The sequence below is a fragment of the Fusarium oxysporum genome, genomic scaffold, assembly GCF_000149955.1.
Source record: "Fusarium oxysporum f. sp. lycopersici 4287 supercont2.34 genomic scaffold, whole genome shotgun sequence".
Classification (NCBI taxonomy): Eukaryota; Fungi; Ascomycota; class Sordariomycetes; order Hypocreales; family Nectriaceae; genus Fusarium; species Fusarium oxysporum.
In genome coordinates this window covers 1-69,852 of record NW_017264846.1, presented here as the reverse complement: position 1 = coordinate 69,852, position 69,852 = coordinate 1, and the positions used below count along the sequence as shown (strand labels likewise).

Genomic DNA, 69,852 nt, shown 5'->3' with positions numbered 1-69,852 from the left:
GGGATCAGAAGAATCATCGTTGTTTGGGAGAAAATTCGTGGTGGAGACTGCCCGTCATGGCGGACCCAATAGGGGCCGAGCCTTTGGCGTCGGACTCGTCATTATATGAAACCCCCGCAACTGGGCGCCGGAGAACTTGAAGCCAGACCGGCGATGTGAAACGAAGCACAATTGTGATGGAGCAGAGATCCAATAGGTTCGGAGATACCGTAGGCTCCTGAAAGCGACTGCTAAGAGACGAGGCATCATATTGCAGAGTTTGGGAGAGAGGATCCTCGACAGTACTGCTTACTGAAAGAGTAGCGGCAGTGGCAGCAGCAGCGATGGAAGGGCAATGCTGCAGAAGGCGCTGGATCTCCTGCGCGTGAGTCGCGCAGGGGAGACCAAGAGGCTGCAGGAAGCGCTGAGTGGAACAGATAGAGATGTCCAGGGAACTTAAGGAAGCTATTGCAAAGCAGGAAGAGACAGTGCACGAGATGAGCAAGCAGATGGTGGAGATCAAGGAACAGATGACCGAGGAACTGCAGCGCGTCCGCGAGCAGCTCGAAACTATCACCACGAATGCATTGGACGGACCTCAACGATCATATGCTGACGTCACACGACTGACACCGTTCTTACCCCACAACGATTCGAGGACCTTAGCCGCTCCGCCGAACCCCACAGACATGCTTTACTGCACGATTGACGTTTCAAGACTAGGAAAAGATGAGACTAGGCTCTCAGCCGGGACGATCCGAGCGACAGTGGAGAACGAAGTCCGCTCCGAACTGGATAATCCCACGTGGCGATGCCGAGCGGTGACTAGGGACCCAAAGAATCCCCACCGCATCAGGATCACCTGCAGGGACGAGAGCGAGCATGAGATTGTGAAACGCGCAGCGGAAACAAAACTGGCCCCAGGAGCCCGGATCCTACGAGACGACCTGTACCCTATCAGAGTGGATAATACCAGCCGTATTGCGGTGCTAAACGAGAGGAACGAAGTTCGAACTGAGATCACCGAGATGCTCGGCCGAGAAAATGACACCGATGTCGCAAAGGTAGCATGGCTCAGCAAGAGAGACGTCCCCAAGGCGTACGGCTCGGTTGGTGTATACCTTAAAAAACGTTCAGAAGCTAGTCTATTTATTAACGAAGGATTCTTTGTTTGGCTGGAGGAGAATCCGGTACTACAAAGGGCGTTTGAACCGTCGTGACCGCCCCAAGCAATGTTACAATTGCCAACAGATCACGAGCCATAAGGCCTACCAATGCGACAGACCACAAGTCTGTGGCAGATGCGCGCAAGAAGGCCATCACCACAGTGCATGCACAGAAACGCTTCCGAAATGTATCCCATGCGGCGGCCCCCACGAGTCATACAGCAGAAACTGTCGGAAGCTCTATCCATCGCAGCATGAATAGCATATTCCGATTGTTTCAACTGAATGTCAGAAAGCAAGGACCGGTACATGATAGTTTAATGAACGACAAGGACATTAAGGATGCAACCGTATTAGCCATCCAAGAACCCCAAGCACGGAGGATTCAGGGTAGGCTATTAACAATACCGATGGGGCACCACAAATGGGTCAAGATGGTGCCTACGACAGAGAGGGAAGGTAGATGGGTGATTCGGAGTATGCTTTGGGTGAACAAGGAGGTGGAAGCCGAGCAGGTGCCGATAGACTCCCCAGACGTGACGGCAGCGGTTGTTCGGCTGCCAGATCGTCTGGTCTTCACGGCGTCTATCTACGTGCCGGGGGGGGACGGCCAAGCTCTACAAGACATATGCGCTAAGCTTCGTAAAGCTATTAAAGAGGTGAGACAGAGATCGGGGAGAGCGGTAGATCTGGTCATTGCTGGCGACTTTAACCGCCACGACCAGATGTGGGGCGGAGACGATATATCAGTGGAGAGACAGGGCGAGGCGGATCCGATCATTGACTTGATGAACGATTTCATGCTTAGGAACCTCCTTCGCCGGGGCACAAAGACATGGCAAAGCGGAGACTACGAAACAACCATTGACTTGGTTCTGGCGTCCGAGGAGCTTGCGGACACAAACATCAAATGCGCGATACATGGTACGGAGCACGGGTCGGACCATCGCACGATAGAGACGGTGTTCGACATTTCAGTCCCGGTACCGAAACAGGAAGAAAGACTTCTGTTCAAGAATGCATCCTGGAAGGAGATCAATAGTAGGATTGTGGAGACGCTGAGAGTTAGGCCAGTGGGAAGCACGGTGCAGCAGAAAACGGACAGGTTGATGTCGGCTGTGCTAGAAGCAGTCCGAGCACTGACACCCAGAGCCAAACCGTCGCCATACGCAAAGCGGTGGTGGACCCATGACCTCACACAGCTGCGGCATATATACACATACTGGAGAAATCGAGCTCGAGCCGTAAGGCGTGCGGGGCAGGATGCTAAAGGTCTGGAAAATACGGCAAAGGCTGCGGCGAAGCAGTATCACGATGCCATCCGACAACGCAAGAACAATCATTGGAAGGAGTTTCTGGCGGATAACGATAATATCTGGAAAGCAGCCAAGTACATGAAGTCTGGGGATGAGGCAGCTTTTGGGAAAGTACCGCAGCTCGTCAAAGCAGACGGAACAGCAACAACGAGCCATAAAGAGCAAGCCGAAGAACTGCTAGCCAAGTTCTTCCCGCCATTGCCAGACACTATCGAAGACGAAGGACCGCGACAACAGAGAGCCCCAGTAACGATGCCCGACCTGACTTTGGAAGAAGTGGAACGTCAACTGTGGGCGACAAAATCATGGAAGGCACCAGGAGAAGATGGACTACCAGCGATCGTCTGGAAGCAAGTCTGGCCGTCAGTGAAACACGACGTCCTCGCCATCTTTCAGGCATCACTGGAGGAAGGCGTGATACCAGACCAGTGGAGACATGCTCGAATCATCCCACTCAAGAAGCCAGGTAAAGATGATTACACGATTGCGAAAGCGTGGAGACCAATCTCGCTTCTCGCTACGCTGGGTAAGGTGTTAGAGTCGGTAGTTGCTGAGAGGATCTCCCACGCGGTAGAGACTTACGGACTTCTCCCGACCAACCATTTCGGTGCACGGAAGCAACGATCAGCGGAGCAAGCCCTCGTACTTCTACAAGAGCACATCTTCTCGGCTTGGCGTTCACGCCATGTCGTGAGCCTCGTCAGTTTCGACGTGAAAGGCGCATACAATGGTGTGTGCAAAGAGAGGTTGCTGCAGCGGATGAAGGCGAGAGGGATCCCCGAGGGTCTCTTGCGCTGGATCGATGCCTTTTGTTCAGAGCGGACTGCAACCATTGTAATTAATGGCCAAAGTTCTGAAAGCCGACCTCTACCACAAGCAGGACTTCCGCAGGGTTCGCCCCTATCGCCGATACTGTTTCTATTCTTCAATGCAGATCTAGTGCAAACTCAGATCGATAAGAATGGTGGGGCTATTGCATTTGTCGATGACTACACTGCGTGGGTATCGGGACCGACAGCCCAGAGCAACCGGAGAGGAATACAAGCAATAATTGACAAAGCTCTCGACTGGGAGAGACGCAGCGGCGCGACATTTGAGGCGGAAAAGACGGCGATCATACATTTCACCAGGTACACAGGCAGAGTAGACTCAGAACCATTTACTATTAAGGGTGAGAGAGTCTTTCCGAAGGATCAGGTCAAGATCTTGGGGGTCATCATGGACTCACGGCTTCACTACAAGCAACACATCGCAAGGGCAGCAACGAAGGGTTTAGGAGCTGCGATGGAACTGAAACGGCTGAAGGGAATGGCTCCCTCGACAACGAGGCAGCTTTTTACAGCCATGGTAGCCCCTGTGGTGGACTATGCCTCCAACGTCTGGATGCATGCGTGCAAAACAGCATCGGCGTATGCGATCCATCGAGTACAAAGGATAGGAGCACAAGCAACCATAGGATCCTTTACAAGTGTGGCGACAGGAGTGGCCGAAGCTGAAGCCCACATAGCGCCCATCCAAGAAAGGTTCTGGAGACGAGCAAGCAAGCTATGGGTAGACATACACACGCTGCCGCGGACCAACCCGATCCGGAATCTCCTACGAGGAATCAAAGCCTTCAGACGCTTCATATCTCCACTCAGGCGTATCGCGGATATATGCAGAGAGTTACCGAAGGATACCATGGAAGTCATTCAGCCATTCACCCTCGCTCCGTGGGAGGCACGCCTACAAGCCATACTGGATAGTCAAGGAGAGGAAGAAGAAAACAAGATCAAAGAGTTAGCCAAAGCAGGATGGGCGGTCAGGATAGCGACAAGCAGCTCCGCGCGAAATGATCTGGTCGGCATGGGAGGAACTACCAGAATCCCTATATCCGTAACAAGAACCGGCAAGATCAGCGAAACCTTTTCGGCCACCCTGGGTACGAGGGAAGAACACAACCCCTACACAGCCGAACTAGCAGCGATTGCTCATGGCCTCGGCTGTCTGCCAGAGATGAAGTATCGAGTTATTGTGATCTTGACGAGTAACAGATCTGCAGCCCAGGCTATAGGTAACCCACGCCAGCAGTCAGGCCAAGGGCACATCCGAGAGATATATGATGCTGTAGAGAAGCTCCGAGGAAACGGCAACAGAGTCAATATCATCTGGCTATCCTCTAATAGTGAGCTCAACATTCAAAAGACAGCCAAGATGTCGGCCCGTCATGCAACGGAGCCGTACATGACGCCGCAGAGAGGAATGACCAAAGCGAAGACTACAATTCTCAATCGAGCGAGGGCAGATCTACGAACGGAAAGGAAGCTACCAGATGGAGTTGGCAGGCATTCTAGGAAGGTCGACTCAGCTCTGCCCGGTAAACATACCCGCCTGCTATACGACCAATTATCATGGAAGGAAGCCAGCGTGCTGGCGCAGCTTAGAACCGGAATGGCGCGACTGAACGGCTATCTATATCAGATCTGGGCAGCACCGACGGATGAGTGCCCATGTAGGCGGGCAAAGGAAACGGTAGAGCATTTCCTCTTTCGATGCGTTAAATGGACGACACAACGCAAAGAGATGTTTCAGAGTATAAATGAGAAACGCGGCAACCTCTCCTTTCATCTGGGAGGTAAGGCAGCATCAGACGGTCAGGAATGGAAGCCAGACATGGACGCGGTGCGGGCCACGATCAGGTTCGCGATCGCTACAGGTCGCTTGGAACGGAGATGACGGGAACACTACTAACCTAGTAACATTTTATCAACACTAACCGATAACCTATGACGCCCTCAAATAGTCAACAGCAGGCACCGCTTCAGCCGCCGAAGATAGGAAACTGAACACTTGGAGGAATTGGGCTTCAAGTTGACCTGCTACTACTAACAATCACGAGGACTAAGAAGAAAAGCAATGACTAGACTGGAAGGAACAAGGTGAGAATTGTATGGGCTTGGCGAGAGCAAGGCAATAACTAGCGAAGTGTATGTACCTTTAGCTTCAGAGCCCATTAGGCGTTGGCCTACCGGGCGTAATAGACTTGTATTGTATACTTATCAGGCCCCAGACAGGAAACAAACACCACGTAGAAAGGCCTTGATCGACCGAGATGGCCGCAGACGACTCGTACACGGCCGCAGACGAGCGTGCCCGTGCCGCCCGGAGGGCGGGCCTTCAGGCGAAGAAGGACGAACAGCCGGCGAACACGGCACGGAGTTATGCTGCGAAGTAGCGGGAGTGGAAGGCGCGTTCCCCCGGCCGCCGCCCTCTCTTTTCCCCTTTGCCCTTGTCTCTTTTTTTTACGTAGAGTCCCATGGGCGGCTAACAGACGAGAACTTATAGGCCTGGTGCCGTACGCCTCGGGCTGCGGCAGACGGCTCACTTTATAGCTGGCCCGACGGCGAGCTCGTAACCCCAGACAAGCTAGCAGCGTGGCTCAAAGAGGATATCCTCTTACGACGCGTTGCCCCGCCGCAAAAGAAACCACGGGCACGGGGTAAGGGCAAGGGCAAAGGAAAGGCTGTACAGTTACGGCGGCAGCTCGAACAGGAGCAGCTCGAGGCCGCGGCCCTGGCAGAGGCCGAAAGCCTAGCCGAAGCCCTAGAGGTCCCCCTGGCCGAGGCCGCCGAGCTGCTTGCAGACGACCGCGAGGGCTACGTGCCACCCACGGCCCTTGCGCCGGCTGCAGCAGACCTTGCCGAAGGATCTCTGCTTACGAGGGGCACTATCGACGCCTATATCGCGGCCGTTATCGAGCTCTGGCGGCTCCAGGTAGCCCACGGCAACGCAAACACGGAAAATCCCCGGGGCGCCGCCGTACGAGGCTTCCTTGAGCAACGCGGCCGGCAGCGGGGGAAGCACGACCGCGCCTCCTTTAAAGACCGCGGGACTGACGGGATCCAGGCCGGCTATTCACCCGACGAATGGCTCCGGGTCCAGGATCTCCTTCTCAGCGGGGCCGCATACATGCCGCAAAACCTCCGTACGCGAGTTGACCTCCTATTCGGCCACTACTACCTCTTACGGGGGGAAAACCGCCGTAAGATGGAGCTTGCAGACCTGTCTCTACTCGACTATCCGTCTTCAGAAGGCCCGACCCCCTGTGGCTGCCTCGTTACCCTTTTGCAAGACGGTAAGCTAAACAAGACGGCAAAGAAAGAGTTCATGGGTGCCCTCCGGCATAAGGACCCCTTGTTCTGTACGCAAGGGGCCTTAGCACAGCTCTTCTTCTGGCGCTGGCACGTCGCCGGCGAGCCGTCCCCGTCTTTCCGGCGCCGCCAGGACTGGTATCGGATCAAGGTTCTTGTCGGACGGGACCGCGAGCAGGAGCTCTCGTACCCGACGCAGCTACAAGAGACCTGGCGTATCTTCGGTGCTGCTGGCCTTATGGCGTCAAAGAAGACGCACCTCCCGCGCAGGGTAGGCGCCCAGGACGCGGAGACTCACGGCACGTCACTCGCCCAGATCTCGCAGGCCGGCCGCTGGAACCAGAGCGTGCTCTGCCAGGCCTATCTTACGCATCTACCGCGCCAGTTCATGCGTATTGTCGCCGGCTTCTCGGCGTCACCCGGGGACTACTTCCTCGCGCGTGCGGCCCACGAGCCCCCGTACGTCTTACAAAAGCAGCTCTGGCCGTGGATCGAGGAGTGGGAGCCTCGCTTTGAGGCTCGCGCGCGCCGGCAATGCTGGGCAGAAGGTGGCCTCGACGACGACGACCTAGCCGCCGACGGCTTCCTTAAGCTTATGCGGCGCCTGCGTATAGTACTGTTACAGGACCTGGCTGTATTGCAGCCTCGCTATCCGTCGCTACCCTTCTTCGCCTACGCCCCTTTTAACGGGCCCGAATGGGATGAGTTCGCCGTCGCCGTTCGCTCTGACGCGGTAGGGGCTACGGAACCGTTAAGCCTGCTCGTACAACGCGCGTTGCCAGAGCTTAGCGGTGTGTTAGAGAGCACACGCGAAGCCGTCTTACAGAATAGCCAGCGGCTGGCCATCCGGCTAGAGGCCCGGCTAGAAGGAATTCAGGGCGGCCTCGATGCCCTCCTCCAAGGCAAGGTCCCTGTCACCTTTACCGGCCACTTTGGAGCCGGGCCAGCAGTGTCGCTGGCGCCGGCGCCGGCGCCGTCGACAGCCCCTACCTTGAACTTCAATACGGCTCCGGCTCCGGCTCCAGAGCCTCCAGTACCAGGTATGCCCGTCGTTGCAGCCCTGGCCAAGGTCTTTACAGTGTGGGATGTCTGGAAGGAATGGGAGGAAGGGATTGCAGGTCAGCCGGCCGTACGGGTGCTAGAAGAGACGTGAGGAAGCCGCTGGCGCCCGGGGAATGGGATCAGGGTGCAGTTCTGTCGCCGGAAGGTGATCTGGGACGAGCTCTTGGCCCGCACGGCGTCCGGCAAGAGCGAGGAGGAGGCAGTTGCAGAGCTAGAGCTCTTACGCGCTGGCCGGAGCTTGAACCGGCTCGTCGACGAGCTCAAACAGCGCCGCCAGCGGGGCCAGGGCCAGGGCCGGATACGGGTACAGGTAGGGACCCCCGTGCCCGATGACCCAGGCCCGGGACCAAGGCCGACTCGGGGCCAGGGCCATCGGGGGCGCTGGGCTCGGCTAGGGAGGAGGCGGACCGCCCCTCGTCGACGGTAAGCTGGCCGTCAGGTAGGATCTTTATATATTTATAGCGGTAACTAGTCCGTATCTATCTATCTATCTAGAAGGCGTATTTTTTTATTAAACTTTTTTTTTTTTTTTTTTTTTTTCTTTTTAAAAAAAAAAAAAAAAAAAAAAAAAATATTAAGGAGCAGCAGGATCAGCGCATTGCTATGTCGTAGTCCTTGCAGCGAAGCCTGGCCCCCCAGCCGCTGCACACGCAAATATCTCAGCGCCCGCTCGTCAATACAGCGTCGCTCTTGAACCAAACGGACCGCCAGAGCGTAGCAATCCTCCAGCCCTGGAATTGCATCGATTTGGCTCCTAACCGTCGAGATATTCGCGTGCGCGGCGCCGGGCACTTATCAGATGGTAGTTGTGTAATCACATACGATTTCCCGAAATTACTCCGCAAAACGACCCCACGATAAGTTCTGCTTATCATGTACGTTATTTCTTTACAGTTATACTTAATATATGAAATAACGTATATGATAAGCGAGTTGTCACGGGTCAGGCTCGGGAATACAGGTGAACAGGGAACGCTTTAGGCGGATAGGTTCTATTGCTACGGATAGGCACTGCCGGCAGGTCAGGCTCTATTGACAAGACGTAGCTCGAGGAGCTACGTTCGGGAGCTATCTGGCGGTCGGTCAAGATCTTCTGCGATAACGTATCGCCACGTGACTGAGATCCACTTGGCCTATCGGTCTAGGGTAACCTGGTCTGGTCTTACGCTGTGACATTAGGATTAATAATAACTTTATATAACATTACCTCTATATAATTACATTTAGTATATAAACACATTCATTTAGCACTAAATAGAACTTATCTTATTAACTATTAATATAACTTCTTTACCTTAATAAGCTTAATACACACTATTAACTATTAAGAGATATAACTTTAAGTACTGCTCAGTATAACACCTTATGCAATCTGCAAATACAAACTGAATATAGATTAATTTTCCTATTTCAAACTAAAAACTGTTATATATTATATAATATAAATATATCTAAAGAGAAAAAAAGTCAAACTGCTACACTTATTAAGGGCTTCAATTAGAGCAACTAAAGTTAAGAAGCTTAAGAAGGCTATTAAAGCCAGTCAGTTACAATAAAAGGAGGCATTAGACTGTTTAGAGATATCAGCAGTGTGTGACGGTTGGGTTCCCGAACAGGTAAACTAGTCCGTACTAGGTTTATGTTGGCAGATAACGTAGGGCGTGATGCTGAGCGATGCGAAATGTCACGTTTCTTAATGATCAAGTAATGCGGTTTAGGCTTATTGATGTAAAGATGCTTTATTGATAGCTGGTGAGCTAAGTCCTATGAAAGTGCTAATGAATGTGTTCTATATACTAGTGATGGTTGTATATGAGCGACGCGACACGAGGTCGCTGTCGGTCCTGGAGCGCCGTCGTTCCTATACTTGTCGGTCCTTGCCTGGTTGGTTGGTTACGGTGGAGCGTTTGTGGGGTACACGTGACGTAACCGCTGGGGTCGTAACACAGTGTAATGTAGTGATTTATCACTTAAGGAAAAACTTCAACAACAGCGAGAACGAAATTTTTGAAAACAACAGCTATTTACAGCGCCGCAACACCGCTCCGAAAGGTGAATTGGATAGCCCAGTGTCGGTCGCATTGCCCAGTGCGACTCAGGCATCATGGCGACCCCGTGGCCCCAGGACGAAATCTGGCCCACTGATTACCGAGAGCACGCCACAAATTTGAGCAAATATCTGTCAAACATTACGTGTATTCGGTTCATTGATGTGAATTGGTGTATTCATGTTGTGTTCTGTTGAAATCTACCCCTTGGAGGTTTTACCATTTCGGCTGTAATCTTAAAGTATCCCTGCTTGCACGTGAGACCCCAGCACCTGTTCAACACACCCCCCCAGACTGGCCATCGTGGCTCAGTCTGTGCAGTCCGTATTCCTATTGTCAGGTTGGCCATCCTTCCGATCCCTTATTCGGCTCATCCATCAAGCTGTTCCTCTGCTCTGACAAAGTCCTCCGCAGTGAGCTCCTTGAACCTTCTCTCTTGAATCTTATCGTTAATATCCACTAGGCCAACCTGCATGACGAACTTCTGGAACTGCTGAGCGGGTAATGCCTTCGTGAGGCCGTCCGCAATCATCTCGGTGGTGGGACTATGCCGGACCGAGATCCGGTTAGCGAGTGCTTCCTGGCGTAGCCAGTGGTTATGGATGTCGACGTGTCGAAGTTTGGTCTGCAGGAGCGCCACGTCGGAATTAATAAGCCGAATGGTCTGCGCGTTATCGCACTGAATGATGATGCTTCTGTTGTCAAGGGTCACGCCGAGCTCGGTGATTAATCTGGAGATGAACATGGACTCCTTCGCAGCCTGCGCAAGTGCCAGCAACTCCGCCTCTGTTGTAGAGGTAGTCACGGTGTCCTGCTTGTTGGCGCGCCATCCAATAGTCCCTCCAAATAGCTTCATCACGTAGGCTTGCGAGCTCTTCCGATCGATTGTGTTGTCGGCAAAGGAAGCGTCACTGTACACATCAAAAGTGTCTGTTCCGCCGAGTTGTAGTGCAAGTGCCCTGGTGTTTTGCAGATACCGGAATAGGTGGTCCAAGGCCTCATGGTGATCATCGCTCGGGTTCATGTTGAATCGACAAAGTCGAGAAACAGCAAAGGCAATATCGGGTCGAGTGATTACTGCCAGGTAGAGCACTGATCCGGTCTTGCGTTGATACTGCTGTATTGACGCTGTTGATGCGCGCTCTTCGTTCGGAAGAAGTTCTTTCGTGGTCATTGGAGTGAGGGAAGGCTTTCCCCCTTGAATCCTAAAATGACTAGTGATCTTATCCACGAATGACGATTGCGACAGCCAAATCAGACGTTGGTTTCGGTCGCGAATAATCTCAATTCCAAGAAACCACTGTAGCATATCTCCTCCAGAGAGTTGGTACTTTTCTCGAAGCTTGCCTATCGTCCATTCGACCGATCTTTGATTGGTCTTCTCGTAGGCAACAATGAGGTCGTCCACATAGAAGAATATCAATATTCCTCCTTTCGAGAGACAGCATGGCTCGTGAGGTACAGACTTGAACCCAATGTTCGTAAGGGTGGTGGTTAGTTCCTTTTGCCAAAGTAATGGTGACTGGCGCAAGCCGTATAGTGCTTTCTGAAGTTTGAGGATCAGGCCAGGCTTCCGGTAGCCTCCGGGCATCCGCATATAGACGTCCTGTTTCAGTTCAGCATTGACAAAGGCGTTGACGACATCATACTGGAGAAGTTCTAAATCAAAGCGAGCAGCTATAGCCATGAGTGTTCGGAAAGATCTGCCGGCAAGTGTGGATGCATAGGTATCCTCGTGTGTCGACTTGGCCTGTTGATCGCCTCGTACAACGAGCCGGGCCTTGCACTTGGTGAACCATCCGTGCTTGTCGAACTTGTATACATAAACCCACATGCAGTCCAGGAGTTCCTTGCCTGCGGCTTCTTCTCTCTGAACCTCACGCCAGGAGCGCATTTCTTTATGGCTTTCAAGATGAGTCTTTTCTGCCTCGCGGAATAGGTCACCTAGTGGATGGTTCTTGAGGTCTTTATGCCTTTTTGGCAATATTGGCATGTCTCGCCGGTGTATTCGGCGTTGGCCGTCACCTAAATCTGTCAGCTTTGCAGATTGTGTTTTGCGATTGGGAGAATCCATCAGCTTAGTAGATTCCCCTCGACTTCCCGTAAACTGAGGTTCTCCGCTATCAGGGTGGCAGCTGGCCGAGCTCGCCTGCTTCTCGAGCTTCCGCTTACTCACCACCTTGCCATTCCAGGTCCCTTTCACAGATGCGAGTCGACCGGCATTAAATGCGGCCTCCCAGTAACTGCTCGGAGTTGAAATGACTCGAGGGGCTCCATTTGCGCCGTCTCGTCCCGGGGAAGTGCCAGCGCTAGGTGGGACATGCACCATCTTGGCAGCTCGTAACTGAGGGGGGTTTTCCCCCTCCTTCCTCACGGGAGGTTCTCTGATAGTAGCGACCAGAAGGGCAGCAGGCCGTAGAGGGCAAGTCTCCGGGGTCAGGTAGGGAGTGAATCGAGCGGTCGTGTAGGGGTGATCAGTCCCGTCAGGCTCTTCTCGATTGCGATCTCCTACGACTAGTGTCCTGCCAGTCTCACCCTGCGTAATCGTGAGATCACGTTCAAACCCTCTATGTGGATAACTTGCAGCCTCCCGCTCAAACGCTAGTCCTTCAGGCAAGGCGCTTAATTCCTCGTCTTCTTCTTGGGTAGAAGCATCCAGATTGATGCTAGATCCCTGTGGGACCTCTGCATCAGTGAGATGCTGAATAAGTTCTTCCTCGTTTAGTTCTTTTAAATCATCCTTGAGGTGTTGGACATCCCCAGAGAACGTCTCCTTCTCGTTGAAGATCACGTCTCTAGTGGAGATGACCTTGTTGGTCAACGGATTCCAGACCCTGTAGATGTTTGTCGAGTTATACCCGACCAGGTATCCTATCCACCCTCGGGGATTGAGTCGTTGTCGCCGATTCTTCTTTTTCAAAGCATCGGTCGTCATCGCAAAGGCTTTACAGCCATACACGCGTAGGTGTGTTTGATCGGGCTTACGCTCCGTGACAACCACGCCGTCCCTAAAGGCAAAGTAAGTGTAGAAACGCTCATATGGCGTCTTCCAATTGTAGATATACTTGGGTGTCCTATTGTATAGGTATACGGCAGCGCGCCAGATCTCAACCCAAAGGAACGAAGGCAGCTTTGCTCCAGCTCTCATTGCACGAGCTTTCTCCTTGATCACACCCCCCGAGCGCTCTGCGCCGCCATTTTGACTTTGGGCATATGGCGCGGAGGGCTCTAGGCGCATCCCGTTTTTGATACTGAGGAAGTCACTTACCTGGTGACTATCCGGGATCTCGTTATCACACTCGATGACTTCGGGCCTACACTGGAGTTGTCGCTCTAGTGTTCTGAGTAGATGCTCAAGTGCACCGATAAGCGTTGGTGCAGTTCGATCGGGAAGATAATAGTCCCAGATATAGCCAGAGTAACGGTCGGTGACCAGCATAGCTGAAGTGTAGCCTGGATCCCCACTCATGTCGTGGAAATCAATAGCGAGTCGGATCCCAGCCTTCTCGGGTGGAACTCGTCTTTGTCGACGGACTTGGCGCTTCACCTTCGCCATTCCACAAGCATCACACTCAGCCGTGGAGATCCCTCTGATCTTCACCCCCCGACATTGGCCCACGAGGTGCTTGAGTGCTTCAGGCCCTGGGTGTCCAAGTCGAAGGTGCCAAAAGGTTTCGTCTCCACTGCGAGGAGGGCGTTTAGTCCACGAATCATACTGTTTCCGTTTGGCTAGGAATGCCGCTGCCGTTGTTGATTTGTCGATATACTCCAGTACGTACTGGTCGAAATGATCCGTCAATGTGCAGAGGATTGAATCATCTTTCCTGCGGATTTGGTTGTTATTCCCTTTGGTATCCCAGTAGTAGCCCCTTTTCCGCAACTGGCGGTATGACACAATATTGCATGCAAAGTTTACGCAATGAGCTACATCTCGCAATCTGAGAAGAGAGGGTCCTTGAGGTCCTTGAACGCGAATATCCACGTTCCCGTACCCGTGAATGGCCACTGGTGACTCCCCTGCGTAGACGAAGTCTCCAGACGGTGCCGGTCGGTAGTTGAGGAACCTGCACACTTCATTGAAGATATGGATTGTCGATCCAGAGTCAAGGATGGCAGAATGTCTGAGAGGGTAGGGGGCACAGTTGAAGGCTGCGATAAAGTTATGCGTCACTAGGTAGGTTGCCTTGACGTGTGCCATACCCCGCCCAAGTCACTCGTCCTGAGTGGTTCTGTCTCTACTTTTGGACAATCGTTTGACTTCCTCCACCAAACCAGTATCGTTCTTGAGACGGTCATTTATTAATCGTTGTATCGCTTGGTTGGGCTCCCATCCTTCGGCTTTCTGGGCTGGGAATAAGTACCAGCAGCCTTTCCAGTCATGGAAACCTAAACATCCTCGACAAGTAGGGCCATCCGGGTTCGGATTGACGGTCGTCTCTGCTCGTTTTCGTTTTGTTGATACTCCTCTTCCGCCGCCTCGTGCTCTACGCCCACGGCCTTGGCCTCGCGTATCTCGATGTGCATAGGATGTTTCGTCCGTCGCCCAATCTGAGGCGTCTCCTTGGACTTCAATAGTGTCATTATCGCGGTCTGTGATTGCAGGTCTGTCGTTCCTGGATGCAGCGCCGTATGTGGCTGCGAATGCGCCTCTCTTGATTCCTGACGGCCTTCCGCTAGCGTTGGCCATTTTGGCTTCGTATCGAATGTCGGCAGCGACCTCTCGATAGTTGAGGGAATTATTGAGGATTTGAGGACGTCGGTGTTGTCGGAAAGTAGATGCCCAGCTGGGGAGAACATGGTACATTGCTCGGTTCAGGTCTTCCGCCCAGCATTGCGCGTCGAGGGCATCAGGGACTTTCTTGCTGATCGCTTCGGCCATCGTCGTCTCCCACTCCGTGACCCACTCGTTGAGTTTGTTGATCTTCGGGGCTGTATGTACGGCTTTGTGGTACTTGTCGCGCGCTTCGGGTCGAAGGCGTTCGTTGTATACCACTCCAGATCTTCGTAGCTCCTGATACCACTTGTCTAATCGGTCTCCCGTGACGCAGGATGTTTTCTGATACGTGGCCGAGACCGTCTTGAGGACAAACTCGACCAGCTTCTGCTCCTGTTTCTTCGTCTCTCTATACGCCGTTTCTTTCAGAGAGTAGATCCTGATATCATGCTCGTATTCCGCTCTTCCTTCAGACGTCAACTCTCCGATTCGCCGGGGCGGTACGTAATCTGAGCCGGGCGTCATTGTGCCACTATCGGGATCGTCCGGATCTGCTTGTCTGGGGTAGTCTCGGATTTCTGGAAGTTCTGGTCGCTGAGGCCATCGGATGCGATCGGTCGGATCAATATACTGCCACAGGTCGTAGGCGTGCGCCAGTTTCTTGAATTCGTTGGACCAGGAGTCCCAATCCTCCGGAGACGCGTAGCTAATGATCCTCTCGGCGTGTTTGGCCGACATGGTGATAGAATGAACCGAAGGTCGTATGCATTTGGGTGCGCGGGTCGCTGAGATGCAATTGAGACTCTTAATTGTTAGACATTACGTGTATTCGGTTCATTGATGTGAATTGGTGTGTATTCATGTTGTGTTCTGTTGAAATCTACCCCTTAGAGGTTTTACCATTTCGGCTGTAATCTTAAAGTATCCCTGCTTGCACGTGAGACCCCAGCACCTGTTCAACAGTTACGGGCTAGAAGCGCCGTAATTCACTTTCTCATGAAAATTGGCTTGAACTTGAATTGACCGCCGCACTGGGTGCATCACACCACCGGCACGAGAACACAGAGGTACCATGTTGCCGGGACTTTGAGTTCCCTACCGTTACATAATGGTCTGGACCCGATATTAACGGATCGAATTTTTAACCTTACAATCGAGCACATCACGACAGATAGCATCGCGGATCGACTCAGATAACTAACGACAACGATTTCGACGACCTCCTTAGCTGCCATTTAACAAAAATTGTTATAGAGACCCGGTCTGTATTCCGTACCAACTTCACTCGCTTAGTGTCAGACAATTGGCTCTACAGGGATCTGAGATGGCATCAGGAAATTAATGAGGATTAACGTGTATGATAAGCGAGTGGGCCAGACAAGCGAGTGAGCCACTATACTGTATAGTATAAAAAACAGCCTACCCTATAGAGTTCTAACTCATAAATAAAATAGCTAAAAATCTTAAAAGAATATTTTTATACTTAGTATAGTTAATTATATGAATTGATATTTTTAACAGATTTTTATCTATTTTATTTTCTATATAAAACCTTAAAATACAGTGTATTTCACAGTGTAAATAGACTTTACTAGATAACTTTATAAAGAAAATAGTTATAATTTGTATAAAAGTAATATATAAAGATATAGTAGTTAAATATATTATATTATTTTTTTTTTAGCTATTTTAAAGTTAAATTGACCTTTTAAGAAAAGTTTAAAAAAGGGCTTTTAAGGTGAGAAATGTAGTGGCTCACTCGCTTGTCTGGCTCACTCGCTTATCATATACGTTATCTGAGGAACAAAATCTTAATGACAGGATGCACTGAGTCGTGCAGCTCTTTATACACAATTGAAAGCGTTGCCTGTTCTAGGCAGTAGCAGCTGCCACCCCGAGGTCATGGCCCGCAGCCATCACCGGCCCCGCACATGGCAGCGACCGTTTATTGACCAGCAGAAACCTCTCATCTCTATTCTCTATTCTCTCCTTCATTTTTCCCTATCATTTATCCTCCCCGTCTCCATTTCCTCTCTAGGGCCTTCCCTTGGCTAACCAAATCCTACCTTACAACCTGATGCGGAATAATGACGTGCGGTAAAATCATTTTCAGTAGCCTCCAAAAGCCAATCCTTTCATACAGCGATACAATTCGCAATCCCATTCATACAATTATTCCCCCAGATCTCAACACTCTCGCCCACAAGCCCACAGTATGGATAATTACCAGAAGTTAGAGAAGATTGGCCAAGGTACATCTGACCCTAGCGCTGGGGCCTTGGCCACCATTTATGCAGCCATCGTATTTTCTAATATATTCCTATTTAATTGCCGGACTAACTAAACCTACCAGGTGCTTGCGGTGCTATTTTCATGGCTCGTGACCTTGCAAATGAGGGACGAATTGTCGCATTGAAAAAAATACATCTTGAAGCCGAGTGCGAGGGCGTACCGAGCACTTCCATCCGGGAGATTTCTCTCCTCAAGGAACTGCAGCACCCTAACATCTTGCGTCTTCTGAACATCGTTCACGCTGAATACCACAATCTTTACCTCGTTTTCGAATTCCTTGATATCGACCTGAAAAGGTACATGGAGACCTTACCGGCCAGTGACGGTGGACGAGGCAAGGTGCTTCCGGAGGGATCATTGGCATACCTCATGCAACTAGGCATGGATGACATGGTGGTTAGAAAATTCATGTACCAACTTTGTGCTGGCGTTAAATACTGTCACTCCTACCGTATCTTGCACCGAGATCTGAAGCCCGCTAATCTCCTCATCGACAAGGAAGGGAAATCTCAAGTTAGCCGATTTTGGGCTGGCACGAGCGTTTGGTGTGCCTCTGCGCCCATACACTCATGATGTCGTGACGCTCTGGTACCGAGCACCTGAACTTCTACTGGACGGAAAACAATACTCGACGGGTGTTGATATGTGGTCTGTCGGCTGTATCTTTGCAGAGATGTGCGTTCGAAAGCCGCTGTTTCCTGGTGACTCTGAGATTGATGAGATCTTTAAAATCTTCCGGTAAGTTTATAATCCTCGCATATGCTGTGAGTGAGAAGTCTGACTTTGATGCCCTAGCACATTGGGCACTCCTACGGAAGACGTTTGGCCTGGAGTTACCTCGTACCGCGATTTCAAGTCCTCGTTTCCTAAGTGGCAACGTAACTACGATCAGGCCCTCTGCGATAACCTCAACAAAGCAAGCCTCGAACTTCTCGATATGACGCTGATCTACAATCCGGCTAGACGCATTTCGGCTAAACAGGCCTGCAACCACCCTTACTTTGAAGGCTTTCTTGCGTAGTCAGGCCACCTGAAAATTTACTACAAGTAGGGGAACTGTCACATATTACCACTAGGTTCATGCGACTGGATATGAAACGTGGACCATACTTTGGGGTTGTGAATCTGATTCCACATACTTCTCGCCTGATTCTATTCTATGCAACTCTCGCTTGACTCTACTGTGTTCACGGGCGACGAGCGAGTTGATCGAAAGAGGAAGAGGCCGTCTTCTAAGAAGTCAGAGGCCAAGCCGATACAGCGCTTTTTTTTGGTGACGAAGCTGTGAAGGTAATAAAATCTCCGACAGTTGCTGCCGCTTATAACGACGAAATGAACCATGTTGATCGAGGTGGCCAGTTGAGGTCATATTATGCCTATGATCATCCCCTCCGCCGCGGCCCTCGGCAGGCACTTTGTTGGACCTTCTTCTTGATGTGGCCCTTTTCAATAGCTATATTGCTTAACTACACAGGCCCCAGCCAAACGGGAAGGGGTATATGATTCATAGGAAGAGGCGAGAGTGCATTTACAACGCCTGATTCAACATATATCAAGAAAGTCAGTCAAGGAAGAGGCATCGCGGGGGGGGCGAATCCGACCCTAAAATATAGCAAAAAGAGCCCCTTGTCTGCCGGCACATGAGGTTGGACTACTTTGCATGTCAGGGCCTTCGACAAGGCCAAGTGAGGTCAAAAAGCCAAAAAGAGGGCCCCTTGGGGAGAGTGACGGCAATGGAAGAAGGGGACAGACTGATTATTGGTGTAGCGTGTGCTTGGTTCCTCTTTGTAACTACGGGAATTGCTAGTACTCCTATCATAAATAGAAATTAGGTAGGCAGTAAAGTACCTCTCGTTTGAGGCATTTTAATTCGACCGACCCCGCTGTCAGTACGAGAATTGAGGCTTTGATGATGGTACGTCAACGTCACCCTTTCTAACTTCTTGTGGCATCTCACATGTCTGGCTGGAGTATATGTTAGGAAACTTCAATTACTATTGGACAATACTGACTGCAATGACGTATTCATAATTTGAGCCGCCTGCGGTGTGGTGATTTCACATGTTACTTTTGAGACAATTTCCTTGTCGTATCATGATTTTGAAAACTATGATGGTACAATTTAGGTCCTCTGAGGCATAGGAAGAGCGATATGCTCGGAATCATTGGTTTTTCTCACATGTGACTCCCCGCACTGGCAGCAGTGTCACCATATCTTCGATGACCCATGAACCCACGGCCATATTCGTCATAAACAAAAGTCAACATTGAATCACCAATGACACCTTCAACATGTAACACAAATCCCTCCTCCCCCATCATAACCAAATCAAATAAACCTCCACCTGCCAGGATGCTTTTATCTACGCCAGCCTCTTGCTGTGTTGTCCAGCGGAAATCACGCATTGTAATCGTTCGCCTCATATATCATACCACACGTAAGATACAGCTCTTCGACATCTATTTCTCCCAAATTACATACGAAAAGGACGCCCCAAGCGCGGGCTCTCAACCAGTATCCAATCATTTTCCTGCTGTTTCTGCTTGCATTCCGTCGACACCTGACCCCCGCTCGTATGCAGACACATGGAGGCAAGATCAGAAGCCATAAGTGCCCCGGCAATGCCACTACGATCGCGTAGTCCAACCCAACAATATCGTGGTGTGACGTCCATTTGTTCGATCACTCCAAGAGATTCAACTTTACATAACTCCAATGATAATAGTATCTTCCAATCATTTGGCAAGGATTTCAAGACTTCCAAAGGCTTGCAAGAATGCGCCAGGCGGATTTTGCGATTGAATACCCTGCCATCACAAGCCACTTCGAAAAAGAAGCCCCAGGGCGACCCTCAACATGGGCATCCCAATTGTACTGCAAACGGAAGGGTCACAATGAATCAACAACACACTGGAGGACTGAACTGCGCTTCCTCTGCGACAACGCCCAGTTACACGGCGATTGTTACAACCGATGGAGGTCACGTCCAAAGAGGGGGAGAAAGGATGCAGCAACAGTCACGTCCGGCTCTGCATGTATTCGGTCATCGTCGTAGTGCCGAAAAGCAGCCTTCGTTCAAGACTGTTCATTTTGGCCCAGATTTGGAGCATGTACGCTACTTTTCGAGCGCCGACAAACCACTGACAATCGACACAAGTTCATCATTTGTGAGCAAGGATCCACTCTTGGATGAAAGGATAACCAACCAGCAAGTAGCCTCGTCGCCTCAATGGGAAATCTTTACACCTAACTTCCCCGATGAGGATTCGACGCGAAAGTCGATGGATGTCAGAGTCCAAAGACTCTATTTCTCTAGTCGTCGCATGGCTCTCTATGTCCTTATCGTGGTAGCCAACTTGGCCTTTGAAAAATCTATCATTTGCCGTTTTACGCGAGATTATTGGAAAACGGTCTCCGAAGCCCCAGCGCAGTATTATCGTGCTCCAATCTCTAGGAATGGGAAAAATTACTATAAATTTGTTGTTGGCATTAGGCTCTTTGATGCGGATGAGCTTGACTCGAGCCCTTTGTTCTTTTGTGTGCGATATATCGTCAATGGTCAGGAATATTGGGATGATAACTCAGGAGTCAACTTCGAGGTTGATTTCAGAAGAAAGCTTCACTAGAAACGAATATCATTTTAAGTATAAACAAAGCACCAGAGCGTACGCCATGTCCCGCAGTGGATTCCATCAGGGACCCTAACGAGCTTTTTCCAGGGGTCCGAAGTCACGCTCGAGGCACTCCTTATGTCAGATCATTATCATATGTCGCCGAGTCCACTGTGAGTAACAAGATATCATGGCTGATGGTGCTAATTTTTGATACAGCTATCAACACTCCTTGCCAGACGGATATGCTGGGTTACTAAACAATATTACCACTGCCTACTGTATTATCTGGGGTTTTGCTAGTTTGATATCAGCATTGTGGAGCCATGAGCTTTGGAAACAGGCTAATGCTCTGACCGAGGGGTTTTGGTAATCTATCAAGTCACCCGATGGAGTCGACGTTAAAACTGACTTTGGTGAAGAGAGAGCTAATTAAGGGGAACACTGTGAGCACAACACCTTGAGCGATTGAGAGCATTGTCATGATGAAGTCTGGCGATTCTGAAGCCGGTGATATGGATGAAGAAGAAAAAGAAGACGAAGAGGACGAAAGGTTTAAGCATGACGAAAATGAGGGCCAGAATGGGGAGGGTAGCGCAATGGGAGAATCGGACGAAGAAACACCACCACTGATCAGCGCTGCCCACAAATCAAACAAATCAAATCCGGGGCCATATTTAAGATATTTGGCAGCCTCCGGTACTGGATGTGTTGTTTGAAATACTTGATCAAATATTTCAAACATTTCAAATCTCAACATCTGTGCTCTCCATACTACTATTTCCAATCTCCCACTGGAGTTCATCCCTCCCACCCGCTGTCGCCCCTAGCTTCACCACGCCATGCCTGACCCAGTTCTTGAGGCATTGTAACTTCTCCAATGTTTCCGTCGCCATTGAAAGCCTCTGCGACGTCAACGTCAGCTTGGCCAGGCTGAATGACCTCTCACAATCAGTCGCCATCGCCGGTATCGCAAGTATATCGAGAGCCAGCTGGCTGACCATGGGAAACTGCCCCCGCCGACCCATCCACCATTCAATTGGATCCTCAGTTTCTTGTGGCTCTAGCCGCAGATATCGCTCCAGCTCGCTACTCATCGCCGTAGTCTTCGCAGTCCTGCTTTTAGCCCATTGCCTAAACACACTAGCTTCAGATGTCTTTCGTGGTACAATTGGGAATGCCGCTCTCTCCACAATCGCCTTCTGCTACTCATCCACCGGCCGACTGCAGCGGTACCAGCGGTCGAGGTAGTCAGACAGTCCAATCTTGGCATCCCTTACCCACACAAGCTGCTCCTCTGACGCCCAGTTCACCTCCAGATAGCTCATGCCGAGTGACGGGTTGAGGATAATGGATGCGGCGAACAACGGTGACTCTCCAAGCTTAGTGTAGTACTCATTAAGTTTCTGCCAGGCGGTTATGATGGACAGTCTCAGATAGTGTCAGTGATCCTTCCCCATGTCGTCGATTCCCGATGATCCTGATGACTTGCCTGGTCCATCATCGCATTGTCCCGACCCACGACCTGGCAAGGAGCTTTCCATTGACTTTCGTGGATGTATATCCATCTCGCAATCTCTAAACCTAGCAGGAAGCTGCCGATTTCGATCCGGTCGCCCTCGGGCCGGTTCGACTTGAGAATCTGTATTCTCTCCCACTGCGTCGTCTGGGACAACATGATGGAACAACTTCCGATCCTCCAGGTGTTCCAGCAAGTACTCCATGCCTGTCATCACCTCCCTCGCTACCCCAGCCCTGCTTTCTCATAGTCTGCAGATAGAATGGCTCAAGGATATGTTTGATCTCTGCCAAGAGTCTTCAGTCATCTCCCTTCAACATGTCGGCCTCGGGCAGCCATTTCTCCACCTCTGGATGAACCAAGAACGCCCTAATGTCTCCCTGCTTGACGAGCGCTCGAGAGATCATGAGATAAGTGGAGTTCCATCTCGTGTCGTTGTTCATGACGACCTCTAGCTCCGCCGTCGACTCGCCCGCCAAGAGATATTCTTGTGCTTCGTCATTCTCGCGCGAGATCTTCTTAAAGAGCTCGCTCCTCTGAGGAGGTGACCTGATAAACTTGACAACATTGTGGAGCTTTCCTACCAGCCTTTTCTTTCTCCAGTGTCGTAGATCATCCTCGTGGCGACCAAGGAAGTTGAAGACCTGAGATTCAGCCTGTTGGAAAATCTGGGAATCCCCCTTATCTTCAGGATTCAGACTATTAGTCTGAAAGTCCTAGATTTAAAGTTCAAAGTCCTAGATGAAACTATCTAGAGATATAAAGCCGAGAAGAGCTCTCATCTTAATAATAAATAACCAAGTTGTATAAAATATACTTTCACCCAGCACACACTGCGCAATATAAACAATACAGCCTCGAAAGCCTCAAGATCTTCGCCGTACAGGAAGGCGCGAGCAACCAGGTTCAAGATGCGTCCATAGCAGCGCATACGTCTAGCGCGGATGTCCACCAGGCTCATTTCTGCATCGAGATCTCCGTAGAAGTTCAGAAGTCAGGTGTCGTTGGAAGATGCGTTATCCGAGATCACTGTTCCAACTCGATCCTCTATCTTCCACTCACGCACAACTTACCCAAGTGTCACCGCGAGATTCTCTCCGCTATGACACCCGAGCTGGCGTCGGAGTGCCAGTAGGCGCGACTGGTGCTTCCCCTGGCGGTCAAGAAAATGAGCCTTGACTGCCATGACAGCGTGTCGATTCGGTAATGTCCAGAGGTCGAACCCCAGATGAATTTTGCTAAGGGCATCCGAGAGCTCCTGCTTGACCCTGTCCTTCTTGGTCTTGTACATGTCATCCAACAAGCGGCTCATCGATTGCCGGCTCCATGATATCTGATCAGATAGATGAGGGTCAAGTTGCCAGGTGAGCTGCTGAAAGAACGTATCGCTAAAGAAAGAAAAGGGAACATTGGTATTGATCAGAAGTCCCAGGCTCAGTTCTCGGATAATCGCGACTCTAGCACGCGGCACGGCGCTGTACTGCAAGCGCCGTCGCTTAGGCCGTTCAGTCTCATCGGTTGACGGGTCTGTGTCGGCGCCTTGACTGCTCTCGAAGACCCTGTGGAACCTACGCGTGGTCAATGATGCTTAAGCTCGCCATGTCACATTCTCATACCTGCGGAGATGGTCAGCTGCCGAACTCGTAGCAGCAGCGGCGAAGAACTCAGGCTGACCCTTTGCGTCGCACAAACGGCAGGCCCAGTAAGGGCTTAATCGATCTCAACGACAAAAAATCCGTGGCGCTTGATCCAGCTCTTCCGGCCCTTCGAGCCTTTCCGAGAAAGGGACTCGTCTAAAACATATCGTTTGTTCCTCCATACTGCTTGTGGAAGATCCGCAACGGTAGGGTGATCTGGCGATGGCGTCTGCGTCGCTAGCTCAAATTGGATCGCCAAATTTCTCGGTGATCGGAGGAGAGCAAAGGCGGAGGGTGGAGAAGGAAGCATGATGTCGTTAAATTTCACCAGGTTACGCGTCGATCAATAGGAATAGCACGCATGGGCGAGTAAACAAACTGGCACCGACGCGGTTTGATGCTGTGGGGGTGACAGACAGAAAAGTTAAGAGGCTACTTTCTCCTCGGCCGATGATAAGGTCCTGCCGAGGGTAGACCACTAATAGAGGATCTAAGTAGCGACTATGATTGGTCAGATCAGCTCGCCAGCTTTTAGCATTAAGCCGGTTCCGGGTAGGCTGCAAGGACGCGTTCCCCCAGCCCGATAGATCATATCGCCAACCTCATATCCTGTATCAAATATATCAAATGTCATGTCAAATCGAGGTATCTCTATTTGTTTGATTTGAAATAAGATTATGGCATATTTGATTGATTTGTTTGGCAGTTTGTTTGATTGGATTTGATTTGTGGGCAGCGCTGTCTTTCCTCTAAGCCTTCCCAAGTAAACAAGCATCTTCTTACAATTAGCAGCCAGGTTATAGCTTACTATGTACCATATACAACCCCCCTTTCGACAGCCCCACCCTTTCGTCAAGCAAAAAAAAAAATAGCACCACCAAAAATGGACAACTTCACTTATAAACAACTCGGCCAAAATGAGGGACATGTGCAAAATATCTCATCTCACAATAGCGAACAACTATCTCTATTAGAATTTAGGTCTTTTAATAAGCCGTCCTGACCGCGTGGTCCGTTGCTGAGGTACGGCTTCCTCTCTCACTTCAATGACCGAGCTAGCCTCTGATTCTGACTCTCGCTCGTCTGAACAGACAGATTCCACCACGACAGACTCGTTTTGAGTCTCCCCTTCAGGTATGGCTTCTCCAACAGCTAAAGTCTCCCCGAGAGTCATAAAACGCCTGTTAGGATTCGGTACCGCCTTCCTCTTCTTCCTTCTCTTCAGCCGAGCCAATTCTTCCTCTAGGCTGGCAATCCTCTGCGTATGCGCCGCTACTGTCTGTTGTTGAGCCTCAAAGCCCTTGGCTATCACTTTGTACCGTCTCCGCGTCTTTGGTGTTTTGTTCAGCCCAAGATCTCGAATTTGACGGCTCGTCTGTGGAGTATCGTCCGAGCCAAGATACGGCCTAGGTTCAGGAGTCACTCTTGGGTCGCTGTTTGGCCTGTCTCGTTGGATTTCAGGGTGTCGCAGCGCTTTGGAACGCGAAATCGGCCAGTTGCCAGTGACCCTCCAGCCTGACAGTATGTTCTTCTTAGTCATTCCAACTCGGCGAGCCTTGGCGTAGGCCCTGATGAAATTGACCTTGTCCATCGGAGCGGAATCAGTCAACGAGGCGAACCTTTCCAGCTCTCTTCGATATGCAGCCTTTAACGCGTTGAAGACTCCATTGTCTAGTGGTTGGAGTCCATGAGAGCAGTGTGCTGGTAGATAGCAGCAATAAACATTGTTTAAAAAACACGTGGCCATCCATTCATCCTTCCACCACTCAGCACTGATCGTGAGATGGGGAAAATGGAGGACATACTGTTGCATGGCTTCCGTGGCCATCTAAAATGATCAGTCTAGCGTCTGAGTCGTCAGCAGGTGTCGTCTGGGGCAGATAAACTCTTTCAAGCCATTCAATGCCTATGTGGTCATCAGTCCACCCGTTGGGCGAAGTTATGTAATACCAGTCTGCTATCTGCTTGAACTCGTCAAGGAACCATTGTTTCTGCAGTTCCTTCCCCTTGAAGATTATGCCAGGAACTAAAGCGCGGCCGTCAGCAGTGACAGCTTCGATGAATGAAGTCCAATTCCGAGTCTGTGGTCCCTTGAGGAAGGCCTTGCGCTTCGGGTCCGCGCTTCCAACAACTAAGCTATCTAGGCCTGAATGAAGAGAATTAGTCGGTCAAAATGCAAGCACCGACAAGTAATAGAGGTGAATACTTGCCGAAACCAGTCATAATACCGCCTTCATCAACGTTGACGGTGTTTTCAGGCTTGATCCAGCCATACTGGCCATCCCGGATATCAAAGTACCAATGAACCGCTCTAGGTGTGAAAGAGTCGAACCTTTTAGCTTCTTGACGTCTACCCATCTTGGTCTTTAGGTCTGCGCGGCGATTGATAAACTTGATCACCCAGTTACGTCCTAAGTCGGGATGTTCGCCCTGCTGTCTCAGCAGGCCCATGACGCAAGCGCGGATCTGACTGTGGGACGGAGCATAGCCCAAAGACTCCTGACGGAGTATCCAGAAAGCGAGCCTATCTTCTTGGCTCTTGGACAAACGTCGGCGAGGCTGGATCTGGTCTTCAGCGGCCCCACGGCCATTAAGTCTATCGATGAGGGTCGTTCGGGGCACTCCTCTTCTCTGGGCCGCTTGAGGGGGTGAAAAACCATGATCGGTAATGTCCAATATGGCGTCAGCCATATCGTCCTCTGTATATTCCCATTTAAGTCGTGATTTAGGCATTTTTCTGCTGTTGTCGAGGGTAAAGATCAAAAATCACGAGAAAGAGCGGTGAGGAGGTTAGTGACCATATTGAAAATATTTCAATAGCATGACTTGCATATATCGCGTGCCCAGCACATCCTCAACAGGTCAAAATAATTATCTCCACTCATTTATATAATCAATAAAAGAAGCTTCTTTTAGGTAGCTATTTATTCTGGCCAAATTTCGTATAAGTGAAGTTGACGAATTTTGGTGGTGCTATTTTTTTTTTGCTTGACGAAAGGGTGGGGCTGTCGAAAGGGGGGTTGTATATGGTAATGTATGTTTGCAACCCAACCGGGAAGATTTAAGCGGAGTATAATTTACCTGCAACCTAAGGACTAGGGTTCGATTGTGATGGTGTTTGGCGCCTGATTATGCATGGAAGTCCGAACGATATGGTTATTGTGTTGGAGTCTAGTTGGCAAACTTTATGATGCCTTACTTACAGGCATTTATATAATGTCGCCCCCAAGTGACTGGTAACTGAAATTCTTTAACGTTTGAGTTAAAGTAAGTGAAGTTCCTTACGAGCTGCATGCTAATAGGCAAGACTATGCGCGGCTATTGAGTAGAGACTTTTAATTTTCATGCTTATTTTTGAGTTACATGGGTTGCTTTGGGAATCTATCCCAGACTCTGCGGCAGCATTGCATCTCGAAACTAGCTAATGCACACCAATATTATGCCACCGAGATCGCGTTCAAATATCACCAGTCTGATTGATAAACCAGACGACTTAGGCTTTGACCGTCAATGTCCAGCCTGCAACAATTGTTCCTTATGGACAAGTACCTCTTAGCAAAACACTGAGAGCGTTGCCACTTATCACTGAGTATTCGGAAGGAGACTAGTCGCTACTGAAAGCCCGATAATAGCTGCTTATATGCGTAAAGGAACAACGATGGGAAATATGGTATGTATAAGGCCAGCAATGAAGCATAACTAGCCTAGACGCAGACTTTCTTGTATTAGACTATGCTGGTTGCTTGAATGGGCATGTTCTTTTTGAAACAAGTTCGTGCAAGGAGCTTGACGGGATCAGGACTGGCTTACAGAAGGATGTTGCTAGTATGGACCTTACTCTGAAGTAATTATGAGCACTGATATGCCGTGACCTTTAAGTGTTGTTCCCTATTCAGCCCTGGAGTAGAACATCTCGCTTGCTATGATTTTCTAGCAAGCACTGCCGAGTTTGTTCTCAGGCTATGAGCTGTGACTTATCACGGTGTTAAGCCCTGAGGTGATCCGTCGGACATTTCTAGCTAGTTAAATCAAGACTGCAGTGCTTACATCAACAGCTCTCTTGTACTCTGAAAGTGTCATACTTTGCATCAATGCTCCGGTGCTCGTCTGTGGCTTAGAGAAATCCGCATACCGTACTTATGATGGCTGCTTCTGGCAGTTTACAAGACAGGCTGTATTACACTACTCGACTCCTTCCAAAATATGTCGTAAACCTAAGATCAGAGACACATGGACGTTATCTTCGAACCTAACCCTCCTGACTTCCAGATTAAATACAAAACAGATTGTGCATTGAAGTGAGGAAAGCTGCTATTGAACAAAGTAGGACAATGATAACCTCTCTGCGGCGCAAACTTTGACAAGAAGCAGTAGAAAACGATACAAGAATACTCTGTGGTAAGTAAACCAATTAGATCCCTGTCCTCAAACGACGAATAATATCGTGAAATGATAATACCATTAGGTAGAATCTCTCTTAATAATGAGTTTTCCACAAGCTATGCAATGGTGTTTGCAATTCTTAAGCCATCTAACTACTATTTTCATCTTTGCCTGAGTTGCATCAGATTCTACAACCGCCAATGTGAGGCTTCTTGTTGTGACTTTGCTTCTAGTGCCTGAATATATCGACCTGATTCGTGAATGAGGTAGTTCTGCATGAGGGTGCAATTACACCCTGACTGATGTAAAAGTTGCATCTTAAGCTCATATACCTCGAATGTCAGGTTGGCCACACAGTTAGAAAGATCGCGGTGGATCTTCTCCAGGTTCTGCATGCTGGACTCAAGCCCTTGCCGTTCTTCCCTCCGCTTGGCGAACTTGGCGTAGAGCTTATTGGCTGATGCTTTGTTTCCTTTCCGCATTCTCTTCATACGATCATTCCCGTGTTGGAAACTGCTACTACTATTTGTGCCACGAACGGGGGACGACTTTTCCTCTTTATTTGGCTGGGGATCGATATATCTACTACCCTGAGGGGTCCGTCCAGTAAAGTCACAAAATGTCGGGTCGTCAGAGTAACAATTTGTCTTTCGATGTGTTGTCGTTTGGATTGAGGGCAAGTTCGGGTGGCCCTGGCCAGGTGATTCCTTGAAAATCTCAGGCTCAGCAACCGTAAACAGGGTTGTACGTTCTACATCAGAATTCAAGCCGTTCCACGAATTTGCATGACTCATCTCATGGCTGGTGTAATGCCGACGGCGTGTCGAATCAATGTTGTAGTCATGTAAATAGCCGTCGATAAGATTGCCAGTCTGCGTATAAACATTGTCTGACGTGCTCCTCTTGGCCTCCCTCAAGTCAAACTGTATCAGCTGGCCTGACGGCCACCATTGCTTCCATAAAAGGGCTTCTGGAAAGTGAGGTGCCCCAAAGCTTGAGCAGCCCTCCATATCAGTGGGCAATACTGAGGGTTCTATCATCCACGTGGTGGGAGACTGCATGTTACATCTCTATACGAGAAGTTCAGCTGATGATCGAAGCAGCAGGAGAAGAGAGAAAGGGAACTATCAACACCCAGAAGCGCCTGAATACTCTCTGTCCTATTATTTTGTGGTACTGGTGGTGATTCTGAGCAGATGAATGCCCGCACGCGAGAGATCCGGAGTGCCTGGGGGTAAAGAAGCTAGTCTACTGATGCTTATCCACACCTGACACAACATTCTTCTCTCTGTCGCGCCGTCATTCCCGGCAAATGGCGTTTCCGTCGATAGCCAAGACCTGACTGGGTTAGGCCGATTGAACGAGCTTTACTACTGATCCGTGCGTTCGCTTTAACAGACTGGAATGGTTCTGCATTTCATCGGCACTATCTCCCAATGGGGCATATTTATGAGATCAATACAATTAATAAGGCTAGCTTGGAGCCCAACTATTTAGTGTCGTAGGCCGTGCAAGTTTGGTAATCCAGCCTAGGTTGAAGTATGCCTTTAGTCTACAACTATGGAATTGAGAGGTTTCACTAGGCCATAAACGGCATTGGTTTCCTACGGAATTTTACTACGTGATTTATGTGGTGGGGTAAGGCTAGCTGCGAATCAATTTTTAGATCTTTATTTTGTGTGATGTACAAGGTGGGCAGCCAAAGAACTCTAGATCATCTAAACACTCAATACAGTGGGATGTAATAAGTTTGAATACCTTTTGAAGTGCTGATAACCCCCTGTCTAGCCTATTTGGAGTTCAGCCTGCTTCTAATCTGAAGAAGAAGCTCAATCTAGCCAATCACTATATACTTATTAGCTGTGCAAAAGCTGATATGCACGTGGTAGCTGGCTCAAAGAGGCTAGCGGCGAAAGAAGATAAACGCCCGGTATTCAAACTTGTTGCATCCCACTGTACGAATGCGGGTTAGTGGGAAATTCTTGTGTTCAAAGATTGGTCCGTAAATGCACGTGGAGTATGTTCTTGTTTTTAACTGGATCTAAGTCTCCTGCCTGGAACCTGTCACTGGCGTAGCCTGATTGGTCATCTTTTCTGACTGGCAGACCGTATGCTGTAATGCGTGTTCAAAGTGGGCGCCCCCGCGTATTCTTCTTTCTGATCGCAATTTTCAAATCGTAGATGTTAGCTATATATCTCCTATTTACTTTGATTGCTGTAAAGCCCAATACTTAAAGCAAGCTCTCCGCGTTCCCAGACTTTTACCCCAAATAGTCGCAGAAGAAGCAGTTGGTTGTGGAATTTTATGAGGTCACTTGAATTAGCATTTGACTCGGATTTACCCTCTTGTGACCTTAGTTAACCTGATTAAGTTGAGGTAGCTGACTTGTGTCCATGTAAGCGATTAGTGGCTTGAATAAAAAAGAGTGTGTGTCTGAAAGAGGGGAATCCCCAAAAACATGCCTGGTTAAAAAGATGAAGTAGTGAAGGACCTGTAGGGTCCTCAAGCCCAGCAAAAGTGACGGTTCCGTTAATATCGTCTTTGCCTAAGGCTTTGTCTTGAATGCATCGTCAGATCGCCTGACTGCTCGATAACGTGACAAAAAGTGAGAGAGAATTGGTCACCATTTCCTTATATAGGGAATGGACTGTGATGACATAAGCGCAGACTTGATTACAAGACGGACTGTAGACCTTTATGCTGATCAAGTAGGTCTCAGATCTTTAGATACGCAAGATAATTAACTATGTATCTTTGTAACTAAGGAGGTCCCGCGTTACATCCAGGGCATAGGGGAGTGCCAGAGTCTTTGGGCTTGGGTCCAAAACCCAAACCTCGCTTGCACGTCACTCCTAGCCCTGAACAGGCCAGTCGGAATTGGTGTTAAACCATCTCAGGAGCAAAAAGCCCGAGAAAGTCTGGTGGATTTTGTAGCAATGTCGTGTTCGAATTGTGACGTTGCCAGTATGCCACAATACAAAAGATTGGACAATGCCTTCTATTGTAGCAATTACAATGACGCGGAACAGTTGCCTATAATATACGAAGAGGAAGTCAAGTATATATAAAGATATAGATTATTATTAGTAGTACTCATGTAACTGCAGCGCTAATAAGTATTAGGATATGGTTCAGAGTAAGTGCAAGGAAAGGGAAAGAATTTTACTGTTAGCAAGAGATTAAAGAGCAGGTATGTGGGATTTACAAAAAGTAAATGTATTAAGGTCAGAGTCTTGAAGATATATCATAAGAAGTACAGCTATATATCCCATCTTATATTAAGATATAACTAATATTTCTGTCTAGTTTTAGTACTATTTACTATTATAAAAGGTTTTATTTAGTTATATTCTGTCTACTCGATGGCTTTTAGAGAATTAGTGTATATTCAAGAAGAATGAAACCCTAGGGCTTATAATCTCTCCGCATAGAATTTTAACCTAAAAGATAAAACCAAATAATGATTTATTTATTCAACAATAGATGTAACACATTATATCACTGAGTGTTATGTCTTATGCCATCTTTCATCAAACTAATAATACTCGTTTGTCCTAAGAAAGAGAAAGACGGATGTAAAGAAACGGCCTATGCTATATGACTCCTTCTCTTTCTTTACTCCTTTAATTTATACACTCATTAGAATTATATCTTACTGTAACAAAGCTTCATTCGGTAGTACTGACCCTATCTTCTTCTTAAATGATAGTATTCTTAGTACATGCCATGTAGTTTGAAGCGCAAGCCGCGTTGTTAGTTGAGTTGTCAATCAAGCTGTTGTTCAAACAATTATTCAGGTTTTCGAAGCATTTGTATGCGTTGGAGTCTTTAGAGAACCATTTAGACATCCAGGACAGGGCTGTAGTGGTTGGTAGAGCAACAGCGACATTAACTGTGCTACTGAGCTTCTTATCGTTTGGGGGGTAGGCGGCAGCAGGCGCTCCAAGGCATACAGTGAGAAGTTGAAGAGGTACCTTCATGTTGTTATACTGAGCCTTTTATAGATATAATACCCAGTGGTGTAATAACTGATTGCTAACAAGGCAAATATTGTAGTTCTAAATAATAGCTGAAGAGAGTGGTAATAAAAGTAGCTGAGAAAGAGTCAGTTGAGGAGTTAATGGCCCTTATGTACTACAAATCCTTGTCTAATTCTAATGAATTTTGCCTTAAGATCTTAGCTTGGTGATGTATGACGTAGCATCAAGCTTAACATGCTCAGACCAAATATTGTGGCTTATTTGCATTCCTATTATATATCTTGTACGCAATTAGCAACAAAGCTGACCTATATCTTTCAGAGTTAATGCATGGTCATAATAGACTTCGGGAAATTAGCAGTATGCAGACCTGGTTCTGGGTTTAAGCCATGAAACAATCGACATAGTTAGTCTTTACAGCCAGTGTTATATCTGTGTGCAGACGTCAGATTTCCCTGCAGCCTTTTGCCTCCGATTAAACTTATAAAATTCTAAATATTTCATTCCTAGACTCTCCATTCCATAGCTAAGGCAAATTTAGTCGATTGGATTCCAGACATTATGATCGACACAAGACAGAAGGGTCTCGTTTAGCAGCATGCAAAAGATATACGATGTAATACATCATTTTATCTCATCATGACCTAAAACACTCATAGTCCGGCTTTAAATATGAGTTTTTATCGTTAGCAAGCTACTTGATGAAAAGCTATATGACAGCATCAGATCATGTTATCTTTGTATTATCCTATGTATCTTGATGCAGTGTCTCTGTCGAGATATATATGATGAGATAGAAAATATTGTTCTAAATCCGAGTAAATAGAACACGTAGGGAAAGTAAAACAGTCGAGATATATAATAATGTCTCGACTAGATAAATCTGACTTCTTTTTCCAATATTATTTTTCTGTCGATAATCCCTGAACTTTATGCAAGAAGTAGTCTAGGGCTTATTGCGTTGACTCCTTAAAAAAAGAAAAAAGTCAAAAAACTCTTATCTATTTCATGTAGAGCCTAGTTAAATTGTGAAGCTACTGCTGATGGCTATATACTTCCACAGAGTCTATCTAATATATTGCAGTATACTCTGCTCTCTATACAACAAGTCCAACATATCCTCCTCCTTAGTGGCATCCTGTTTCAGTAACTGTTCTAGCAGCGTAAAGTCTATATAAGTTGCTTTTTATTGTTCAAATTCTCAGATAAACTGTTTCCACTTGCCGGTGGGTCCCAAGGACTAGTATGGCTAAACCAGCCTCCTTTTTAATAGCATTTAATATCTCTTGTTATCCTGATTACGCCTGGTTCAGAAAGATTATTTAGATCGCTGGGTGATGGCCTGGGCCGTTTCTACTTGACATTTGTCGATAGAACCTATAGTTTTTCCGATTAGATAAGCCCGCCTCTGCCTTGACAGTGCTGGTTTTCTTAGGGCCGGATATTGGGTCTAATATGATGTTGTTTCCTGTTGAGACTTGTACGCTTCTCTGTTTACTCCTTTAATACTCGAAAGAGGCTAGTATCTTGATGTATATATTTATTTCCCGCCATTTTATGCAGATATAAGCTTGCCTCTGGCCCTAGGCTTCTTAACATTAATTATACTAAGAATATACCGGGTTATAACTCTATATACACCTTGATTTATAGCGGTGTTTATAAATTTGCTTATAGCTGTCTGTTAGGTACTTTGCTTGGCGGCTAACTAAGCCTAGAGGATGAGATAATGCGAAATCAAATACATATGCTTGAGTTAATCTAGCTATTATATATATTTGGAAAAAACCTCATAGTTCTGCAATACTAAATATTTGCAATCCCTTACAATTTAGCCGAGTAAAACCCTTGTAACACTCATAGAGGCTGTACGAGGTAAGCGTCAAGTACCCAGGTGTATTAAAATCTTGATTTAATATCTTTCTGTCTGAGCAGGCGGCCTTATTGACTTACAAACCGACAAGCCTATTTAGGAGTTCTAGAAACTCCTAGAAAGTCATGGATTCTTTTGTTCCTAGACTGCTAGGCACCTCTGGATCTCCTCTCCTGATTAAGACCAGCCCAGCCTTAGGAGCTTCTATAGCGCAAGACGCAGTTACATCAGGGGCAAGGACTAATAGCCATTTTATTAAAAGCTTTCATAAAATACTATTATGACTAAATGATTCAGTGTACATCTGTCTCCTAATTTCTTTGTCTATAAATATATAGTAAAAAGAATCCATAAGCAGAAGAGATTAAATACTTAGTCATAACCTTATGCCTATTCTCTTACAATTAGCAATTTATATACTTTTATACGTTTTTAATGCTAGGTATTAACTAATATTAATACTTAAGACAGATTAAACATTAGTCAAGTAAGCGATGTTCCTTGTGCAGAATACTATCTTCTGTATATCATTTGCCTTTCATGCTTAAATTTAATAACTGGCCCTCAACGTCTTGTAGAATACTATCTATTACATTTCTTGAGGCCAGATAGTTAATAGTGAAAGAGTCATAGAATAGATGTTTGTTCTCAACATCGCAATTCGCTTTCATCTTCCCCATATCAACAGTAAGACCAGTTATGTCACCTTGAATACATGGCGTCCAGACTTCAGAGTACAACATTGAGCCGTTCTGTGCTAGTTTCTCCTGCCCTGTTGAGTCCAGATCTTTTGCATGTTGAATCTCAATCTCAGCCATGGCGTCGAGAACTGCCCTACCAACTTCAATCACTAGCCCGCTACGTCTAGGGGATAGGTTCTGGAAGATACTCTCGTCTTGATGTTCCTTTGAAGCTGGATCTTTGGCATCTTTACTACGCTGAATCGACCCGGTAATGTCGGTCTTCTTGCCCTTATTTGGTGTTTGAAAGTGCTTTGAACCAATCCTTTTGGGCTTTTTTGTTGTCCTTTGGTTCCACTCGGCAACTGCAGAACCAATCTCCTGGTTCCAGAAATCGGTCAGTTCTGCAGCATTTCGAGTCTGTTCGGCCAGGCTATTAGGCATCGGTGGCTTTAATCTACCTTGCCATCCGGGCGTTAGGGAAATGTCGAATAACGTAGGTACCAAGAGAAGAAAGCACCCAGCCTTGCTTCTCGTAACTTCTTTCAAAGTATTGGATGCTGTTGATTCTTCAGTCAGAGGCCCATTCGATTCTCTCCAAGAGTCAGAGCCGGTAATGATCTTTTGGTCGAGCGACTTTTCATAGAGTATTTCAGCCTGATCAATTATAGATCTGACCATGGATGTGATGATATCCTTTGACGTAGTTCTTGGCATTGCTGCCATGTTCCAAATCTCCCATGTACCGAAACCAAAAATCCAAATCGTGGCGTGTGATATGTGTTTTTGTGCCGGCGTCGTAAGAAAGTGGTTTACTTGACTGGCTAGGTCGGGAACCTCGAATGGAGTTGGATAATGCTTAGCTATGTAATTAAAGTCTAAAGCAGGCTTCTCTTCCACGTCCGTGTGCTTCGTAATGTTGAGAAGATCCTGGACTCCTTTGTCGTAGAGGTCATTACTGACAACACCTCTGCTTGGCTGATCCTGTGGCACAAACGATAGATATGTGGTGCATTTGAGCTATCCCTGAGTTAGAGAAACAATTAACAACCTGGAAGATGATGATTTACCTTGTGACATAACTCCTCCGTCCATGGCTTGCGCTTGGAGGAAAAGTCTCGAATGTTGCCATAGACATCAGGCGAGCCGAACACCACAATCCTCAAATTTCTTTTATATTCTGGCTCGTATTGTCCCCAATGATATATTGCCCCATTCTCATCTCTGATTTGCTTGTCTGATAAAATATTACCTAGAAGCCTAAAAATCAACCAACTCATAAGCAAGATGGCGGCGATATGGAGGATAACTTTGTGTACACCACGCCAAATGAACGGGGCTCGAATTGGGATAAAGTTTCGGCCGCAGAATCTGTTCATACTGATATTCTAGTTGTTGACAAGACTCGCAATTTAGTAACAAAGCTTGGTGGTCGATTTCTGGGATTTCTTTAGTATAATATGCTCGTCTGAGACTTTAAATATGAACAATGAATAACAGAAAAAGCACAAGTGATGAATGCTCGAGGTAGGCCATGCAAGATGTGTGTAGTTGGTTTTGGCGTTGAGGTAATTGAGTGGACTGAAATGGTCATAATATAGTAAGGTGCAAGATTCTTACCGATGACCAGCGGGAAAATGCCGAATCCGTGAAAGCCACCCATCTTGAAAAGGAAAATCATAGGCGGTGGGAGGAATGCTACCATTGAGAGCTAATGTACAGTCAAATTCCGGTGTGGTGCTCCGAAAACGGACAGCCAATAACCAAAAACTGATTACAGGCAGGCCAAAAATGGTTGGACGGGTAATAGAAGGTAAGACCTGTTCATAGGTAGATCCTTTCTGTCGGCTCAAATGCTCCTGAGTCCGGCTTCGCATTTAGCACTCAAAGCAAAACCGCATTTAGTACACATAATAGCTGCTTCCGGCAAACTGTAATAAAGACTGAGCATTTCGAGCTTCTGCAGCTTTGCTGGAGGTAAAGCAGGGTGAATTTGTTGCGTATGAAATAGAGGCCGCCTACGCGTTCAGGAGTGGAGGCGCGCCTAGGCGTAGTAACGTCCGTCACCCAAAGACTGGCCACCCCCACAGACCGGCCACCCCGGCCAAAACACCAAGAACCGGATATCATGATCAATTAACTAATTATCTCAACACCACATTTTTTATATTAAATAGAAATTTAGTTAGTGAATATTTAAATGAAACTGAGTACAAAGATCCTCAAGTTTTGATTTCTTAACCCTATTTGCTGTTCTTTCTGGCTGTAAAGTCCTCCACATCTGTTCACGAGCCTTCTTGATCGCTGGAATCTTTGCGAACTCAGCATTTGGGTTATAGATAACCTTTTTACGCCTTTTCGGTCGATTTCCTTCATTTTCCCGCTGTAGAACACTTATTTGTCTATTTTGCTGCTCAATATTGAAGTTATGACGGTCCAATTGACTACCAATCTTCCTGAACAGCAGCCTGATAGTCGGATCTTGCGTTGCAGAAGCTGGGACTAGGTCTAGAGCTCGCCGAAGCTGTATAGACGACTGGGGAGTCTTCAGGAGACTGGAATGCTGCTCTTTAACCGGCAAATTCGCTGTGACAGCGGGAGAAGGTGTCTCTGTGACCATCGGGTTCATCAGGACCTTCGCCAGATTGACAGGCCACAGCCCAGTGGCTTTGAAGCTGGCAATCGCGTTAGACTTCGTGATAGCTTCTCTCCGAGCCTTGTCGTAAGTGTATAGAAATGTAATCTTGCCGACGTGACTGTCATCAGCGACAGAAACAAGATCTAAAAGAAGTCGACGATATGCTCTCTTCAGGGGACCAAAAACAGCAACATCTAGTGGCTGAAGGACATGGGAAGCGTGAGCAGGAAGAAATAACAGATATATATTGTTATCATAGCATTCCCAAAGGAACTCTTCTGTAACATGACTTCCGTGGCCGTCAAGAATAAGAAGACGGGGTTCTTTTGGATTCTCAGGCTGCGTCGATGGAATAAAGACTTTTCTCAACCAAACCAATGCCAATTTATTACTCGTCCAGCACTTATCACTACAGGCGAATTCCCAGTCATCTAGGAAGTCAAAATCCTCAGGGAAATGTTGTTGTTGGACCGTTTTCCCCTTGAAAATGACTGTAGGTCTCAGGACTTTCCCGGTTGCTGAGATACACTCGAGAATTGTAATCCAGGCACGAGAACCAGGCTGACGAATAAGTACTGACTTCTTTGACTGATGACCAAGGAATAGACCGTTCATTCCTATTCCTTCCATCATTCCAACTTCGTCGACGTTGTATCTGTTCCCCTGCTTGACTAGGCGTATCGCCGGCATCATCATGTTACGATTCGTGCCCGTAATAGCGTTGTAAGGCTCTATAAGCAGCTGTACACACCACTGTAATTGCTACAATAGCAGTTATAGCCCAATCTTTTGCCCTATGGCGTAGTGGTTAGGTGTGACCGTTACACATCAGGAGCATAAAGAATGCCTTTATCAGTTCAGAAGAAGCTCCCTGATATCGATCAGAGTCAATTTTCTTGCCTTTTAAAGTCCTGATATCAGGATTTCGTCCCAAAAAGCCCTGTAACCAGTTCTTTCCGACGCCTTCTGGGAAGCCGTTGCGGACGGCAATCTTGCTGGCGAACTCTCTGACTTGCTGATGTGATGCAGGGCATCCTAAATCAGCCTGAATAATAATCCAGTCTCGCAGATGTTTTTCCTGAATATCAGAGAGCTTTTGGCGAGGTTTTTAGGCTTCTCTTGGTGTTGTACTTTCTTTGATCCGACCTTGGAGCGTTGAACGGTTGATGCCATTAGCTTCGGCTGCTTTATTCACTGACATACCCTCTGCAACCATCTGAAGAGCGGCGCTCATATCCTTTTCAGTAAAAGAAGGCATTTTGAATTGATTGGCGTTAGTTTGAAATTAATTGGAATTAAATTGGTAGAGTTATGACTGTTTAAAGTACATATAAATTGGGTGGCTGGGTTAAAAGTGAGGTCGCCGGTCTGTGGGGGTGGCCAGTCTTTGGGTGACGGACGTTATTTCAAATATCTGGATCCTGTGCAAAACCCTAAGGATAGCACCTCAAGATATACTTCTTTCCTATCTACGTATCCCTTTGACTGGTGTAAGGCAACACCTCCGTACTGAGCCCCACACGGCCCCCACGCAACCAGGGGTACATGGTAGTGACTTCAAGCGTTAGCGAAACCGACCCCGCTGAAATTGTCATACAATCCATTCAATGAGCTGTCATGGATATCGAACAACTCTCTAGCCAAGCAGCCAACGTGTATGATGACAATAGCTTCATTCGAGTAGATCATAACCTCCGTGATCAGCCGACTGATATCACATGCCGACCAGTCAATAACCCAGTTCCTGATCGTGGCTACAACTTCAGGCCCGTTCATCTACCAGATCGGTCATTTCGGATAGAGTCTTTACCCCCAGAGCCACTGCTGCTATTCCAGCAGTTTCTGCTTGTTTGGCTAGTAGAAAACTGGGTTTGCTATACGAATAGCTGGGATGAAGTGGGTCGAGTGACCTGTTACAGTCTTGTGCCGCTCGAAGAGATAGTCTTTTTGACTAATTTTTGAGGATGACGTGGCGACTATGTCCATCAGATCATAGGGCGGATCCAACCGAGAGGGACATGACGCTCTTGACCCAAACTAAAAGGTAAGGCCAGGCTATACAGGACCTGCCATGTTTGGAATTATTCCAAGCACATAAACTCTGTCGGCTGCCTGTGTGCCTTTGCTTGGAAGGCACAGACTCCTTTGATACGCCCTACACGTAGAGGTCATGCCTGCGATAAGCAATACCTCTCCCGTTACCACTCTGAACTCTGATAACCGAGATTCAAAACATATACTACTGGGATGGCTCCCAGTCATGGCAATGCCACTTTTACTTGTGGTGATTTTATTTCTCATGTGTATTCCGAGGTATATATTTCTAAAGCATTGGAAACTCGTACTTATTCAGTCGCCTAATACCAATATAGATTATATGGGTTGGTGAGATATGGCAGGATTGCAGGCGCAGAAGGGCCTAGCACCTCCCAGAGATCTGCATCGACAGAATCCACCAGCATTGAAGATAGAGATTTGCCTCATCTAGATGCTATTGCTCCCCAAAAGACAAGCAAAGACATGAGACGGGAGCTTATAGACGGAGCGCACGTCTCTTGGGCGATGCTGAGTTCGGACATGACGTGGTACGTCCTCTTTTCTTATTTATTGTAAGAAGTACTTGACTGATCACTCACCTCCCTGTTTAGTGCGATATGCCTAGAGGGTATTCAGGATACTGATATGGTTCGTCACCTGGTGTGTGAGCATACTTTCCACTCAAATTGTATTGCTACGTGGTACCTTACGAAACATGATACATGCCCCATATGCGCAGTTAATTTTACATCATCCAAGCCTGTGCTGCACAGGCCAAGCCAAGCGCATGTATCGGATCATCGGGCAGATGATGCTTCTACATTAGGGCATGTGTAGGTTTGTATTATACATATTCATTGTCCATATTGTGACGGCAGCATCCATGCATAGACGGTGCGAATATCCTGGTTCCTCTCATACCGTAAATAACGAGCCAAGTGTTAATCCGGACCCAAAAGAGAACGTGCCAGGATCACGAAGTGGTGAAGTTGCAGGGTTGGTACGTTAGATAAAAGGTTTGTGCCCACAAATGCAACTTCTTGTTCATACCTAGCCTAGTCGTTTCTCACTACGCCTTGTTCCATGGTAAATCCTTCCTTGCCTTAATTGGTTTCGCATTTAATCTTCTGATTCATAGGTTCTAGATCTGGACCCTGACAACTTAGACTTGACTACCATACAGACGGCACGCTAGCACAAGGGCAGTCGAGTGTCGGGGTCTGGTGGTGGTGCAAGTCGAACTTTTTATTGAAGCATGATAGAACTGTAAATGTCGTAAATGCCTTGCTCACTGGTCTTATTGGGCTCCGGTGATCAACTTGTTCGCCCTTGCGCCCTTGCGGTTATAGACCAGAATTCTCCTTGGGTGTATGCACCTCCTATTCCAGACGGAAGCTCTTGTTTTAGCTGATCCCTGGTGGTGTATCAGCCGACCCAGACCCATGTCACAAGCAACCGATACTGACACCAGGTACTGACACCTCCTCGGTCTACTCACTGCTTATCTACGGGACACAAGCTATAAAGGGCATTCTTTAGGCATGGCTGGCTTACAAAGCTGCGTCAATTAATTTTCCTATACAAGCCCCAGTAAGTAATGTCCTTAAACCGTCATCCATCTAATTATCGAGTCCAGTGCACATACGAGCTATAAGTCACCGACCACGCAGCCTTAAGTCGGGGAGGCTTTTATCCAGACTTGATTTTTCCTAACCAACCATCAAACCCTGACTGAGCTCTTTGATTTTGCATGAAAGCCGTTTGTTTTCTTTCTCCAAATCTAAAATGTGCTGGCTCGCAGCATCTAAAACGTCGCCTCTGCTAACGCAATAGTTCATTTCCAAAGACTTTCCTCTCTTGAGCTCTCGTCTTCCCACCGTGAGGCTTGCAGTACCGTGAGCAACTTTTCGAAGCGCAACTTCAAACGGGTCCGATACTGTTTCTCGATGTTATTGTGGCACTCGCGAGCTTGCTGGGTGTTTGGGTCAATAGCTGGCTTCTTTCGAGATATCTTTGGCTTGCGAGATGCTGCACGCAATTTGACCTCTGCGCGCGGGTTTAGGGACCCCTCGCTGTTTTGGCAGTTGTCGTCGCAGTTGTCCCTGATGCTATTTTCCTTGGGTAAGTGAGCCGAGATTGTCTTCTCATCTGTGCCAGACGTGGCACCGGTGGAATTTCCTTCCATAGTCTCAAATCCTGCCGTATAACCCGACTGAACGACGATTTCGTCAATGCCTACAGATGAGCCGACATTAGAGAAGGCAAAATCGGATGTGCACGGTTCAACAAAGGGCGAAGCCGTCAAGGCTTGAAATGATGCAAATACTGGATCAGTGTAAGCTGTCGAAAGATCGTATGCCTTGGTTCCACATGGAGTGTCGACTAAAAGGGTGTCTAAGCTGTATGAGCGTCAAATGAGACATTATAACGTTGGGAGGCTTCCTACCTTGACTGGATTGGTTGAGGACAGAGTCAAAAGACGGCTGCGGGTTGTTAGCGATAACCGACACGAGGAATGTTAGATGCTATGAGATCAAAATAATGATTTGGTCTCAATAACAGAAGGGCCAGAATGGAAGCAAATTGAATGTCACCTAGAGGTGGAACCGGGTTGGTAGCAGCCTCTACGCACCTCGACTAGGCTGTCTTCCTTATTCCAGTAAAGCCCACCAAGATCAGTCGCATAATCGTAGGTGGCCATAAAGGAACTGGTTGTAAATAGTTTACGCAAGCGATATGCGTAAGACGGACGATAAAATTAAAAAGGAACTTGAGCAATGTAGTATTGCTGTTCGACGGACGATGTTGATGGTTTGCTTGTCATATTTCTTATGCGAAATCCATCACCCCTGCGGCCGTCGGGCCCCGCCGTTTAATTCACCCTTTCCTTCAGCCATGGGCCCTACAAGTTGGCTGAGCTATTCCCACCATTCTGATAAATCGGACTCAGGTAGGGTGGTGGTGAACAGTCTTGGAGGGTCATCTGGTGCCCCTTTCAGAAGGGGGTCGAATACTACGTAGATTTGATACGGTACAATAAACTTTGAAAAAGATGAGAAGAATGGTCTAGACTCCAGCAATACCATCAACTCCCCTAATTGTTGATCTGACATTGATTTGTGTTAATAAGCACCTATGTACCGCTTTTACAGTGTTAGTAATCACTTGTTCATTTTAATCGTTTCTCTCAAGATTGCTTTGAGATTTTAATAAGAGAAACCATCCAGTAAGTCCAAGCTAGATGAAGATATAGGGGGATGATTTATACTGTACTCACGTGGGTACGGGCTTCAAGCACCGTCTGTCAATGTCGACTTCTTTCTCGTTCTCTGTAATCTCGATCAAATGCCCCTCAGCCCCACTCTAGTCCGACTTCTGATCCTTACAGCAATAAGGTGACAATATAATCCTCGAAAGTCTTCTTATTCTATTTTTTATTTTTTATTTTTTATTTTTTATTTTTTTTTCACCCCTTCTCATAAGAGCTGGTGCCTGGCTAGTATGTTTTAGTCACTGGTAAAGAGACTTTTTGATCGCCGCTTATGTATATGTAGGTAATGCCGTCACTCCTGCCAGGTTTCCTTCATGACGCCCAGACACGAAGATCCTAGCTGTAACGACCTAGAATTCTTACATTCGTGAGGTCTGTATGGGTTGTGTTTCGATGCGTGAGATATGCAAAGCATTATTTTCTTGGTTATCCTGGAAGCAACGAGGATATTGGCTTGTTTTATAATAAGAGTCGTGTTTTGGAGAAAATGCATGTCCTTTTTTCTTAGTGTCCCTCTGAACAGGTAGTCATTTTGGCACACAGGGCCGCCCACATTCTTCATCGATGAACATTAACGTGTCGGCGGTGGGCTGTAGAGATTGTGACACTCCCGAGATGCGGTTCGCCTACCCCCGCTTCCTAGACAACGCCATAGGGAGGCCTCTCCAGGCCCGTTATTGGGTTAAGCTTGTTATATAGTTCAGTGCGGACATCGATTATTGGTCAGATCAACGGCCAGGACAAATCTTAAATGCGTATGGGATAGTTCGCAGCTTTTGCAGGAGGATAGGCTAGACACTCAAACCGATCCGCAATGCAGCCGGCGACCAGCAATCCCTTGACCACACAGTACAGTTAAGTTCTGATAGAGTTTGTAACAGTAGAGGGTTCAGGAGGGGCTAGTCAATGCCCAACGTAGGAGAATAATTTCAGACCTAAACTGTAGTGAAATCTGGTATGTTGACTGAAAAAAGTCGAGTTGAACAAATCTCCAGTCGAGATGAATGAAATTTATGCTCATTTGCCAGATACTTGGAGGAATACGGCCGGCTAGAATCGAGCCTGGAGTCCCATGATCCAGTGGCTGCTGGTGCCATTATGAAGTGAGGCCATATCCATACAGAACCTTAATCACGAGCCTCATCGTTTGAGTATCGATGACCCGGTCATATCATGATGCTCTGTTGATATAAAATCAGGAGATTGCAGCCTCTAAGATTCACCTACCCTCAGAGTCGAGAATCATATTCTCTCTCTTCCAACTCGCCGATCAGAGCATGTTGCAATCGCAAAAATTTGCGGCTGAGATGCACTGGGTGCATACAATGGCGGGGTTTAGTGAATGCTCCAGGGTCCAGGGATTGTGGTGGGTCGGCAAAATGCTAGCACGGACTGGAATCTTGCGTGTGAGTACTGTGATCAGGACGTAAAGTAGTGATTGGCTGGTCAGCATGATCTGATGATCCTAGCGCTGACGGTGATGATCGTGAGGGGAATCTGTGTGGTTACATTAATATTGAATCAGTGCACATAGCCCGAAAGCGCGAGACGTCCAAAGTTAGTAAATAAAGTTGTCAGATCGATATGAGACCACTACCCATGCTTCATTATGTCACCGAAGCCCGGCTTCCCGATCAGAAGGTCTGCCGAGTTACCAACCTCCAAGGAACTGCTCGTGGATTTCGGAGTTTGTCATATATTACAGGACCAGCAAAAAAGCAGTCTCCGGACTTTTATATAATCCTCAGCACATGACCCTTAGTCAAATTCCTCTCAGACAGGGCAGCTCAACAGTTTGTCCGTAAGCTCATGCATTTCACCATTGTCCTTCTGTTGGAGTTAATATTCTTCACTGAGCCACATTTCCACCTATGGAGGCAAGACTCACAGTATGAGCGTCCCAGCTATAGCGAAGCTATCACACATGAATGAAAGAATGACCCCTAAGAAAAATAAAGAGACTTGGTGGCAGTCTCATCCAGCTCTACGCATGTGCAGTGACCGTGGTCATCGCGGTGGCGAGGGAAAGCCAGCTTTACCCAAGACTGTTGATTTCCACTCGCAGCTGGAACAAGTCTGTTACTTTTTCAAGTCCGACAAGCCTGCCAACATTTGGAAGACTGGATCATCTGCGTACGAAATCTCAACCGTGCATAAACATCTAGCCAGCAGTCAAATTATCAAACAGCCTCGATGGGAGGCTGTCGCACTCAACTTTCCCGAAAATGACAGCACCCGAAAGTCGATGCCTGTGAGAGTAGAAAGGCTCTACTTTTCAGGGCGCCATCTGGCTCTCTTTGGCTTCGTCGCAGTAGCCAACTTGGCCTTTGAGAAATCCATTGTTTGCCGTTTTACGCGGGATTATTGGAAGACCATCTCAGAGACGCCGGCGTATTATTACCGTGCGGCGAGGACTAGAGAGGGGCAAGAGTATGACAAATTCGTTTTCGGGATTGCCATGTCTGATCTGGATGAGTTCGTCCTGAATCCTCTGTTCTTTTGCGTGCGATATGCTGTGAATGGTCAGGAGTACTGGGACAACAATTCAGAGATTAACTTCGCTGTGGACTTTAGAAGAAAAGCTGATTAGTTATCCCTTATTTTTAGCTTAGTCACAAAGAATTTAAGTGAAGCAATAATTTCCACGTGTGGGGGGCGGCTAACGGCCGGCATCAGATCATTACCTGATAACTCGTTTTTATGGCTTCATCAAAGCCTATAGATCGTAGCCTGCATACAGTAGTCTGCAGATTTTTAAGGTAACCATGCGATGTCATATCACTGTCATGAGTCCTTTAGTTCATCAAGAACTCAGGATTGCGGTGATCTGATGTGACGCAGATCACGACTGAATTTCACGATTTAGAGGTGCCATATGTGTGATGCTCCACCTTGTATCTTGGCGATTATCTTTGGGCATATAGAGATAACAGCTCATAAGATATGAGAGCTGAGAGTTATCGCATGTCGCCGCACGTACCATAAAAAGCATGGTCAGACCTTCACTCAAGGTTGCGTTGGGGTTAAGGCGACCCCTGAAATCGAAGCGGGGACCCTGGCCTTTGCCAGTCCTAGAATAAAAAGAGTAAAGGATCTATGGCTTCATGCAGCGGTCGATGGTTTTATCCCCGGAGTGAGCACTCAGCTGCTTCAAGTTGCTCTCGTTTCCTGGTGGCTGAGTCAACTTGCACCTTTTTGTACCCTTCGTTCTCGCGAATTAACCCACGCCGCTCTGAAACTGCCTTTGACACAGGTTTGGTCATCTAAGATTTCAGATTTGGTCTGAAGTCTTAAGTATCTGTGAAAAAGATCGCGGCAGGCTTTATTTTTACATCTTCAGAAAAGTCTCGATATTCCGACTTTGACATGGCTTCCCTTGTTGACTGGGATGGGTCCGCTCAAGACCAGTCTTATTTTCATTGCGCTCGGGGAGATATGCCGGAATATCTGATTCCATGGCATTGGATTGTTTCATCAACTGCTTCTTCCACGATGAACTCGTCCAATTCCGAAGCGTTATATCTCTCGACTCCATCCTCGGGGTACCACATCAAAGATGATATCATTGGTAGTGGGTTGGCAGAGGCGAGTCTAGAGAACGCTTCAAATCCATCCTCTGCATTGTCCATATCCTCTACTATCCAGCAATATAATGGATACAATCGTTCAACAGCACAAGCTCCCTCAACCTGGGACACGACACCTGACGGTTCAGAAAACCATCATAACAGCCAGAGAAGCCCAACCGACGCCATTTTTCTAGACTCGAGCCTGTCTAACTTAACATTGGAGTCTTCCAAGGGGATTAAGCCAGGTAAAAAGACGAGAAGCAGGCGGCTGCTTTGTGAAACCAAGGATGCGCAAGGGAGGAGAACCGAGCCGAGCCGGGCTAAGAACGACCGCTACATGAAGGCCTTGGAGCGAAACCGGCAGGCTGCTGCCAAATGTCGTGCTCGCAAGCAGGATGAACAAGATTCCTTGACCGCCCAGGTGGAAGAACTGCAAGACCGGCACCAACAACTGTCTTCTTGCTGCAACGACCTAAAAGAGAAGGTTTTCCAACTAAAATCCCAACTCTTGGGGCATGGCGATTGTGAATGTGCTCTCATTCAACGATACGTTGCAAGTGAAGCACTCAAATCTGTGGACGGCTTGATATCTAATCAGTCATCATCCAGCAGCTGGGTACAGGTATAATTAGTCCGTGTCAGGACGGCAATAACGCCTGAGATAACTCCCTGGGCCTTCTGGAATGTAACGGGGGGTAATGGAATAACGCGGCGAAATCATGGTACCAATAACATTGTAGTCTGCAATGAAGGTGAAGTGTTTTGTTTGGTGCGCGGAATTTGAGATGAGGTGAAGTAGCGGCGCATGTTTGGTTGAAAGAGGGGCTTGTTGATAGAGGGCCCTCAATCTCTTCCGAATATGCATATCTCAATTTGTTGTTGTACGAGATGAGCTGAGAAGTTAGTTTTCCTTTTCTCCGAATTACTTCAGTTATCTTCCGACCCAAAATCCCAAACACAAATTAAAAACCTTATTTTGCGCCAATAGAGGGAAAATATTCAGAGCGGTAATTACGGTCGGGAATTGTGTAGAAATGAGCCTCGCGGTCTTGTTAATAAGAGAGCCATAACATTATTTTAATTGGGTGGGTTGGAGAGAGCACCAGGATCATATCAAATCATGCTATCGTCATAAGACCCATAGTCAAAAGTTAAATTATTGCGGCCCCGAGCAGAGAGCCAATATTAAAGGTCGAGACTGCGACTAGGCCATCGACATATTTTGGCGGATAACCGGCCTTGACGGGCACAGCTTCTGTCGATTTCGATCGACATCGAGGATGGTGTTTACAAATTGCAGGCAGCATGGAACAGGCAGATCAGATGATCTGAGTCGGATGTATATCACCGCAGTATGATGAACAACCAGGCCTTGCCATCATCGTCTATAATGGGGTAGGGGTAATTCATGAGGCAAACCAAGATGATCAATTGGCTTCCCATACGGCCGCAGCCCTGCAGGGCCTAAAGTCTTATTTGGAGCACCATAAGTTACTTTTTTGTCCCATAACTCGTTTAATTCGAATGTCTGTGCACACTTCATCACCTCTAACCACTCAAGTCTTAACCACCAAGTGTCACGCATCAATTCATGGCATAAGTCGAAAAGAGATTGAGGAAAATTTCCATCATACACGGATTATGGCTTTTGCGGCAACCCTAGCAGAAAACAGCTACTTCCCAACTGCTTCTTTAATCGAAAGTGATGGACCTATTGACACTCAATATTTCTTTGATCTTGCCTGGCAAGACTTGCCCGAATACCTCATTTCATGGCATTGGATAAGTTCCTCTAATCAATCCTTCCCAACAAACTCGTCCAGTTCTCAAGCTTCATCTCTCCCAAACCCAGCTTCAGAGCATTACTTCCATGGTGAAATTGCTGGTGGCTTGATGGATGAGCCGAGCTTCGTTACCACTCAACTATCACCCGCATCTTCCAAAAACCAGCAGTCTGCTTGCTGCTTGCTACAACGACCTTCAGGAGAACGTTTCCCAACTCCAATCCGAAATTCTGAGGCATAACGATTGCATATGTACTCTAATTCAACAGTACATTGCGAAACAGGCATATAAAATAGTGGATAACTTGACATGGCAAAGGTCCTCTTCAGAGAATCGGGGTACGGGCATCACACTCATAACTACAGCCCCGCGGCCAGATGACAATGACAGCAGCACCAGTGATCAACAAGGTTATTTTCAAGGTTCTTCTGGCCTCCAACACATGGAAGCATGACAGTGGCGCCACAAAGGACATGGTCTTAAGAATATTATCATTCTGAAATCAACTCATTATCTGCAGTCTAGTCAGAGAAATTCAGGATATAATATGACGTATGGGTTTAATGGTACTGTATAGTTGCCGTGTTTGTGATTGGCGATGAGCATCATGAGTTTCAAGCGACGACTTCTTCTGTATGTACACATATTAATTGATGGAAGTCCTGTTTTGCGGTCCAAGACTCGAGAATCGTAGATCGACACTCAGATGAGGATAATCAGGGGATAGCCTGGAGATAACCTGGTTCACTGGATGCACAGCACCAGCTTGGCGACAGACGAGATACGGGTTTTTCCCCCATATTTCCACGGCGTGGATCCAATCTTCGACGGTCATGTAGTTACAGAAGTTGAAAACCTTAAATGTAATATGAGGGGCAAGTAAGGGTCACAATCACATATGGTATTTAGTTTATGCATCACATGCACCAACTTTTACACAGTGTGCCAAGTATAATACTACTGTTATTGCAAGTGCTAAGAAAAAAGGAATCTGAGGCTTATGTACTGTAGCATCATAGCGGCGTCCTATGATTAAATCATTATTCACGCCAGCTCAACCATAGTGGATTGTATTGGTCGAGAGCGACACTACTGCAACAGATCGACGCTAACTCATACGTGGCATTCATATATGGGCTCAGCGAGTGGTTCAAGCCATCATGTCCCGTCTTTTAACCAGAGTTGACTGGAAATACCATTCCATCCACTCTTTCCAAACAAATGGCTAATTGTAACCCAGACAGTACGTAAAGGTCGACTTAAGTATCACTAAACCACATGTCAATCCAGCTCAAGGTGCTGAAGTGAGGCTTTTGAGGCCTCACAATTATCATCAGACATAAGGAGTCAAGTGAGGGGCAGGATAAGCAAAGAAAGGGCTTTCACCCGCCAAAGGGATGAGTCAAGATCAGATTTAGACCTAAGCCAAGGTATAGTCTAGGTTCGAGTCAGACAAGATTTAAGGTTTAGTATCATAGTAATAACAAAAGCAAGTTTAACAAGGGTAAAATTAAGATAAGTAAATAGTTATAAAAACAACCATTCATCCCATATTCAAGTAAAATCAAAGAAGCCAAGATGTTACCATTTATCAAATTAACCGAGTTTCCATTTGTGACTTGTATAGTATGCCGTAATGCATATGTCACCAAGGAGGTCAAGCCGCATTTAAAGAAGCATTATAAAGGCATTAAAGCAGCAGCCAGAAGAGAGATCGCCTATCCTATCCTATCCTATTTTAGCTGCGCGGCGGATTCAGCTGCGAATCCATTTAAATACCCATATAAAAAAAAGGCGCTAATGAAATGACGATCTGAATCCATTTAACCTAAACAGATTCAGGTCACCCCTAACATTTGTTTAGTAAAATGGATTTTAAGCACATGCATCAATTCATTATAGTAAGGACATATTGAATTTTCATTTTCTGCAACAGAAAATTACAATTGCGGCGTTGCGACTGGTTTGAAGTTCAATGCAATTAATTGATTATAGTTAAAAATGACCAGGATAAGCAGGAATATTAGTCATCTATTTTAGTCAAGTTTGCCAGTATATACAGTCGCGTAGAGGAGGTATAACCGGCTTTTCCACTTTATATTTGCGGCCCTGGATCGGCTTGACTTTCGGGCTAGGCTTCTTGCGACCAGGTAGGACAGCCTGCCCTGGCTTTGGTATATTAATAGAGCGCTCTTCGAGGGGCATTTTGTTACATACCACGAAGCCATATGTCTTCATTCAACTATAGAAGTATGGGTTGAGGTAATCAAGATGCCCATAACGAAGATTATCGGCAGGGTTCAAATCCACGACACTCCACGACACATTTGTGAATATGGCGTGGATATGGATGCTGACTAATAATTTCGATGTGGAATGGGTGGAAATGGATCCATTATGGAAATGGATCCATATTGTGGAATTCGTGGAATGGAAACCTACTTCGTCCAACAATGGTAATTAATGGGTCCCGCCCGCCCTCGGTGACGTCAATGTTTTTGTCATTGGTCCATTAAAATCCGCCGTTGCTTGACGCAAAGGCAACACACCCACCGACGTTCCTGTTTCTTGTTATGCTGGATATTCGTAGCCGAACCGATATACCTATAGACGCGCCTTGCCGTCTCTCTCCGTCAAGATCCAGCTTTTGTAGAGCTGAAAGAGCCGTTGATTGTCCTCTTCTGTTCGTTCTGGAACGGATGTGGTTGACTTGGTAGGATGGGGAGTGGCCATTTCGATTTGGGGTAGTAACGCGAGTAACAGTGAAGCCCCCAGAATGGACTCATTGTGTACGGAGGAAAATGGGGTGGCAAATCGATGTTGTGTTGTTGTGGGTGATAGAAAGTACTTAGGATATGCGGGATTTCACAAGGAAATCAAGGTATTTTCGAACCCCACCTAAAATATTCCACGATTTCCACATGTGGAACATGTGGAAGGGGCTTCGTGGCGTGGATATGGAAATGCTGAAGCCCACGTGGAATGGAATGGAATGGATATGGATCCACATTATGGATCCATATGTGGATTTCGTGGTATGGATTTGAACCCTGATTATCGGCATGCCGATTTGATATCTGCCGGGAAGAGCCGCATCGTGTGACCGGCCGAATTAGGCTAGCCCGCCACTAAGGGGATCCACCGGTCGGGTCGAATTTCGTGAGTCCTTACAGTATTATGAAATACGTGTAGGTTGGTTAGTCACAGTAGGTAGCCTCCCATCCAAGGCGAATCCAGTGGGAGCTGAGATTGTGGTGGAGTAGGGCAACACGTATTTTCGTCACATCGGCATACAACCACGAGCCCTTATTTGTCCTCCCACAGTGGCAGAAAGTCAATTCTTAATAAGGGTGCAGGATTCTGAATGCCATCTCCTTGATACCTCGGGCCCTCGACATGTGGAGAAACATAAGAATGGCTTTCACCAAACTCCGTACTGTAGATCTCCCACATTCGATTTTCATGGGTTTTACAGCCACTAGTCGAGTGCTTTACATGACACCCTCATGACGATGAACCAACCGGGGGTGATAAACACTGTATTCCGTAAGACAGCCGTACGGAAGGGTCGGAGCGTAAGCATCCGAAAACTCAAGGAGATACAGTGCAAATATACTAGCACCACTACACCATACCAAGCCTACAGTACCACCCTCTCACAGTATTTATTCTTGGACCCTAGAAGAAGTTACTCACACCACTCAACCCTACGCCAAGGATAATCATAAGAGCTCCGCTTGAAGTACAGATGGCTAGGCTGTTACCCTTAAGTAGCATCTCGACATTTATCTTAGGTATAAGTTACCAATTGATAAACTGCTAATTCTCGCGATTATCAATACAAACCAGCGTATATCACCCCTTATAGCTGTGCCAACTGCAGGGACTTACCATCCGTCTGAGGTTGCTACCTTCCGGAGGTGGGCTTCAACTATTATAAATAACACAGTAAGAGGTGAGCTTCGAGGAGAGATGCTTACATTCCCAATGTGTGGAGAATTGTTCGTATTGGTGAAGAGGTTGCAACTACTTGAGTAGGGAATTGTTATACGGGCATGACGTTTTGACTACACGGACATGACTCTTACACGGGTAGGGAAAGCATTCAGAAATAGATATGGAGTGGAGGGGATACTGTAGCGTCAGCTGCCATACTATCTGACCTTGACTACAGTATTTTTAATAGCCACCTTTTACTGATCGGGGCTCTACCGGTAGGCGAAACTCCCGTCAGCCATGCCTCATTCTCTATCTTAATTTGTGGAATGATTAACAACAATGACAAATTTAATACATAACAAGGTAAGACTAAAAATAACTCACCTGTTCTAGACCTCTGTTGGACGACAGTGAAGCCATAATGGAACAACATGAAAGCGTCGCAGCTGCCTAGTGGTGGTTGCAGCTCTCTCGCATCGGCTCTAGGACGGAGAGGCTGAGCCCAAAGCAGTCCTCAGCGTTTACGAACGGAGAAGTATCGCTACTGATAGCTCGCAGTGAAAAGGGTGGTATAGTGAGCTGAAAACTAGCTGGTGAGCGAACGTAAAAGACAGAGAAAATGCATGTGGAAGGGGAGTGCAGAGACAGACTATTATAAATACCTAGGCATTACTCGACAATCTTAAACCAATCTTCATCGCAAACTGCAGCATCTCAAGAAATACATCACAGAGAAGAAGAGCCACAAACCCAACTTCTAAAAACCTCAAGACAGCCAACAATGCACTTCCCTTATATTCTCCCCTTTGTCGCTTTGGGCCTTGGAGTAGCCAATGCCGCCGTCATTGACGATAGCGACATGCTCGATACCCGTGCACCTAAGTGTGAGGCAGGCATCAACCTGATCAGACTCGATCTCAGGCACGGTAAATCATTCACTGGGTTTGGCAAACCAGGCGACTGCAAAAACCTCCCAAAGAATGTCAATGACTTTGATGTCAATTCCCGAGGCACTAAATCGCTTGTACGGTGCTTTGAGTGCACGGTATACGAGAAATCCGATTGTCAGCCTGGCGACAGCATAACTATTGGAGGCAATAGAGCATTCAAGGCCATGGGTAAAAAGAAGCAGCACTGGAGGAGCTGGAAGTGCGAGTGCAAGGACTAAACGGCAAAGATGAAGAGTATAAGATTGACTCTGGAGGAGACAGTGGCGGCAGAAAGGTGAACACTAGTAGGGAGACGATCATTAGGCTAAAATAATAGGCCAAAAGTCTGGAATCACCCCGCCCCACCAACACCAATTATTTCAACATATTAATTCACTTTGCAATTGAACAGCAATTAATTATCAAAATAGCTTCATTCATATATCAATTAATAGCCCTGAGTCTGTAGATTAATATTTTGTATACCATCCGCGCGCCCGTTTGCAAGCCCGAAGTCTGTTAGCAGCTGAAGTCGTCAGCTTCAACAACAGTCGGTCAGGCAACGCCTCCCACGCTTCTTGGATCCATTTGATCAGTAATTTCCTGTGAGCTTCGCTTTTGCCTAGTCTGATAAATTCAGGATGAATTCTTCGTAATTTGGCCTTTAAAGCCTTCCATATATGCTCAATCGGATTTAAATCAGGGGAATGTGCAGGCCATTTAATGGAATAATGCCGTGTAAAAGCAGCCAGTCTTTTGAAGCTTTGGCGATGTGTACACGCGCGTTATCCTGTTGGGAATCACCAAATTCATCAATAAAAGGAAGAAGACCTTCCGTCAGGGATTTACGATATGACCAGCTAGAATAACCTCCTTTTTCAGACGTAATATCTCTCGTCATAGGGATAATATACGTCCTTTTCCTTCCAGAGATTCCTGCCCAGAACATAATCGATTGACAGGCTTTTCCGTGAGATTGAACATTAACTAGGTTCCTTACGGTATTTCTCATGAGGCCGGCGAAAGACCCAGCCGTCAGGGTTGTTCGGGGCATTCTGTACAGTAACCTCATCACTGAAGCAAATCTGTACGCCAAAGTCAGTGGGAATAGCTTCATTTTAAACCGACTTACGCGTATGTAATCATCGAGATGACGGAGCCAAAACGTACAGTGTTCAAGCCGCTCTTTTGCGTCTTCTTCTGACAGTTAAATCCGTCTTTTTGACCGCCATTTGCGGCGCCAATTGCTCTGTAAACGTCTCTTGAGAGTGCGAATAGAGACATCTAATTCCAGTTCATACAGAACGTCATTCCAGGTGATTTCGCGATGCCGATTAATATACGAATTAATCCTGATAAGCTGTAGCGGCGTGAGTTTCTTTGGACGTCCTTTTCGTGGCTGTGAGGCAAGGTTGTGGTGTTGTTCCCATCGTCTTTTGGTCTTCGAGATGGTCCCCTGGGTCGTTGAGAAGTTATCTGCAACTTCCCTCTGAGATTTGCCGGCATGTAGCTCCGCCATTGTGGCTGCTCTTTGCCCTGGAGTAAATTCATGATTAAACTTACGATTTCCGCTTATCTCAGTCCCAAAAGACCGATTTCCTGAAGGCATTTTTCGTTATTTAATTGCTAATTAAAGAACTCGTGATGGTTCTATTACGCTGTGTTGAAAGCGGGGTAGGATCAGTGTGATTCCAGACTTTTGGCACGTGATTGTAACATTTGACTATTAGGGATTTATGTTAGGGGGTTTGCAAGGCGAACTCTAAGTGTAGGAAAATAAATTTCACATCCCTTAGTAGACTGCAATGTGATTAAAGCAAGCAGCTCAAGCTACATATGATTGGTGGAAGTAGTGGAGTCGATTAAGGTACATGATTGGGTAACGTACATGATAAGCATGTGGCACAGCATACTGTGCAGCTAGGAATAACTTACCCTATAGAAATTTGTTTCTTAAATAAAATAGCTAAAAATCTAAACAAATTATTTTTAACGATAGTATAGCTAGCTTAGTAAAGAAATATTTTTATAAGATTTTTATTTATTTTATTTTATATAGAAAACCTTAAAATACAGTGTAATATATAGTTTAAATAGATTTTAAAGTTTATAGCTATATAGAATTTCTTTAAAAATCTAGAAAAATTCGTATAGCTTATTTTAAGACTTATATATAAGCTATTAAAGTCTTAGCTATTTTAAGCCTAATTTGAATTTTAAAGAATTATTTAAAAACCCGCCTTTAAGGTGACAAGTGGGGTGTGCCACATGCTTGTCTGTGCCACATGCTTATCGAACCCCCCATGTAATATCAATTATGTAAGATCTCCCCACAAAATAAAATCAGGCAACCCATCAGCTCGTCGGATGAGTGATCTCGAATTCTTCATAATTGCCCATCTTCCTAACTTGAGCCAAGAGAATGATGGGGTCTTCTGCACCTCATCACCGACACCAATCATCACTAGAGGGATTCATTGACTTTTCTACAGGCGCAAGTCCTTCGTTCAACCCAGATGAACTTGATAAGGCTGCTGGTGTTCTCCGTCGCGTTATTGAGCACTTCGAGCCCTCGTCGACTGAAAAGCCGTATAACCGACCTAGGCTGGTTCGTCTAACGTACGAACATGCTCGATCAGAACAATCTAAATCCAACTTCTTGCATGCATTCCTCGGGTCAGTGAATATTAAGATAGATGAAGTTATCGATCTCGATGATGAAACGGTGGAAGAGGGGATTCGTTTGGCCTTGAACGCCTTTGCAGATTTCCTGGTCGACAACTTCTTCCTTCCACGTAAGTCGTCTTTTTTGCTAGCATTCGACTTCAACACTCATCAGACTCTAGTCAAGGCTGCTGGCAGCAAGACGCCCCAACCATCGCCCGCAGCTAGCTCCCGAATCACGAGCACGCGTCCTGTTGTCGGGTCCGTGGAACGAGTGGCGTCGCTTAGACGTGACTGCCTAGTTCGTGACCGACATCGTTGCGTAATATCTCGCGATTTCGATATGAAAGAAGCTGAGCGCCGTATTGAAGAGAGCGGATATGACTATGCTTCAGACGATCAAGGACAATTACTCAAAGAACAGGAACCCGGATCATTTGCGGAACTGGAAGTCGCGCATATACTTCCTCACTCATTGATGACTACGACAGGAAACCCTGAGCTGGTAGGTAAATATCCAATTCTACACCCCAAGCTAATATGTGTCCTAGAATAAATCCAAGGAAACGGCATTGGCAATACTTGATATGTTTGATCACGATATCGTGCACCTTATCGAAGGCCCAGATATTGATCGTTCTCGGAACGCTCTCACTCTGAAAATTGATTTACATCGGCAGTTTGGCAACTTCAAAGTTTTCTTCGAGCCTACGAACCAGCCCAATAGCTACCGTATCGATTCAACCCTCCGTCAGCCATTCAGGAACCGTATTTTTCCAGTCAATCGTACTTTCTTTCTCACTCCCGAGCGAACCATCGATCCCCCATCCGCTCGGCTTCTTGCTGTTCACAACGCTATTTGTCAGATTTTACATCTAAGCGCCGCCGGAAATTACATTGACAACATTCTACGCGAGTTGGACGATGGAGCTGTACAATCTGACGGCTCTACTAATCTAGCCAGTCTGCTTCGGCTGAGGCTAGATTGTTGGTGGGAAAGCGCAGTGGTTGAATAATTAGGCGTCTCTTTACACCTTATATGGCTCCGTATCTAACGCCTCCTTACTATTTAATAATGGATAACAAATGGTAGAAAGGATGAAATTTCTGTATATAAAAGTTCGAAGGACTTGATATAAAGGCTCTCACAAGCGGTCGGTTATCAATTCATAATTAATAACCTCTGTAGCTAGAGTTTTTTTTAGAGTTTTCATCTTCCTTCCTTCTTTTTTTTAAGCTATACAGTGCTAGGATATGTTGACAAGTATATCTAGGGTCTATGTCGCAGACGCTTGATATGCCGGTTGGCTGTAATTACCATTATAGGCATACTGATCGTGATGTCTTTTGGAAGACCTCTTCTCCGGTTATGCGAGCCTTTCTTTATCCTTATTGAATTACTTGGCTCATTTTGTTTTCTTTTACAGAAGCTTCTTCTATTTTACAAGCCGCTTTTATGTCAGGTGCCTTACCTGTCCCTCGTAGGGTCCTAGAAAGCGTCTGTAGGATCCTTACGAGTTGACTCGTTCGTGCTTGATACTTTAGAGACCTGAAACAGCATAATAGTTCTCAGAAGTATGATACGGAGTGTTTTCGTTCGACTACTCTTACGTATCTTATCTGGAATTGAATATATGGTATAATCCACAGAGTTCACGATACAGAACTGAACATATGTACCTCTCGCTGGGAATATCGCGCGCTAATCCTAAATATGCCCTGATTATCTCAGATAATAACATAATGTACCGCCAAAAAATACAAGCCCGCAACCGGGTCATTGAAAGCTTCTGTGTTGAGTGGAGCTGAGCTCTAGACTAATAGAAGCTCAAGGAACTCATCAATACTCTTCACTGCAGTTTCATACTTGACTTCATGGCTTGAGCCCTCATGTGACGGCAAAACGTCAAGTCTGTTCCAAATCTCAATATCCAACATCCAGTCATCGAGACTATTTTTCTATTCTCTCTGTTCAAAGTCTTCGTTATAGAATCGGGCAGGCAAAAAGGCAGTGCTCAGTAACGGCTAGAAGCCTGGGGTACTGATAAGTCGTATGTGGCTGTCCATCGATGGTGATAGGCTGGGTAGCCACGGTTCTCATGCGGCCTTTTGTTAGTAGTATCAGTCTCATTAACGCGGAGAGGCACGCGGGCTACAAAAACTGTTATTGGATGTCATCACCGACGGCAATTGATGTAGTAGTAGTAGTAGGAGGAGGAGGAGGAGGGGTGAGAGGCTGAGACTGAGTGACTTAAATTTCACCTATCGAGTAGTGCCTCTGCGACTGGTGCAAAATCTTTTCAATCACCTTCTTCGCCAGCTTGTCTATATTCTGAACATCAAACCCCTTCCTAAATTCGATATTGTCCCAAAGGACATCTCTCCGCTTACTATCTTGCAGAAAATATTGGTCTTTATTCACAAAATAAAGATAGACGTTCCTACTAGGATCACCTGAAGACGACGAACGGCTTGAATTCTTCAGAGTCCCAACCCAACATCGCTCGTTCTTCAGCTGCAGTCGACGCCCGCGCTGTTTGTCTGTAGCGTGCTCTAAGCGAGTAGGTGGTGCCTCTGTCACAAACTTAGCTTTTCTTTCTCAAATTGGGTACTTGGACGCTCACGACGTCGGCGGCGAGCCACCTTCCTCGAGGGTTTAGCAGTGGATCCAGGCATATATTCGAAAAACGTATTATGAGGGCCAAATTCAAGCAGCTGCCGCGAAAATGGTGGAGTAATGCGGGGTTTCTCAGCAGTGGAATAATCCACCACTTGGCAGGTCTACGGCGGGCGCGCCCCTTACGTAATAGGATTGTCGGATTATGATTGGCAGTTACGAAAAGAACTCTACCCCTGTCGTTGAAGGGAACTCTACCTCCTGTGAGGTGGGCCACCAAAAAGAACTCTAGTACGGAGAAGGGTTCCTCAAGTTATGGTGCAGTAGAGCGACGAGAATTGTGCAGAAGCGGTATAGTGATGGGGTCACGTGGAATATTTTGAGTGTATTGTCGCGATGCCAGTATATTGGGTTCTTGGCAATAAGTACAATATGAGTCATGTTCCTATTGGGTAATACAAAAATATTGCGAAGGGGCTCAATTTCCAATATCATATTGTTTATATTAACAGCACTGGTGGGGACTTCCAGGAACAGAAAGGCACTTCGTGAGCAGATGTAATGTCCATTTTTGGCTGTAAAATTCACCTGTAAGCCATTTTTCGGCCCCATAATACGCGTACCTCTCAAGTACTGCTAGTCAGAGCACTAGTCCTAAGATGGAATGGCCCGTTACAGTGCGGAGAGGCTTATCGTTACCTTTGGCTTGACGCTCAGCTAGTGTATAAAAGGCCAAACTGGGGTAGACATAGTAGGTACTGTATCCCTCAACGTACTGTGTGGTGACGCTTTTTAGATTGTGAATGTGTGTGAAAGAGGAAGCTGCCAGTGCTCGACACTATCCGCTGTCTCCAAATATGCAAGCAGTCCACGCAACTATACGATTCGCGAATCACGTCGCGAACCGCAAACCACCATCTACGAAGCCGCAAACTGACCGACATCACGAATTGCATTGTGATAGCATTTGAGCATTTTGAGCAGCATTTTTTTAATCATTGAGAACACGTAAATCACGACGCGACGCACCTCTTTGACCCTGCGCGACAGTTTCGGCCCCTCCACCACCGACCGTACCGCACCGCACCGACAACTTTCCCGGCATCACGACCCCGGGAATCTAAAATCACATCGTCAACGGTCCCGAATGCGCCACCCATGACGACTCCGGTGACGACTCGGCGGCCGCTTCAAGTAATTAGCATAAGCAACGAGCACGGGCGACGGTTGAGCAAGCGTCTCGCTGCAGCGGCGGCGACAGATTATGAGCTCGACGATGACTTCGCATTTGTGCGAAAATCGAAGAGAATTAAGACGGACAAGACAGACGAACCGAAGACGGAAGCAGTGCCAGAGCCAAAGGCGGAGCCAGTGAAGTCGTCTGCAAAGGGACGACCTGCGGCGAAGCAACATGCTGCTAAGGCACCGACGACTAATGGAACGATTGTGGAGGAGGGGCCGCCCGAAAAAGAAACAAACACGACGACAAAGCCCCCGACGAGGAAGAGTAGCAGACGAAAAGCGAGTGTTGAAGCATCAGATGCGCAAGAAATCAAGGTCCCCAAGAGACCATCAACCAGGAGGAGCACGCGACGATCTGGGGAAGCACAGGAGGAAGAAGGCCCTCAACCAGCACCAGCGTCCATACCAGAACCCGAGCCTGAATCCCAACTAGAAACAGTACCTGAAGCAGCGCCAGCTTCCCCAGTCAGTGGAGCGCCTAAGAAACGCGAATCCCGCGCAAAACCTACTAGACCGCCTCCGGACTGGGATAAATCGCCGCAACGCGAACCGCCTGTGCAGTCGACCACAATTGCTCTGCCTATGAGCGATACGCCCATCATTAACAGAAACAAAGAGATGCGAAAGAAGGGGGGCAATAGCAACAGGCGGAGCAGTTTGGGTAACCGTGGAAGAAGGGCGAGCTCTCTGATCGAGAGCGGCCAAACAGCAATACCCCACCGGGAGGTCAACCCGGCGGATTTTTACAAACACATTGAAGCCGAAGGCTTGACAGAGCCTCGGCGTATGAAACAACTGTTGACCTGGTGTGGCGAGCGCGCTCTGGCAGCGAAGCCTCCTCATAGCACACCGAATTCTAATGCTATTCTTGGTGCTCGTGCTATTCAAGATCAACTGCTAAAAGACTTTGCGGCTCGATCTGACTTCTCAGACTGGTTTAGTCGAGAGGATGACGGGCCAAATGTGCCTGTAGTGTTGAGGCCCAACCCCAGAAACATGGAGTTGGACGAGAAACTGGCCCAACTGGAAATCAACATCAAAAGATTACAAGATGAGAAGAAGGTATGGCAAGCAATACGAAAACCACCGCCTGGCCAACCGCCTCTCTTCTCCGGAGGCGAGACTGGGCCTATTGTTCTACCAGACTTTGATCTTTTAGATCCATATGAAGGCAAGATCAGAGGATTCCTGGCCGACGAGACAGCATCATTCGACGCTGTTCGGTCTCAGACAGAACCAAGGTTGCGGATTATTCAGTCGTCACTCGAGTTTCAGGTCGACCAACTTGCCGACAACGTTCACAAGCTCGAGCAGCGGGTTCTGGTTGCGGGCAAAGAAGCGGATAAGGTCCTTAGTGTTAGCGCCCTACGACTTCGACAACGTGAGGAGCAGGAGAAGGCGAGCGCAGGAACAAGGGACATACCAGTCATCGAGGTTCTAAGAAGCCTAGGGAATATTCTACCTGAAGGAGGCGGGTGAGGGAGCAAAATCTTGGATTTGGAACGATCGGGCTTGATACCCTCTGTTTTTCTTCATTACCCCTTTTTTCAGCCTATGACATGGATGACGAGACGAGATAAGACCAGGTTATGTGCCTTTTTCTCCCTCCAATTAAAAAATAAAAATAAAAATAAAAAACCGACCGATTGATTCGCACTTGACCCTCGACCGGGGAGACTCGATACTTCTTGAATACTTTTGTTATCCTTTTTTTATAACTTTTGAAAGTCCTGGTAACCGCTTAGTGGATGTCTGGTGTTGCGAACCCCGTATCAGACGTCATTATCGTCATGGGACATGAGCCGGATGCGTCGGGCGGGGGATATCATCGTCCCCAGCGAAAGATGGCCAGGACGACGAAGATGTTGGAGATGCAGCAGCAAAATGGCGATATGGATTGGCAGGAAGAAGGTGGGACTAGCGAGGGAGTTCTAGGACAAAACCGAGCTCGGAAGCAGACTGCCCCTAAGTCATCCGGGGGCGTGGTCGAGGCAGTCCAGAGCTTGAAGCAACTCCTGGGGCAGGACTTCAACATGAAAACCGAAGCGATGAAGGCTGAGTTTCAGCTCGAGTTCACTAAACTCAGAGATCGTATGGCCGAGGAAGTCACCAGGACCACGGCTCAGACGGCACAAGAATTATCGCAAGTCCAAGACCAGCTTATCCAGGCTTGTGGCGAGCTGGAGCAGACTCGACTACAGTTAAACATGCTGAACAAGACTGAAACACAACGGTCGTCGGTTCAATCGTATGCAGACGCAGCCAGGATGACACCCACCAGCATGTCCAGCCAATCTCCATCTGCGGCCCGATCGGCAACTCCGGAACCGGTGTTCTGCACAGTGGATAAGTCCAGAGTTCCTGAAGACCACATTGGAGACGCTACACCGACGATTATCCACAAGACAGTTGAGCAGGACATGTCCTTCGAGACCAATTATATCCTATCAAAGTTGATAGCATGAATCGTACGACCGTTTTTGACCAGGAATTTAATGTTCTCCCCGGAGCAATGGAAACCTTGAGCCATGAGAATGGAGTGCAGATTGCCAAAGTGGCCTGGCTGAGCCGAAAGGTCAACCCTAAGACATATGGATCCATGGTGGTGTACCTCACTAAAAACAACGATGCCAAGAGACTACTACAGGAACACTACTTTCTCGTCGCAGGTGAATCGACATATACGAGTGTATTCGAGCAGATCACTGGACCGGAACAATGCTATAACTGCCAAGGGCTCGGTCACAAAGCATTCTCGTGCAGCAAGAATCGAGTATGTGCAAGATGCGCCGCCGAGAGCCACCATCACAGTAAGTGCCAGGCACAGATACCCAAGTGCGCTCTCTGCAGCGGTCCGCATGAGTCATTCAGTAGAAATTGCCTAAAACTTCACCCCAGGTGGCATGAGTAGGCAGTGTTGCTAATAATATAAACAATACGATATTGCCAATATGGATCCCCTCGCAATATTATTGTATTGTCAAGGGATGTATATTGTATTACCCAATATGAACATGGCTCATATTGTATTTATTGCCAAGATCCCAATATATTGGCAGTGTGACAATACACCCAATATATTCCACGTGACCCCATCACTAAACCGCTTCTGCACAAGTCTCATCGCCAAGTCGACTGAAATTGACGACTCTTCTCGTTGTGGCCATTTTACAAAAGGGAGGCGCTATTGAGGTATGGCGGTAAGTCTGTCTCCGCTCGACAGTAACAAAGATAATGGGCAGAGGTGACGATGGGTCGGCAGGGAAGGTTTAGCCAAACATGGTTAGTACCAATTGTACCTCCCCTGATGCGGGGAAACAACGCGTGGCTGCATTTTAGCCAATAAAATGCCAAGTATCCCTGTCGTTGGTATAGGGCAAGACCTGTCCGCGACTGTCAAAAGGCAATTTCACCCCAGGACTAACATCCCAATATAAGTAATATATTGCCAATATGGACATCCTCATATTATATTGTTGCAATATCAAAATCTTCATATCATATTGTTACAATATGAGAAAGTCCATACCATATGGGTTATATTGCAATATACTACTTTATTGCCATATTATTAGCAACACTGTGAGTAGGTCCCTCCAGGTGATTCAACTGAATGTGAGAAAGCAGGATACGGTACACGACAGCCTCATGAACGATAAGCAACTTCAGGATTACGCAGCAATAGCGATCCAACCGAAGCATGGGTTTTTTTCTTCTTTCTTTTCTTTTTTTTTTCTTTTTCTTATCAGTAGTGGGTGCGCAATTTTATTTGGGCACCTAGGTGCCTATATATTGGCCGCCACACCCAACCCATGCCATGTAACTCGTGGCTGATTGTGGCGCACTTACCCTGTTAACGCGTTGCAGGTGAACGCGTTCACGCGTAACTTGCCATCAGCATCTGCAGTAACGCAGCAGTGAAACCACTTCAACAAAGCTCAACGCGCTGAATCACCGGAATATCAATTGCAACTGGCAGCGTTTTTGTTTCATTGCCTCTGTTTTGCGCGATACGATGTTTTTGACCTTATTTGGACTCGTCACATACGCCGACTGACCAGATCCCTACGACTTTTTGGCTTTACATTTGAGAACTCGAGACAGTATGGCTGCTGCTACACGTTCCAAGCATCATGGTACGGCTCATCTCCAGGAGCCAGCTGAGAGTAAAGCTTCTCCAATCGCTGGCAAAGTGCAGTCGCCGCCTAAGGGAGGCGCGACTCAGAAGATCGGTCCCGACTTGGAAAAAGACGTTGCGATTGACAAATTCATTGGCCACCGTGTTGACACCAAAAACTCCACCGTAGACATCCAAGTCAAGTGGCAAGACGGGGAAACCACCTGGGAGTCAGAGTGGAGTCTTCAAGAAAAGGTGCCTGTGCTTGTCTTCAAGTACTGGGAAAAGCTGGACGGCCGCAAGGCTGCCACCAACCTTGATACCTATCACGTCTTCAAGATCTTAAAGCGAGCCTCACCCTCGGACAAGTCCGGAAACTCCCAACACATGTATCAAGTACAGTGGGTTGGCTACCGTCCAGCCGAATCGACTTGGGAGCACGAGTCCAAGCTGCGCACGATTACGCCCGATATGTTGGACAAGTTTGAGACTAAGCAGTTGGCTAAGGGTGCTTCAGAGAAGCGCAAGAGCATGCGTGGGCCTGGACGACCTCGAAAGAAGTCACGAGTGAAGGACTAGATGGTGATAGATGGCGTGTGTATATGTAGATAACACAAGCATAGGAGATGAACAACCATCGATAATGATCTTTCTTGTATTTGACTTGATACCATAACGTGTTCTTGAATCAGTTTTTGCGTGCTCCTTTTTGGCAAGGATGGGAGCAACTGAATTCAATTCAACGTAAGGCAATTCACATCAACATTTTGTCAAGGAGCCAATAGAATATGTGTATTTTAGCTCACCCCCTGGCCTAATCTACATATCCTAATGGCTCTTCGACAAAATGTTGATGTGGGTTGACTTACGTTGAATTGAATTCAGTTGCTCCCGTCCTTGATCAAGACACCAGCTGTAGCTTGCTTTTAGATATCCTGAAGGCAGGCCCATTGCTCTATACTGGCGGTTATCTAGTGAGATTCCCGGTGGCTTGGCCTCATACCAATCATCTCTTTGCATGACGATCTCTGGTGGGTTGCTCCTGGGATCATCGTACCTCAGACGCGTCCAATTTCCTGTGCTCTACTCAAGAAATCTATATACCGTGATTCCAGGGGGGAATCAGCATTTAGAATTTCCAGACCACAGCACGAACTTCTGGTCTCGTATAGCTTAATTGGGTTCCTGTATGCCTGAATAACTTGAAAATACATTTTTTAGTCTCAAATCTGCCTTGCTGTTGTATTACGAGGGTTGGAATGAACGACCTTAAGGGCGGTCGGAGAATGAATAGAAGGCCGTTGAGCGTTACATTTCCCTATTTTGGACTAGAAAGCCTTTGGTAAGAGCGTTACATTTTCCTTATCAGGTTAGCCCGTTCTCACGGCCCAAAAATCTCAACGTGTCATGTGAAATCAGCAAATTTCACTAGCAACACAAAGCAACAATGGAGTTCCGATTCGTGGACGAACATGACCCCCTTGCGCTGCGTCGACGTCGCCTGCAAGCGCAACGCACCCAGAGATGCCGGCAGCGGCAAAAAGCTTGAGAGATTGATGCAAATAGGTGACAAAAGAATTCATGTGAATGGCGACCAGCATTTCTGACACCCCAGGGCGATCCACTCTCGAGGTCATACCCGGTATACGGACAAACAATTCTTCCTTCGAAATTGTGTCTCTCGGCACCAGCCATCTTAATTCCCTTCCCTTCTATCTCCGCACCCAACACGACGCTAGTTCTTCAACTCTTCACGATGTCTTCCTCCATCCTCACAACATCCTCCTCCCATCAACTCATTCTTCAAAAAAGCACCCGCGTCCAAAAAGAGGCAGTAACTCGCGCTACAGACCGTCATAAAATTCCGACTTGCACCCATCAAACGAGCGCGTCAAGCCTCCTTTGCTGGAACAACCGGGGACTGTAGAAGGGATCTGCCTGGTTCTCGCAGTTCGCTGGAGGCTTTGCGGATCGCCTGTCGTCGAAGCTGTTCCTCCTTTTGGACACGGGCTTGGTCCGGTAAGTTCCCTCTGGTGGACGTACTAATCGTAGAAATGTCGTCTTCAACGTGCCTGAAAGAACCGTCGCTCGATTTACATCATACTACGAAAGCTGTCGTGAGGTGGCGGGAGGATGATACGATGCAATTCTTGACGAAGCCGGATCCGAGATCGAGCGCTGTTACCTTTAATACGAGGTTTAATGGGGAGGCTGCTTTTTTTGAGCTGGGTGTGCCTGTTAAGCTCAAGGGGTTGGATATTGTTACGAAGGCCATGGTTCGAGTTTGTGCTTCGTCTATCGTTTCTCTTGAGGTTGTTAAGAACCCGACTGTTCCCACAACAATAGGGGAGGCGTTCAAGTCTACCACTCTTAGTCTCGACTTTACGTTGGTGTCCTCCTACCATCATTGTCCACACCGCTGCTGTCGAGCCGTTATCTGCATCTAAAAAATCCTCCGGAGTAGTCCTCGACGCTATTCGTGATCTATCCAAGGCCACCGCCCTCTCCATTTACATCGAAGCTCGCGACGCGCCCCCCAAGCTACAACACATCAGCGATGCGGCCAGTCAAGGTCTCTTCAAGTCCTGCAGCACCCGATACCACATCGCCAGTTTGTACGGCGGCATTGGAGGCAAACTCATCGAGCCCTCAGGCGACACAGCCGCACCACCATCATACGATGAAACCACATCCCGCCCACCGCCTCCGCCTCCCCCGATCGAATTTCCCAGCAAAAAGCGTCCACGCCAAGATACCGAAACCGAACGCGACGATATCACCCTTCTCTAGGCCGAACTCCGAGCTATGAAGGAAGTGCAAAGCCGAGTCGAAGCCTTGGAGACCGAGAACGAGAAGCTGAAACAGCAAAACAAGGAACTGGTCGAAGGCATGGATAAGCTCCAAGAGCGATACGACGCGCTGGAACATCGTTTTGCGGCGCTTGATTCGAAGAATGAGGAGTTTGCCGATACGTATGACTGCTCGTTCTCAGAATTGCGTGAAGACATGGACAGGCTTGAGGGGGTCGTTGATTTTGTCCAAGAGGGGCAGGTTCGTGAAGAGTCGCTTGAGGTGATTAAGAATGTTGTTGTCAAGGAGATTATGACGCGGCTGGCGAACGGGTGAGCCCCGTTGCCGTCGTTTCTGAACTCATCATTCACCTCAGGCTGTAGGACAAGTTTGTCGAGGCTCTTGATCCCCACGACAGCGGTGCCTGACTTTGACCGCCAATTGAGGGACACCATCGACCGTGTCAAAGACGTAACAGCCATTGCACACGCGTCGCTTCAGCCGTCGCTGACGGACCCCAAGATGAGCGACTCATCGCTTCACCCCCAGCACCATTCACTTCAATCAGTCTCATCGCCCTGATCGCCATCGGCATCGTCTCCCAACCCGTCGTCGTCTTGCCCAAGTCGACCGTCCGATCAATCAGCGCTTTCGGTGTCAACCAACAGTCAGCGCTCATCATCGCTTCACTAAAGCCGAACCTTGACTTCAGGAAGGGACTCACTCGGTGATGACGTGAAGCTAAGTTACACTGGCTGGCTGGCTGGGTATATTGCCTTGCTATATTATCGGTCATTTAGTGATTGCATTCTTAACAATGCCATTGTCGGCATTACAAACACAAGGGCTCAACGTACCTCCCCTAGTCCTACATTCCAAAATCAATTGTTGCACAATTAATTTAATCTGTCCCACTTTACAGGGGTTGACACTCCAGTAGGCAAATGCGACTTAGGTCTTCAAGGCCGCCACCAATTTTTTGGCCAAGTTGAATTCTAATCTATACTTCGCTGGTCTAAAGAGCATTAGAAGCGAAGTTTTATTCTATTTGAGTCAATATTGCTGTCGCGGCATGTCATGGTATGTTGCGATAGAGTGACGCTCGATCAAGCGTTACGTTTCCTATATAGAAGAAGGTATTTATAAATTCGCTTTTATAAGATATTTAATCCTGAACCTATTTCTTTTTTATTTCCCTTATCTCTTATATTTTAGTAAGATTTTAAGAATACGATTATTTTTATTATATTATGTTGAACGGATCGCGGGCGCCTTGATGCCCCTAATTGTATATGTATTATGGAACCGTAGTCCCTCCCCATCCTCAGAGAGGAATGAATGAATGAATGAATTTATTCCGCCCGGGAGGATACGCCTCATAGGGCCCACAACGTTGTATCTCGTTACACTGTTATTCCCCCCATTTTACCCCTTACAACCTCAACCTCACCAGTCCTTACATCCTGCCACTTTCCCCAGCCTCGCTTGTCCCTGCGACAGGCCTGCTTGAAGGCCAACTTCTCCAAGTGTTCAGCATCCTATCTTCAGCAGCTGAAGCATGGTCTGTCAACTTGAGGCTGTTTGTTGTTAGTAATCAGCTGTGATGTTAATATTAGTGGTCATTAGTTTTCTCCTTCTCAAACTCCTTCCTGGCTCAATCTTCCTGTCGCCATCGCAAATTTGACTGTCGCTCGCACCGCCTCCAGGTTAGGTCTCCACTTTGCTCCGTCTAACGCCGACTTTCCACCTAGAAAGAAGGAAAGGTTGCCCATCATGTTTTGTCCTACTCGACGCATGGCTTCACGCTCTGCTTCCCATCTTGTGCATCGGAACAGAAAATGCTCCATTGTCTCTGGTACACATCCACATTCACACCTGTCCGACTCTGCGGCCCCGATCTTGTTGAGGTAGCTGTTGATCTTTGCCATTCCCGTGCGGAGCTGCGAGAGCACTCCGGCTTCTCGTCTCTTGCAAATGTCGTATAGTGTTTGCGTATGTTTGCCTGGTAGGGCCCGATCTATCCGTTTGGAGTAGTTGCCTACATTGTTGGGTAGTTTCCGTTGCTGATGCAGCTGCGACACTGCCAGCCTGAGCCGCGTGGAGCGGGCCTGGTACGGTAGCGATTGCGGCGTGCATCCCGCTCTGGTAGCCTTCTTGGCTTGTCTCTTTGCTTCACGACTCATGCTGAGGTCATCGTCTCTGGATGGTACCCAGATCATCTTGACTCTATTGTTTCCCTTTCTCAGTCGCTCGATGTGCTCGTAGATCTGACGTATGGAGGTCTGGCCTGATTGCTGTTGCGGTCGGGCAATCGCCTTGAGTGACGACTGGCTACTTGACAGCACCGTAAGCTCTCGACATTGTAGACCATCCGGCATGCATCGCAATGCCATCGCTATCGCCTCCAGTTCGGCGGTGTACGGGTTCTGATCGTCTCGTGACCCGAGCGTGGCCGAGTACCTGGCCACCATCCTGTCTGTTTGACCAGGCGATCTTTGGGCCACGATGCCGCCCATACCCACTAGACCTCCCCTGTCGGAAGCACTGGTCGCGATGGCAATGTCGTTGACGTTCTTTGCAGCTATTTTTGCCGCTTCACGATCGGCCTCGCGTACAAGCGGCACCCGGTTGTACCACGGTGGTACCGCATAGGCCTCAATCGTTTCCATCCGCTCCGTTCCGCTGCCTTCATACGCAAGCGCCAGCTTCTTCAACGGTGACATGTATCTTCGACTCGCCGACACCTTGAGGGCTGCTAGCGGGTGCGTCTTTGGCACCGTCTTGATGTTGATGTACATCCGCATGCCTGCTTGAGCATGTCGCTCGCATACCGTCTGTATGTTGGCTTCTGCCTCCATCACTGCTGTCGCGACTGTCCGGAAAGCACCCGTGATGGCTCGTGCTCCTATCTTCTGAGCCCTGTTGAACCAGCTCAGTGCTCTTTCGTTTCGTGCATGCGACCACACGACCGAAGCGTAGTCCATCGCCGGAGCGACGGTCGCCGTAAACAGCTGCCTAGCCGTGCGTGGAGATAGCATCCTCAGACTTCTCAGGCACATGGCCGCCGTGAGACCTCTGGTGGCCGCTTCAGCCATGTGTTTCTTGAATCTTAGTCCTGCATCCATGATGACGCCCAGAATTTTGGCCTTCCGCTTCGGCTTGATCACATCTCCCTTGATCGTGAACGGTATGCGGCTGGTACGGTCGATGACGCGGGTAAAGTGCACGATGGTCGTCTTGTCGCACTCAAATGTCGCTCCGCTGCGTCTTTCCCAGTCCAGTGCACGGTCGATGATGGCCTGAATGCCCTCTCTGTTGTCTTCGGCCGTCGGACCTGTGACCCAGGCTGAGTAGTCGTCGACAAACGCAATCGAGCCTCCGTTCGAGTCTATCCTGCTCTGCACTAAGTCTGCATTGAAGAACAGGAACAGTATCGGCGATAGTGGTGACCCTTGTGGGAGGCCAGCTTGTGGCAGTTCCCGTAGCGCTGATGTGTAGCCATTCACCGTGATGGTAGCCGTGCGGTATGAGCAGAAGGCATCGATCCACCTGATCAGCCCCTTGGGTATACCACGCGCCTCGAGTCTCTGCAGCAACCTGTCCTTGAACACGCCGTTGTAAGCTCCTTTGACGTCGAAGCTAACGAGACTGACCACTTTGCGATTGCGCCATGCTTTGTAGACCTGTTCCTGGAAGAGCAGTAGAGCCTGCTCTGCCGATCGCCTCTTTCTCGCACCAAAGTGATTGGTGGGTAAGAGTCCGTACGTCTCGGCGGCGTGCGATATACGGTCCGCCACTACTGTTTCCAGGATCTTGCCCAGCGTCGATAGAAGCGAGATCGGTCTCCATGCCTTGGCTATCT

At 47.5% G+C, this 69,852-nt stretch overlaps 13 protein-coding genes across 13 annotated transcripts; 11 read left to right on the top strand and 2 right to left on the bottom strand.

Moving 5' to 3' along the window:
• The first annotated feature begins 5,494 nt into the window (after window positions 1-5,494).
• Window positions 5,495-8,162, top strand: FOXG_16317 (uncharacterized protein). The gene is made up of 2 exons (XM_018396363.1): window positions 5,495-5,687; window positions 5,786-8,162. The coding sequence occupies exon 2, from the start codon at window positions 6,410-6,412 to the stop codon at window positions 7,742-7,744; it is 1,335 nt and encodes a 444-aa protein (XP_018256957.1). The 5' UTR covers window positions 5,495-5,687; window positions 5,786-6,409; the 3' UTR covers window positions 7,745-8,162.
• An 8,468-nt stretch (window positions 8,163-16,630) lies between these two features.
• Window positions 16,631-17,728, top strand: FOXG_22418 (CMGC/CDK/CDC2 protein kinase; the record flags this gene model as incomplete). The annotated part of the gene is made up of 4 exons (XM_018402826.1): window positions 16,631-16,667; window positions 16,769-17,117; window positions 17,206-17,445; window positions 17,503-17,728. 4 exons carry the CDS (start codon window positions 16,631-16,633, stop codon window positions 17,726-17,728), a joined length of 852 nt encoding a protein of 283 aa, XP_018256956.1.
• A 1,874-nt stretch (window positions 17,729-19,602) lies between these two features.
• Window positions 19,603-20,334, top strand: FOXG_22417 (uncharacterized protein; the record flags this gene model as incomplete). Its single annotated transcript, XM_018402825.1, has 1 exon — window positions 19,603-20,334. The coding sequence occupies one exon, from the start codon at window positions 19,603-19,605 to the stop codon at window positions 20,332-20,334; it is 732 nt and encodes a 243-aa protein (XP_018256955.1).
• Window positions 20,335-28,046: 7,712 nt separating this feature from the next.
• Window positions 28,047-28,868, bottom strand: FOXG_16312 (uncharacterized protein; the record flags this gene model as incomplete). The annotated part of the gene is made up of 1 exon (XM_018396362.1): window positions 28,047-28,868. The coding sequence occupies one exon, from the start codon at window positions 28,866-28,868 to the stop codon at window positions 28,047-28,049; it is 822 nt and encodes a 273-aa protein (XP_018256954.1).
• A 12,033-nt stretch (window positions 28,869-40,901) lies between these two features.
• On the bottom strand, window positions 40,902-41,768 carry FOXG_16310 (uncharacterized protein; the record flags this gene model as incomplete). The annotated part of the gene is made up of 3 exons (XM_018396361.1): window positions 40,902-41,461; window positions 41,514-41,550; window positions 41,700-41,768. 3 exons carry the CDS (start codon window positions 41,766-41,768, stop codon window positions 40,902-40,904), a joined length of 666 nt encoding a protein of 221 aa, XP_018256953.1.
• Window positions 41,769-44,229: 2,461 nt separating this feature from the next.
• FOXG_16309 (uncharacterized protein) lies at window positions 44,230-44,928 on the top strand (the record flags this gene model as incomplete). The annotated part of the gene is made up of 1 exon (XM_018396360.1): window positions 44,230-44,928. One exon carries the CDS (start codon window positions 44,230-44,232, stop codon window positions 44,926-44,928), a length of 699 nt encoding a protein of 232 aa, XP_018256952.1.
• Window positions 44,929-45,704: 776 nt separating this feature from the next.
• FOXG_22416 (uncharacterized protein) lies at window positions 45,705-46,535 on the top strand (the record flags this gene model as incomplete). The annotated part of the gene is made up of 1 exon (XM_018402824.1): window positions 45,705-46,535. One exon carries the CDS (start codon window positions 45,705-45,707, stop codon window positions 46,533-46,535), a length of 831 nt encoding a protein of 276 aa, XP_018256951.1.
• Window positions 46,536-52,412: 5,877 nt separating this feature from the next.
• FOXG_16308 (uncharacterized protein) lies at window positions 52,413-52,799 on the top strand (the record flags this gene model as incomplete). The annotated part of the gene is made up of 1 exon (XM_018396359.1): window positions 52,413-52,799. One exon carries the CDS (start codon window positions 52,413-52,415, stop codon window positions 52,797-52,799), a length of 387 nt encoding a protein of 128 aa, XP_018256950.1.
• A 2,186-nt stretch (window positions 52,800-54,985) lies between these two features.
• On the top strand, window positions 54,986-56,240 carry FOXG_22415 (uncharacterized protein; the record flags this gene model as incomplete). Its single annotated transcript, XM_018402823.1, has 3 exons — window positions 54,986-55,355; window positions 55,407-55,729; window positions 55,776-56,240. 3 exons carry the CDS (start codon window positions 54,986-54,988, stop codon window positions 56,238-56,240), a joined length of 1,158 nt encoding a protein of 385 aa, XP_018256949.1.
• A 2,759-nt stretch (window positions 56,241-58,999) lies between these two features.
• FOXG_16307 (uncharacterized protein) lies at window positions 59,000-60,562 on the top strand (the record flags this gene model as incomplete). The annotated part of the gene is made up of 1 exon (XM_018396358.1): window positions 59,000-60,562. One exon carries the CDS (start codon window positions 59,000-59,002, stop codon window positions 60,560-60,562), a length of 1,563 nt encoding a protein of 520 aa, XP_018256948.1.
• A 311-nt stretch (window positions 60,563-60,873) lies between these two features.
• On the top strand, window positions 60,874-61,548 carry FOXG_16306 (uncharacterized protein; the record flags this gene model as incomplete). The annotated part of the gene is made up of 1 exon (XM_018396357.1): window positions 60,874-61,548. One exon carries the CDS (start codon window positions 60,874-60,876, stop codon window positions 61,546-61,548), a length of 675 nt encoding a protein of 224 aa, XP_018256947.1.
• A 1,640-nt stretch (window positions 61,549-63,188) lies between these two features.
• On the top strand, window positions 63,189-63,779 carry FOXG_16305 (uncharacterized protein; the record flags this gene model as incomplete). Its single annotated transcript, XM_018396356.1, has 1 exon — window positions 63,189-63,779. The coding sequence occupies one exon, from the start codon at window positions 63,189-63,191 to the stop codon at window positions 63,777-63,779; it is 591 nt and encodes a 196-aa protein (XP_018256946.1).
• Window positions 63,780-65,254: 1,475 nt separating this feature from the next.
• FOXG_16304 (uncharacterized protein) lies at window positions 65,255-66,721 on the top strand (the record flags this gene model as incomplete). Its single annotated transcript, XM_018396355.1, has 4 exons — window positions 65,255-65,609; window positions 65,665-65,940; window positions 66,004-66,322; window positions 66,460-66,721. 4 exons carry the CDS (start codon window positions 65,255-65,257, stop codon window positions 66,719-66,721), a joined length of 1,212 nt encoding a protein of 403 aa, XP_018256945.1.
• Window positions 66,722-69,852: the final 3,131 nt, after the last annotated feature.

Bases quoted from the DNA above. Each gene is read 5' to 3' on its own strand.
- FOXG_16317 (XM_018396363.1), top strand. From the start codon at position 6,410: ATGCCGCAAAACCTCCGTACGCGAGTTGACCTCCTATTCGGCCACTAC.